At 39.5% G+C, this 72089-nt stretch overlaps 1 protein-coding gene across 2 annotated transcripts; it reads right to left on the bottom strand.

Annotated features, from left to right (window-relative positions):
* Nucleotides 1-54816: 54816 nt before the first annotated feature.
* On the bottom strand, nt 54817-67590 carry YIPF5 (Yip1 domain family member 5). Of its 2 annotated transcripts, none has more exons than XM_045827824.1 (6): nt 67467-67590; nt 66811-66930; nt 60192-60364; nt 59011-59156; nt 57094-57275; nt 54817-55779 (listed from the first exon to the last, which is right to left on the bottom strand). In XM_045827824.1, the coding sequence occupies exons 2-6, from the start codon at nt 66918-66920 to the stop codon at nt 55617-55619; spliced, it is 774 nt and encodes a 257-aa protein (XP_045683780.1). In that variant the 5' UTR covers nt 66921-66930; nt 67467-67590; the 3' UTR covers nt 54817-55616. The 2 variants fall into 2 exon arrangements, with proteins under 2 accessions (XP_045683780.1, XP_045683791.1); XM_045827835.1 differs by lacking the exon at nt 67467-67590 and adding an exon at nt 63890-63958.
* Nucleotides 67591-72089: the final 4499 nt, after the last annotated feature.

Raw genomic sequence — 72089 nt, 5'->3', positions numbered from 1 at the left:
TCTACCTCTCAGGCTCCCTCCTCCCTTCTTCCCTCCCTCTTCCTCCTCTTCCTTTCTCTCAGGGAAAAGAGGGAGAGAAAATTCCTTACCTGCTGCTCCTTCTCTAGCCATGACTTTCCTGTTCCTGGAGCTTCATTGTTTCCAGGGTACCACACATTTGCTCTTTAAAAATTTTCTCAACCTCCTAGCACAGAGGGAAACGAAATACTGAAAGTCATCCTTACAGCCTATGCACATGAAAGGCAGAAGGCTTCCTCTGTGGGAAACCTGTCGAGTATATTCCTTCCCTTGCTTTACTCTAGTTGTAGCAATTCTGGATGCTGTGTGTGTGTGTGTGTGTGTTTGGAAGCTCCATTGAACCAGACCATCTATAATTTACAACAGAGTCCCTCTCGAGTTGCTGTGCTTGCATATCAGGTAGGACAGAAAAATTATTTTGGCAGATTCTATGTCCCCTGGAGAATACCAGCCAGGAGGAGAAACGAACCCACTCCCAGTGGACCCAGCTTAGATAAAGAAGGAAACATGGGACAAAAGCCTTCTCAATGCCACTCAATCTTGGTCACGCTCTGGTCCTGGCTTATACTTACACTTGACGGTTGTTGATTTAACTTACATTCTTCCTTTTCAAACATGCATAAAGTAGGGTCGGCAAGCAATGTGAGTTTTTTCCCCTCTCCCCTCTAAAATTTCCTGTTTGTGGGCGCTCCACAGATGTTTTCTGTTTGTAGCAGCAATGCACCAATAAGTTACTTCTGACTAAAAAAGCAAACAGCTTGCCTAATGGCAATGCAGCTCTGATGGAAACTCCCCAGCTAGTCAAGGAGGGAATGTGGTTATTGTAAACATTTATTCATCACGCAGTAGGCCTCTTTAATCCCCTACCCTGCCTAACCCCCATGCTGGCCTCTGACCAACCTGTCAGGACTTCAAAAGGAACATTGGGGGTGTGGGGCGGGGAAGCATGGGGCTTTGAAGGGTACAGCCCCTTCCCTTGGCTGGAGGGGCCCTCTTCCACTGTGGTATTGAGAAGCTTGGGTTCATGACTATGGGGTTTGGAGTGAGCTCCTGAACTCAAAACTGGCCTGAAGTTCTCTCAGGAGTGAGCAGAGAGGGGGCACATCTCCATGAGGCAGGTGGCTTGAGCATACTGTTGCCAGATTTTGCAAAGAAAGATACAGAACACCCAGTTAAATTTGCATTTCAAATTATCTCTTTACGATATCCCGGGCAACATTTGAGACATACCTATGCAAAAAAGTTATTGTTTATCAGAAATTCAAGTTTAACTAGGTGTCTGTATTTCATCTGACCCCTTCTCCTGGACATCTTTTTTTCTTTGACAAGTTATGGGCCTCTTCTGGCTTATTCTTTCCAGTGATCATTGTTTCTCCCTGCAGCCTGACCTGGTGGGATTCACTTTTGGAAACTCTGAACATGAAATATTCCTTCCCTCACTCCTTTCTCCTTAGGGTATACAGGTGCACAGACCCAGTGAAATCTTTCCTTTCGCTTTCTGACAGTGAGTCTTCAGCATGGAGCCAGATTCTCCCAGTGGACAAGTTGCTCTACAGAATGGAGAGGCAATTCTGAGGTTGTGTTAACTCCTTCGTCTCCAGGATTCCAGTTAGAAGGAGACGGCCTCAGGGCAGCACTGCTCTAAGCAGCAGACATTTTTGTCCCAGTAGCTCATCTCGGCAGCAATGTGTGTATGTACGTGGATAGACTCTCAGCTAATCACTGATCAGCTGTAGGTGGCTGCTTTGCTTTATGTACAAATCAGATTACCACCAAGGGCCACCCTCACCTTTGGGTTTGCCTTATTGCCAAATACAATACCAGTGTGCCTGCTGCCAGTCTGGCAAGTCAGCCTTGGAATGGGACAGAAAACACCCTGTTCTCCAGTTTCAGACCTCTCATTGCAGGGTGGTTTTAAGTTGTGGTGCACAGAACCCGAGGTGGAGGCTGAGCAGCCTGGATCCTGGGTCCCTTCAGCTCCATGCCAAACAGAGTGGCTCTGTTCTTAACTGTCTCATACTGAGGGTTTTACCTGAGACTGTGCTTGAAGGAAAGGTTCTGCAGCTAAAAGCAAGTTTGGAAATGGCTGATCTAGGGTGGACTCTAACGTCCCCAGCAGTACCTCTGCTTGACCAGTGCACTTCATCAGTGCTTTTCAAACCCCTCCGCGAGGCACTCCAGGCCTTCCAAGCACTGGCACCATGCCCCTTGGTTCCCATTACCAACCTCCAGGTGTCTCTGTTCCATTTCTAACAGATCGTTTGTCCTGTAACAGTCCACACTCCTTTACTCCTCTACTTCTCTATTTTTAAAAACTCTTCTCATTTTCCCCAGCCTCACTCAAATCGGTCTTCCCTGGAGAAGTCCCCAGCTCTCAGCTCCAGCTCCCAGAGTTGAGAATAAGCTCTCCTTCTTCTATACTTGCAGCAAGCTTTGTCTGCATCTGTGCTATGAACATACTCTCCATTCATTATTTGTTGACGCAACGTGCACACTCGATTAAGCTCTTGGAGAGGAGGAAACTGGTGTCTGTGTCCCTCACAGAAGCCAGTGCAGGATCTCATGCACCACGCTGATGGATGTTCTCCCTTCTCCTGGCCTGGGCTGCGCCTTTCCCTCATCTCTCCTCGCCAAATCCCCCTCCCCTCTTCAGGACCTGGATCAATTGCTTCCTCCAGGATCCCTCCCCCACCTCACTCTCTCTGTCCTCACCAAACACATTGTAAGTGCTTTTATTAGAATATCACACCCCATTTATAATCATTTGTTTAGATGTATGTCTTCTTCCTACAAAATGAGATCCTTGGGGTCAGAAACTACTGTGTTCATCTTTGTAAAAAGTCAAATGTCTCATGTTGAATTTGTATTCATTTTTATTGATTAAATAAATTAATGAATGAACAACTGAAAGAAAGACCAAATGAACAAAGTTCAACCCACCATTGTTTCTTGTACATTAATGGCTATATTTATACTAGATTAAGAACTTGGACTATGGAGTCTGATCGAGTTTGAGTCCCAGCTTCTCCACTTACTAGATGTGTAGCTTTGGGTGAATTAACCATTTTGTGGCTTACTTTTTTCTCTGTAAAAGGAGGATAATTATTCCATTTTCCTCGTAGGATGCTTATGAGATCAAGTTAGAAAATCAAGGTAAAGTACTTACATCTAGTAAGTACAAAATAAATGTTAACTATGATTCTGATTCTATAGTTAATCTAATTAAAACCAAGAAGACTGCTCTCCACCACGTCATGTTGCCACGATAGTGCTCGTACCCTGGTGAGAGTAGCAACAATGCAAAGAAGAGAGGCAAATGCCAGGTTTGTACTAGGCCATGCTCCAAAGTCATTGTCTGGTTTTTAACTGTGTTGATGAAGTCTGGTTACACTGGTGAATTTGAAATCATGATGACCACAGAGCTGGGAAAATTGTAATCCTCACAGGCAGGTTGAAGAAGTGTGGAGTAATCAGCCCCAGACTTGATGTGCAGCTCAAAGATCCAGAAAAATGGCAGAAGATCCTGTTTCCAGCCTGTCATTTGGTTCATTGCTCTGACAACCTCAGCGGGCACCACAGACCATGAAGGAAGAAAAAAAAAGGCATAGGAGGGAAAATCCTAAGATTCTTTTCTTTTTCTAGGGATGTAATACATGTGTGCAAATAAAGTGCCCCAAAGGCGAGAGAGAGAGAGAGAGTGCTACTGTGCCTTCCAAAAACACCCATAGTCAGTACAATAGCTGTAGCAAATCCATTTCCAGCATTTCTACAATATATACAATTAGCATTGCAGAGCTTATTATTAAATGTGTTCAGTTATGGATCCAGTTCCATTCAGGAACAAAAATCAATGTTCTTAAACAAAGGTTATACTAAATCACGAGCAAATTGCCCTAAATCATGAGGAAATTGAAAATACATATGTCATCTGACCCCATCAAATCCCCCTGTCTCAGTGGACATGTAGGTCTGTAGGTGGCACTGCTCCAGGTCCGAGGAGCCCCTGCCTTATAGGGGAGACTTCATGTCTATTCAGAGGGGCTCTTAGACACAGCGCCTCACATGAATGAGTCACACAGAGGCTGGGTCATAAAGGCTCTGACTGTCTTGGTAACCAAACACGGAATCAGTGACTGCGGGGCTGTTGGACTCAGGATTCATCCTTCCCCACTGCAGTGCCATTTTATCTTTTCACAGCAGTCCCTGCCTGGCTGCCGAAGTGCCTCAGCTCTACCGATTCTTTTAAGTACCCCGAGCTTCAGTGGCTTTTGGATCCTTCAGGCACAAAGCTCTGTTCCTTAATAGCTTGGTTCCTGGCCAGCGCCTGTCTCTACAAGGCATGAAAATGAGCCTGTGGAGGGAAATATATCAGCCTTGGCTGCCAACTGTTTCCACTCCAAGGCACATGCATGGGCTTGTGAGTACATGGTTTGGGCTGGGGGGTAAGAGAGGCAGAGGAAGACAGGAGAAGCCACAAACTACCTGGGAAGTCCTCACAATCCCCAAATACGTACAGATTCCACAAGAATGTGGCCAACACCTGCCCACAAAGCAGCCGCCGCAGTACCTGTGCTCCGATACAGCAGGGCCCTGTCAGAAGATCTCCTTCCAGGCTCCGGCATGGAGGCTGGTGGAGATCTGGAGCTCAGGGTGCACTCTTACCTGGGCAGGGAATGCATGGACTTTAAATTTTGTATGTGCTTCATTAAGGAAAAATATTTGGCACACGTTAAAAAAAAAGAATAGGGATGCTCCTATCCTTTACAGTCATTGGTTCTTCTACCTCAAGACCCACATGGAGGAAGGGAGTTTGGGGAAGGAGAAAGCACGTGATTTGTTTTACTTTCGTATTTCACTGCCACGTGACATAGCACTAGGGTAAGAGCCCTAGGCAGGCAATCAGACCCTCAGGTTCGGATTCAGCCTCAACGGCTACCTTGCTGTATCCTTAGAACTCACTTTAGGACTCCTATCTGTCATATGAAGTGAAGGTCTTCTAACAAACTCCTAGGAGAATCTTAAAAATGTAGATTCTTGGGATCAGGTGCCTAGACCTTCAGGTTTAACAAGCCTCCTGGGTGCCTGGAATGTAGTGATGCTCAGACCACTCTCTGATCTCCTATGACCTCCAAGATGCTTCTGATTCTAAAGGTCCATGTCTCAGTGATTCCAGACATCAGCAGAGTAATGTAATGTGGGTTCCAGGTTTGACACCAGGACATCACTGTTCATATACCCTAGTAGGTTATCTCCCTTGGGGATTATTTGTGTTTTAAAGCCATTCCCCTTCAAACCCTTTTCTTCCAGGTAAGTGGGCTTATAGTTGCTAATGAAAGGTAGGCAGTGACGGTGATGGGCAGAAAGGGATTGAGATATGCATGTTTCATAACATAAAAATAATCACTTTCCAAGTCAGTCAAGTGTAAAACTGAGGTACAAGTGACACCCGAGGGAGACCTGGGCTTGGGTTGATCCAGATTAAAAGATACGTGCAGAAATATGTGTAGACCTACTTCTTCTAAGATCTGAATAAGGGTACTTCCAAAAACTCAACATGCAGATCAATAAAATAGGTGGAAGGAAGTCCAGATGACCTGTGGGCTGGTCACCCATTCTTTGAGTCATCATTATGAAAGAGAAGGAAAGACAGGCTCCCACACTCGACACCGAATGTGCACTGCATCACAACCGGCTGCATGAGGAAGACGGGGACTTCGTCAGTCTTTTTCGTCTCACATTCTCAAGGCCTCGCACACTGCTGGGCACATGATAGATGCTCATTAAAATCTTATGGAATGAAAGAGCGATATTATTCTTTAAATTACTGCCTCTAAAATATATAATAAAAATAAAGTGTAAATGTATGGTTTTAATTGTCTTAGGTAGCAATTTAATTGTAGCTTGTCCTTTAATTGCCAATGTAATATACTCCCAGTCTCTGCAAGGCCCGAAGGTAAATTTGTTCATTAGTTTCTAGATTCAACAAATTGCAAACAGCTAGCAAGGGGGCTGAAGAGATGAAACAGACAATGCACTCAGGGCTGACAATCTGCTGTGTAATTAATTACGACCAGTGTAAGACCTGAGAATGTAAGAAAGCTTTTGATAAAAGTAACATTTTGTTTTACTGCAAAATGTGTAACAGAACCTCTCAGACTTGACCAGCATTCCCTCCAAAGCAAGAAAAAGCAAAATTTCTTCCAAGTACTTATATCCAACAGAGACACCTTGGATATGAAAACTCAGCCAGAAGCTACATGCTGGAAAATAATTCAGCTCCCTTTCCTATCTCCACGTCTTTGGCCCTCCCCCATCACACAATACCAAAACCTCTCAGGGCCCACTCTCCTTCAGGTCAAGCATATTTCTAATTACCGTTTATCAGAGTTAGCGGCAGCAAATTCCATCTCAAAGCGTTGGAGAAATAAACAAACTTTCCAGATGAGTACACACTGATAAACATTAATGATATTTCTTAAGAGAAGTGTTCAAAATCCTGCTTGGGGGCTGCTGGCCAGATTTATAACTAGTCCTGCTTTACCTGTCCCTTCCTCATTGTATGTCTTCAGCAGTCCTGCAAGGAGGCAGGACTTCCTGTGCACTGGTATTTCAATGCTGGCTGGCCCCCAAAACTCCCGCCTTCAGAAAACATGAGGACCAACTGGGACTCTGACAAGAATGTCAGGAAAGTGGGAGTCTAACTTGGTATTACCTGTTTGGAAATAGCAATGAGTGGACTGTGTCACTTCACTGAGTGTCCTAAACAAATGCTTTTGACTTTGCCTACCACTCATTAGTATCTATGCCCCCTTTTCCCTCCCTTTTTGGCATTAAAGAAGTTGAAATGCATAGTGAGAGTTGTGTTTTCTAAGCTAATTCTAAGGCCACCAGGCAAAGCTCCAGATGTCATTTCCTTCATAATAAATATGTATGCATTTTTCTGTTGTTTAATGAAATGTCTAAGAAATAAAATAAAATAAAATAAAATAAAGTTATTTAGAGAAATTTAGGAGTCTAAATCTGTAGAAACTCCAGTTTCTCTAACGCTATCACAATATCAAAGGTTTGGGCTAGTAGTTCTGAACAGAGGTAGTACAGCCCTTTAGAGGGTGGTCTGGAAATCTGTGGGGTTGTTTTGGTTACACAATGATTGGGGGACATGGCTCACATTTGGGGTGCCTGCAGTGCTAGACATCCTGCCAATTTTGACAATTCAGCATAAAGAAAAATTATCCCAAGACTTGCATAATTTCCCAACTCCCCAAAGGACAATTCTGTAGCTGAGAAACGTGTTTATAACTATGTTAACATAGAATATTGCTTTCACATAAATGCAAAGATTTTTGCAGAGTTTTGTTATAAAGCCATTTTCTAGCAATTGAGGGGAGTTTTTTGTTTTTTTTTAACTTTCTCCACAACATTACCAAGAGCTGTTCACCATTTCAGAAAAAGCACAGCCTTCATTCAGCAGCTGCTCATGGTATATTTGAGTCACTAATACAACTTCCCTGCCATATTCACGGTGACTTGGTGTAAAGGAATGAGCATCCAACTACTTTTTGTCTTTAAGTGAAGATAGGCCTGAGGGTTTTACCTGTTAAAGTGCATAGTATTTCCTAATAAATTACATTTATATCTTCTTTATGTTGTAGTTAAGACATTTTAATTTTTTTGCTGTTGTTAATATTAAGTACATAAGTAAGTTATACCAAATGTGAATTTCCTTTCAGGATAGAAAAGGGACAAAACTACAAAGTACTTATTACAATGACAGGTAGTTATATAGAATATGATATTCTTAGTCCTTCTTAAAAATCTGCCAAAAGTATGGGGGTAGGTGGGCTGGGATGGGAGTAAAAGACAGAAAACTATACTTGAACAACAATTAAAAAAGAAAAATCTGCCAAAAGTGAAATATAACACAGATGTGTTATACTCAGGGGTTTACTCAGAAGCAAACCCCTGAGTAACCTCTGGCCGGCTCAAACAGTAGAATGTGGTCAGCAAGCAGAGCCCCCACTGGCCCCTCTCCCAGATGATTTCCTCCCTCTACCTGAAGGTAACCACTGTCTTGACTTCCACGAAACTCTCATTACAATTTACCACTGAAGCATACCTTCCTAAACACCAGTCTCATTTGTCTACTTCTCTCTTTTTTTAATTGCATATAAGTAAATGATAGAGGTTTATGGTGTCTGGTTTCTTTTGCTGGATATTGTGTTAATGAGATTGATTTGCAGTTGTTAGGTCTAGCTAGTAGCTATCATCTCTCTTTACTGTCACATAATATTCTACTGTATGGATATACCACAGTTTACTTTTCTGTTCTATGGTCAGTGTCATGGGGCTGCTTGCTGGTTTTGATGATTACAAACAATGCTATGAACATCCCTGTCCATGCCTCCTGGTACCCATTTCTGAGAAGTATATTTAGGACTGCCACACAGCAATAAAATACAGGCTGTCTAGTTAAATCTGAATTTCAGTTAAATAACATTTTTTTAACAATAAGGAGGTCTCAGCTATTGTATGGAGCATACTTACACTAAAGATTTATTTGCCCTTTATTTGAAATCCAAATTTAACTGGCACTCTGTATTTTTATTAGCTAAATCTGGCAACCCTAACTATAAACCTACAGTTAAATGAGTAAAAATGGCCACTTCCTAGGACATGTGAATCTTCGGCTTCATTAACTAATGCTAAACTGTTTTACTTAGAGGTTGAATTAAATTACACCTTCTCCATCAGTTTATGAGTATTTAGTTGTAAATTACATGCTCACATATGTGCGGGTCTTTTGGCGGGGGAGGGGTTCTGTTCTATTCTATTGAACTCTTCTATTGTGGTACCAATACCACATTGTATATAATAATTATGTAATGGTAATAAACCTTGATTTCTGGTAGAGCAAGTTCTCTCACCTATCTTCTTCTTTAAAAGTATCTTAGCTATTCTTGGTCCCTTGAATTTCTACAAATTTCAAAATCAGCTTGTCAAGTTTTCACAAAAACCTGCTGGCATTTTGATTTGTTGTTATACTAAATTAGTAGAACAACTTGGGGAATATTTTCATCTTTTATAATATTTAGTCATATAATTCATGAATATTGTATAGTGTACTCTGGTCTTCTTTTTAAAAGCATTTTATTCATTGACACACACACATACACACACATATACATACATATATATCATAGTTATTTTAAAGTTCTAGTTTTATCATTTCAACATAATGTCTATTTCTGGGTCTGATTCTACTGTCTTTTTTCCATTTTGACAATGGATTGCATTTGATTGCTCCAATACATGCCTCAAGTTTTTATGTTAAAAGATAGTAGAAACCCAAGTAAATATTAATTCCTAGCCAGGCTATGTCACTTCTGAGAAGCTGCCGGTAACAGGGATCGAGGTATCCAACCCGTACTTAAACTGGGTCTAGCTTTGCTGCACTTTAATAGATTTAGCTCACCATGGATTCAAATGTTCTAAGAGAGAGATTAGGACTTTCCATCCCATAAAGACTAGGATCTGGCCCACAGCAGATGCCAAGGTTCTTTATGCTTTACAGCTCAGACACCATGTTTCTGAACCGTGGGAGACCTTACTTTGCTTTACAGACTGCTTGCCAGTTTGGGAGGTCACTGGGGAGTTCCCTTTACTCTTAAGTCACAACTTCAGCTTTCTGCACAGCTCAAAATCTCTCCCACTGCATCTGTTCTGCTCCTGGTTTTGGAGAATAGCTGTGATGATCTCAGTGAAGCTCAATGCACCTCAACAGGATTTTTGTTAGCATTCTATCCCACCCCCAGACTTTAGAATACACCTTTAGTGCACTTGCTGATAAGCATTTTTAAAACTTTTATCTTTGATTATTTTTTCCTGCTGTAGAGAAATACAATTAATTATACATATTGAGCTTATATCCAGTAATATTGCTAAAGTTAATTTTTAATTCTAATAGTTTTATTTTAAATAGATTCTTCTGAGAATCATACTCAAGGAAGCTCTCATGGGCCTCAACAGTCAAACCTCAGCATGTCCTGGTGGTTAAGAGTGGGATTTCTTGAGCCAGATTCCTGGGTTTAAATTCAAGTTCTGCCTCTTTCTAGCTGTATGACATTGGGCAATTTTTTTTTCCTCCACTATTTTTTGTCCCCATTTTCTTACCTATACAGTAAGGATAATACCAGCACCTATCTTATAGGTTTGTTGTATGGATTAAAAGAGTTAACATAGGCACAGTACTTACCACTGTGCCTGGCACAGAGTCAGGGCTCTACAGGTATCAGCTCCCTCTGCCTTGGTCCCTTCCCAGCATCCCCCCAGGGGTCTCCCCACATCGCTCCCTGTGCTCCAGCCTTAGCAAAAGTTCACCCCACTGCCCAGAACATACTTCTACCTTTCTTTACCTAACTAACTTCTTCCTTAACTTTCAAGTCATAGTGCTGCCTTGGAAAATGGAACCCTCACTACCATCACCACCCCAGCACCCCAGCAAATGATACAGTCCTCCTGTTACCAGCGAAGAGCAAGCAACAGAAAATACCGCCCTCAGTTACACACACACAAAATGCAGAATTCTTTCTTCATAATATTTAAAGGACCATTTCAATGTGCTCCAACATTTGTACCGAATTAAGCTATTAGATTCTATTAGACTGTACGTTTGGTTAATTCTAAATACTGTAAGAGAAGGATATTTTTCCATATAAAAGGGATTTTAAATTCTTTTATAAAAATTGTATGTGCTGTCATAAAATGCAGCTGGACTTTGTTTGCATAATATTGGGTTTCTCAAAATTTAGTGCAATAATTAGATACTGCTGGCGTGATGAGAGTTTGGAGCTGTGCCGGGCATGTTTTGCTGTGCTGTTGCCATCGCAAACTCTACCCTCTCTTTTGGAAGCTCCCCATATTTTCCTTTGGTGCCAGTATAAAAAAACCTATGGAAAAAATACAGTCATCACCCAGACTCAGAGGAAAGAGATCTGCATTGACATCTGTTGGAACAGCCCAGATAGTCATCTGTTTGGGAGCCTGAGAAGATGTTTTGCTTGGAGGAAGTGGCTGGTTGATGCCTTCCTCTTCTCCTTAGGTCTTGGGATGTCAGGCTGCAATGCCCTGAGACCCATTTTCTCTCCCTTGTCATCACTAGTTTATTTAGGGATGCTGAGAAAATTCCTCAGTTTTCTAAACTGTAAATTGGTATCTTTCAGAGATGATCTTATAGATGAGAGGTCAGCAATATCTGCCATTTTCCTTAACTCAAAAGGGCTAGATAGTACATATTTTTGGCTTTACCAGCCAAACGGGCTCCATTGCAATTACTCAACTTTGCTGTTTTAATGTGAAAGCCACCATAGCAATTCATCAATGAATGCGCATGGCTATGTTCCTATAAAACTTGGCTTAATATGACTGAATATTGGTTATTGGTATTCCCTTTCCCCAATGAAGCAGCATGTAGAAAGATCAAAATGATTTACTCAAAATTCCATATGTGCAAAGGGACTGAGTATGTGCCACGTCACACCTTTTTTATAAATTTCATCCTGAGACCAACCTCGCCCCCTTACCCTGCCCCCAAAAAACCAGGTAGAAGGCTGGATTTTGTCTGTGGCTGTAGTTTCTGAGCCCTGCTATAGATGGCCATCTAATAAATAGGACTACCACTTATTCATTCGTTTGATCATTTAGGGAATAATTACAGAAGGCTACTATATGTATCAGGTACCATTCAAGGCACTGGAGACTAAGAAGCAAATCAGACAAGTAAAGACTCTGATCTCTGAAACTTACTTTGTTAATGAAAGACAAACAATAAATAAGTCAACAAATAACTTTGGATAATCATAGGTGCTTTGAATATATTAAAGCTGAATTGCAATGGGAAATATCTTGGGCCTAAAGGAAAGTGTGCGTAGTATTTGAGATATGAGTCCAAGAGGGTGACTTAGCACAGAGGCTGTGTGTCTTATATAACATTATTACTAACCCTCATTACAACCCCACAAGTCATATTATTATACCTTTCTTATAGAAGAGGAAAAAGATCTCAGAGGCTCAGAGAAGAAAAATAACTTGCCTATAATTCATAGCTGCTAAAAGCAGAGCTGGGATTCAAATCCTCGTCCACTTGTCTCCAAGGGCCAAAGACTTACAGTTTCTCCCAGGAATTACCATCTTTAGAGTCCCAGGTATTGCTTCTCAGCCTTTTGGCTAAGATCAGGTGTGAAGAGTCCCATGTAATGCTCCTTCTAGCATTACTAGAAACTGAGAGAAACCTTCATTCACTCAACCTTTCATTCAAGCATCATTAATTCCTCTTAAAAAAACATTTACTGAGCACCTACTGTATACCAGGAACAATTAAAGATATAATGCTGAACCACACAAATAAGATCTGTGACCAGAAAAATGCTGGTCAGTGTTGACAACTGGCTCCGTGGAGGTGGAGGGACCCCTGATTTGTACCATTTGCCAATTTCTGAAATGTAAATTCTTCTCCCATGGCTGATTTCAAACTGCCAACCTGTTGTGAAATGGCTTGCAAAATTTCCAAAAATCTGACGATTGGTTTTTGTAACCAGCTGTGAGTCTGCTCTGCATACTACTGTGTTGCAGGCCCTCAGTGGGGACAGACACAAGTAAACAGGACATTTTAATACAGGGCAAGAAGTACTGTTACAGGGAGTGGAACCAGGATGCTTTTGCTGCTAGAGTAATGCAAAGAATGGGCCCTTACCCCAGACATGAAAATAGAAAGAGAAAAAAGCAACTGCTGTGATATACTTGACATTAAAGATGTAAATATTTGGAAACAACATTTATATTGTTTTTTTTCTCTTTTTTAACATATGTATTTTGATAGATAGAAATCTTTCCTTTTTGTATAAATATATGGCATTCTGTTGACACTCCAAATGTCCTTGGACCAAACAATCCAGACTGTTGTAACTCTCAGCTTTACTTGGTTGAAGGAGTCCTGCTTTAACTAAAGGTTCAGAGTTCTAGTCTCATTCTTGCTGCTGCTCCTGTGACCACAGGTAACTGACCTGGTTCTCTGTGCAACCGCTCCAGTTATGAATTGAATTCAGATGAAGCTCTTCTCTATCTCCTGTGGTGAGGGCTCTCAGACAATAGGCACATTCTGTTGGGCATATTGCAGGCTACTCCCATTTTTCAGGCCTCACAACCATTTACAGAATGCCCAGTTTAGAACTGAGAAGGTAGCTGAGCCCAAATAAGTCTAAAATGCTTATAAAATCCACAGTACTTTAAATCCAGGACAGAACAGAAACACCAATGCCATGAGCAGGGCCTTTTGAAAATGTCATCGGCTCTGAAATGGCCAGCAAACTAAGACAAATTCTGGCACTCACAGGACTTGAACACTTTTCCAGTCACATCTGCAGGCATCTGTTTAACTCTAACCCCCACCCTCTTTGTAAATGAGACAGCGACTGGGACCTGTTCACACATTAGCTAGAAATATTATTTGGGAAACAGCTGTTGCAAGAACATCGATGACCAACATGCGTGTGGTCGTCCACACACCCACGAGTTGTAATTGCCTTTCTGGTGTTGCCGTCAGCCAGGATCCTCATGAACATATTGAAGGGTGCATCTCTGGATACCCTGGTTCTGACGGCTGAGGCATGCGTCTGCAGCTGACCCCCGAGGCTCTCTTTCCACAACCCCCCAACTCCGTTTGCCCCGCTCTCAAGGGAACTGTGTGGGCAGGCAGCTCAGGTCTGCTCCTGCACAAAGCACAGAGATTTCAAATGCTGCCTCACTTTGTTTTTAAGCAAGGCTTACATCCCAGGGACTGGAGATGTGATTAATAAAAGTACTACAGCTGCAACCTAGAAATCTGTTTTCATGGTTGTTCCAAACATATGCACAGGGTTCATTTGGAATTCGTTCCTCTGACTTTAGTTCAAAAGCAGCACCTAGTGGGCTTCAGAACATATGGACGGTAAACCCTGATGAAGGCCTTTTCTGTATCTACAAAGCACAAATCAGACAGACCTCGAGACTCAGATTTTCCACTCAGACTGTCTTCTTGATGTGGTTAACCATCAAATGGCCAAACACATCCCTCACGGTGTTCTTTGTAGACCAAGCCTCACTCTACACCAAAAAGCTATCCAATATTTGGGTCTATGTGACACATTGTAATTTTCCATCAGTAACTGCACATTCAATTAGATTGACTGACAAGCAATAGAGGTCAAAAATGTTGTCAGAGAGACCACAGGGGATGCTGGGGACTGTGGCAAAGTGGGAAGCTGAGGCCTGGTGAACAGGCAGCTTCTACTCTGTTCTACCAGCTGGTTGTGAGGTAGCAACATAAGCCCAGCACTAAGTTTTCAGAGGACACTTGCAATCTTGATTTTGATGTAAATTCTCTCCATTTTAATGGTTAACAATTAATTTAATTTTTATTTAAACCCATGGACCAAACACACCTATGGGTTTAAATCCAGAATACAGACCACAATTCCATAACCTCAGGGATTGATGAAACTACTTCCTATAACAACCTGTAATTTTAGAGATTTTGCAACACCTGAAAAATATTCTCAAACTTAATCTCTCACCACTGCCACACACCCCTCTTTTTAAATATATTACTTAATCAATATATGCATTAAAGTGCATATATCATAAGTGCAAAATCCATAGGTTCACAAACCGATCATTTATGTGTAACTAGCATTTAATTCCAGAAATAGAACATTATTTGCATTCCAGAAGCCCCTTCCGGTCCCTACTTGCCCCCACAAGATTAATCACCATTGTGTACACTTTTCTGTTACCTCGTTTTCTAAATAAAGTCAAATGAATACTGCCTGTACATGAATCGGTTACAATAATGCGAACTGTGTGTTGCTAAAAGGCAAGATATATATATATAAAACTGCTGTGCTGGGAACCTTGGTCTGATATTTCAGACAATTTATCAGGAGACTTTAACGTAACGGCCTTGGCCAAGTTTTCCATTCACTTTGTCCATACAAACAAAGCCAAGGGAAAGGCTTTGAATTCATAGCCTTTATGTTACCTAATCCAGGTCATTTGAGCCAAATGCTTCCCTAACACATGTGTGGATAAAATCCAAGTCCATGTGCAGTTTCTTAGTCTCTCTGAATTGAAAACCAAGATGCTATCACATTTTTTTCATGAAATTAACTATGTGTGTAAAATACAGGACTTTGCTTCGATGCATGTATTTATCTTACCAAGTTTATGACAGACCATCAACAAGCCCGCTGTGCTCTGGCTTCTCAATATGTTTCTCTTTTATCCTTCAGCAGTCATCCTACAGTGCAATTTTTTTTGGTTCTCACATCCTTTGTTTTGAAAGCAACCTGAATCTGGCATCAATTTTTCTTTAGTGAGAAATAAGTAATTTGTGAAGTATGTTATGGCACATTTGGCACAGGATGCTAAAACAAAAAGACAGGGTTTGTGGCGGGGGGAGTGTCAAAACACATGCCAGCCATTGGCAAAAGCAGTCCTGGTGAACTTACCATCGTTTGTGATCCCTTCCTCACAGACTCAGCTGCTACCCATCTGCTTTGGTTTCGCTACAATCCCCAGTGGCTCCTCTTCCACACTAGGCTGCAGGGCAGAGAAATAATCACATTACCCTCCTGCCACACAGCCCCACTGCTATCCGAATGGATCTCTGCATTGACTATTTCAGAAGAGGTCCTTTAAAATCCCACTTCACCTGGCTGGTGTAGCTCAGTGGATTGAGCACAGGCTGTGAACCAAAGCATCACAGGTTCGATTCCCAGTCAGGGCACATGCCTGGGTTGCAGGCCACGGCCCCCAGCAACCACACATTGATGTTTCTCTCTCTCTCTCTTTCTCCCTCTTCCCTCTCTAAATATAAATAAATAAAATCATAAGTAGCTTGATAATATAAAGAAAGATTTAAAAAATCCCACTTCATTAATAATCTTAGAAACAGAATTCAAGCAACATTGAGACACATTTTCACTTATCAAACGTAAAGTTTCTTACAGTAATTTTCATTGCTTTATTAATAAGGCCCATGCTTGGGGAGAGGGAGTAAATGGAAATTCTTATACAATGCTGGGGGCAGCAGGAACTGATACAAGTATTCTGGAAGAGAACGCAGAATACCACGTCTGGAGGCAGGATATTGAGCTCCAGGTCTTTTGCACCTGACATGACAAAAGGGGCTTTGCAATGGAATTAAGGCTGCTAATCAATCAACCTGACAAGAGGGAAATCATCCTGTATTAGCAGGTAGGGCCAGCGTAATTAATTACGTGAGCCCTTAAGATCGGAAGAAGAGGAGGCACTGAGGTGCGGCAGTGGCATCAGGCAGCAGCGTGAGGTCTTGACGCCACAGCAGGTTCCTGGATAGAAACGGTTCCATGCAAGTTCTGGAAAGTGGACTCAAGGGACTAAGGGGGGCCATAGCTGACAGCCATTGAAGGAGACAGGAACTGGTCCTACAGCTCCTGTTTCCTTGGTGCCTGCTGTGGGTTTCCAACCCTTCAAGGTGAATTAGTTTCTCCTTGTTGAGAAACTAATTCTCAACAACACAGGGGAGCCTGGACACAGAGTTTCCCCTCAGTCTGCAGGCGGGAGCCCGCCCTGCCAACACCCGAGTCTGGCCTTCTGAGACTCAAAGCAGAGAAACCAGTTAAGCCCACTGGATTTTTTCTTTTCTTTTTTCTGTTTCTACAGAACTGTGAAATACTGAGTGTTGTTTAAATTCACTAATTTGCCTTAATATGCTATGGCAGTTTATTAATGTTCTCCAGAGAAACAGAACCAATAATCTACAGATATAGATACAGGGTCTGGCACAAATAACACCCCCTTTTTATTGCAAAATCAAAAGCATGTCATTCTGTAACGTAACAATATCACACTTGAGCACACCATATGATATTTTATATGAAATGTTCAAATTAAACTATAAATAATTACACTCATATTATTACCCTACCAACCACACCCAGGCAGGTGTTATTTGTGTGGTGCCCTGTATATTTAAGGGGACATTACAGGAGTCGGTTCACGGGGCTATGGAGGCTGAGGAGTGGCACCACGGGCGGCGTGCAAGCTGGAGTCCCGGGAAAGCGCTGGTATAATTCTAGCCAAGTCGGACCCCTGAGGGACCTCTGGGGTAAATTCCCGGGCGGGATTAAGGCCCGAGAGTCCAGGGCAGGAGAAGACGGTCGTCCCAGCTCAAGCAGAGAGAAGTTGAAGTTCAAGTGACATAGGACATAGGACATAGGAATGTCAAGTGACATTTTCCCTTTATGCAGCAAAGCCTGAGCTCCCCCGCTCCTCAGACACATGGAATTTCCAGCTACGTCAAAGCAGATACGAGGAGCTGGGGCACGAGGTCACCATACACCCCACCTGCAACATGGCGACGCGCACCAGGAGGGAACCCAACACCTGGCGCTTCTCCTAGAGGAGTGAAGGGTTGGAAACCTACAGCAGGCACTCTAACTTTTAAGGCCTGGTACCTGACAGACGAGCCTCCAGACTGTCCAGCTGCAAAAACCCACTATCTCGTCCAGGAGACACAGGCAGCCATGATGAGCAGAGGCTCGGCTCTTAAAGGGGCCGCAAGCTAGGGTGCATCTGCGCTAGGGTGCACCTACACCAGAGTTCAGAGCAGAGGTAAAGAGTGAAAAGAGCCAGGACTGTATGTGAATGGTACTCATTTGCTCACCTTAAAGTGTTTTTGATATATACAGGGTCTGGTTGAAGTAACACCTGCAGGAGTGTGGTTGGAAGAGTAATAATATGGGTGTAATGATTTATAGTTTTAATTTGAGCATTTCACCTAAAATGTCATATGGTGTGCTTGAGTATGATATTGTTATGTTACAGAATTACGTGGTTATGATTTTGTAATAAAAAAAGGGCATTACGTGTGCCGGACCCTGTATATAAAACACTAGGCTTTTTTTCTTCTTTTTTGTGTGTGTTTTCTCCTGCAGGCACCATCTGCACAATAGTCTTTTGTCTCCTCCCAGGTGGCAGGTGGTGCCGTCTTCATGTTCTAGCCAGCAGGCACTGTCTTTTCTTTTTTGCTCCCCCTCCCTTTTCCTTTTTCCTCTCTCTAGATGCTTTTCCCTTTATGCAGCAAATCCTCAATAATGCCGTCTGGTTCAATGCTACTTCATTATTACACTGATGAGATGTGTAGAAACCTAACGCTTGTTTCTATCAAGTAGCCTATGGTAAAAGTGGTGCTGTTATATATCATTTCACTCCAAGTTGCAGATCCAATTGACAGCATTAAGTGAGGACTTACTGGATGTGTGGATGTATTGAAGTATATGTAACGCCATGTTGACAGGATGTTCTATCTGGGTTCTGGCTGGGACCCCAAAGCCAAGAATAAAACCCCAGTGTTAGGTGCTCCACATCCAAAGGCCAGGTGTTCCACAGGACTGGCACAGGAGATCACCAAAAAACACCCTATTCCCCCTCCAGGGTATAAAGCAATCAGTGAACTTGAAACAGTCCAGGGACCATGGTGCTCTGGGCTGCTTCTCTTGACCACTTGTGGAAGGAGAGAGAGGTGCTTTGTCTTATAATAAGTGAAAGAGTGGGGCTTCAAAGGGACCAAAGAAACATTTTGCCACCTTTGCTTGAGTTTGAAGGACACATGGGTTGGGGTGTGATATGTTTGGTAACTTATTTATTCATTCATTTAACCAATATTTACTGAGCCAACTAACACATACTATGCATTGTGCTGAGTGCAGAATTTTAGGCCTCTCCCTTTTCTTTTTAACCTTAAAATAACCTATTGTATTAAAATAACAGAACTAAAATGCAAGTCGAGTGGACATTTATTGTTTGCTTTCTCCCAAATCCATTTCTGCTTATTCTGATGAAAGCCACTGATTTGAATCTGAGAATTTCCCCTGTCCCCCCACAGATGCTTCACTCCTCCTTCCACTCAAGTGTGGAATAAATGGCCTTAGCCCATCAGTGCCTCTTATTCCCACAATCACAGTTATTGATTCAGGAATGAGCATATGAACCCAACAGACAAATGAGATGCAATGAAATTTGGGCTGTGAATCCTTTGGTAGAGACAGGTTCTCATTTTTACCAGATGTGAGCTTGAGAATAAGCAGGAGCTGGAGCAGTTGCAGCCATTTTGCTGCTATGAGAAACCTGGGAATTTAGTATAATGGAGAAAGCCTGGAGACATTGCTCATGTTCAAGATGAAGCCATAATTGAAGCTAGGCTAACCCTTGCATTACTTGTATCTACGAACTAATAATTGTCCTTTTTCTTAAATCACTTAGAGTTGTGGGGCATCACCTGCAACAATAACAAAAAGTCCTCATATTGACAAGATGATGTATTATTTCCTGTTTTCTACTCTAAAATATTGAAAGCTTGAATTTAAGTTCTAAAAACAGAATTTGAAACTCAAAGAGGAAAGATAATATGATAATCTAGTAAATTAAAAACTATACATATATTTGCTTTCAAATATGATAAAAATGAGTTTGTATCTTCAAATATGCCAAAACTAGAATTTAAATCAAAACACCCTTAGGACAGGGAAAGTGTCATAAACCAATTAAGAATGATGACAATGCTTTTCATTCTCTTCTAAGTTCTTCTGGGTAACCTTCTTGTTACATTCCAATTACGAAGCCAATCTGAAAATAGGGTCTGGAGAGAAAACGCTTGAAGGATAAGGGAAGAGAAAAAAGTCAGCAATCATTCTAACGCCAAAACATCTGTCACATGCCTCTGATCCCATAAAGGATCTTTGACTTTTGCTACCAATTTCCTTTTTTGAATTCTCTTCAGAGTCTATGCCTTCAGTAACACATTAGAATACATCTCGTCATATACTTAACATCTGGAATGAGGAAAGATTTCCCAAAGCACTCTTGGCTGCCTTATGCCCCCCTGGAGGAAATTCCCTGAGAGTTAGGATGACAGCGTGTTAAATAGCAGTCACTCATCTGTGAGATGGTTCAGCATCTTACCACATCTGAAAATAAAAGAACAAGGGCCCCCGATTTTTGCAGGCTAAGCTTGGGGTTACATTACTTGATGCCAAAACATCCACATTAAGATAAAAAATATTCAGTCAGCCATCCAAATATTCTCAAGGATCCAGATGTTTGACATCTTGTAAGCACAGCCTGCAATGGCACTAATTGAATAATATAAACATTCCCATCCCCCTTGGTCATTAAGCATTTATTATCATCTACTTATGTGCCAACCACATAGGATGGATTGATTCATACCATTGGTTCTGTCCCTCATGGAGTTCACTATTTAAGGGCATACAAATTATACAGCAAACTATAAGAAAATGTGATGAATGATGTATTCAATTAGGAAAATTTCATTGCAAGAAACTATTGAGTGCAACTAAAAGCAGGACTTCTACTAGCTAATTCTGTGCTTTTGTGAAAATTGGAAAAAGATGCCTCATTCTCTAGGCAAACACAATTCACATCCGAACACATAGCATAGTGAGCAGAGAGTAGTAGCAGGGCACCCTTTCCCCTCAAACAATCCCAAAGAAACAAATGCTAAAGACCACATGTTACATTATCTGATTTATGTATCTGATTTATGTGAAATGCTCCGAATAGGCAAATTCACAGATGTCAAAAGAAAATTAGTAGCTGCCAGGGGCTGGGTCGGGAGTAGGAAGTCAGGAAAGAGGAACAACCACTATTGGATATGGGGGTTCATTTTGGGGTGGTTGGACTATGGCGATGGTTGCACACTCTGTAAATATGCTAGAAACCACTGTACTGAACACTGTAAATAAGTATATTGTATAGTATATGAACTAAATTTCAACACATTTTTTTAAAAGATGAGCTATGTGTGCCTGTGTGTGACTCGTCATACCACCTAGGGATGGTCATGTTAAATGTCATTCAGACTTCACTAGACATGGAAACAAAACATGCATTTTAATGTCAGTATATACTCTATCATATATATGCAATATATTGGGTTGGTCAAAAAGTCCATTTAGTTTTTTCTGTAAAATAAAAGATACAGTTTTCATTTTCACCACTAACTATTGATTTGGATATTTGGAGTATGTTGGCTATCTCCTGCTGTTGGCTTCTACTGGGTAGAGGCCAGGGGCACTGCTAAACATCTTCCAATGCATAAGACAGCCCCACAACAAAGAATTATTTGGCCAAAATATCAGTAGTACCAAGCATCTTCCACTTGTGCAACTGCACAAACCACTTTCAACATGTTCGATCAGCCCCAGCATCTTCCCCATATACTGCATAAATCTTTGTGTGTGATTCAGTTGTGTTTTTACCTTCTTGAAATATTAAAGCATAACACACGGAAAATGTTGCCTATCTTCTTCCATCTTCAATATTAAAATGGCTACACAAAAACTCACCAATTTTGATATTTTTTTAAAATACACACTGATATGACAGCTGTCACAATAGAATCTAACAAAATTGTTTCAAATGAAGTTAAAGACAATTAAGTGCCACTAGAGCCATCATACACAAAAGAACTAAATGAACTTTTGGCCAGCCCAATATTTGATCTAACTATTCTTCCCTTAAAGGGGAGAACTTTTCTAAGTGTGTTCACTCTGTTTCTGTTTAATTTTGTATTTATGAGTTAGGATAAAAGTTTGACTCATGCCTAAGACTTTATAAAACTCATTATATAAAATAAAAGAAAAACACAAGCATAATCTACTTATTTTTAAAACTACTGCTGTCATAACAATTTTATGTTGCCTTGTAAGTGGGATTCTTTTTGCCTTCATGCTATATTTAGAGCATTAGTTACCATAACGACAAGATGTAATTCATCATATAGAAATCCAACCCAAGGGGCATTCTGCATCAGGAATCTTTACATTATGTTACAATTATGAAAGGCTGTCCCATAGATCATTGGGTCCAGTGTTCTCTGTCTAGGACAGATTGCCATGAAACTTCCAAATAGACAGGCTATAAGCTTATTTTAGCAAAATAAAATAAAAAACAAGGCTTGAGGGCCCCCAATCCAGTTATTTCATTTCAAAATTTAGTTCAGAATTTTGCAGCCAAGGAGGAAATGGCCTACCTTGCAGGCATTCTCTGTGCCACACAATCATAAATAACTGTCTCATTGATTTTTTCTTAGTGTATCAATGGCCCTTCTTAACCCAGCTTCTGGCTGGGCCTGATTCCTCAATCCAAAAACATATGAGCAATGTGTGTCTTCAGTCACAGAAAGGAGAATCTCTTCTACGACATTGCTTCCCTCTTTATAATTCATACCAGTGACATTTAGCTTGTTGGTTCAGCCATCACTTTGAGACTCTTATGAAACCCAGACCCTATTTCCAGAAAAATGTACATGATACATGAAATTTAATTCAAATATCAGGGTTGTCCTCTGAAGCCCATTCGAATTCCTCTGAAGTTAAGATTCCTAGATTACAGACTAATATATATTTTTCCTTTCCATTTCTTTTATTCATTCATCCAGATAAACACATAGCTTATGATGTGCCGAAAACCCTCCTGACTCCTTTGTAGCCATGAGACTGCTGCACCCAGGAGACTCCATGGGGTCCTCAGTCTCCGAAAGGGCGAGTGTCTGCTCTCTGTGCTCCAGCGGGAGAGATTCTTCTTGTTCTGCTGAAAGCTGAGTTCCCTTGTTTGAAGCAGTTCCATAACACTGTGTTCTTCTAGCCTATGAAGGTCTATGAGAGCCTTTTCCCCAGTAACACAGAGTTTTGGAGAAAACACAAGATTTCAGGTTTGAATTCAGCAGCTATATAGACCTGGGCAAGTCACTTCATCTTTCTAACTCTTCGTTTTCCCCTCTGGGAGGTAGAGCTAATAATGACTGCCTCACATTACCTTTCTGGGAGTGTGAGTAAAAAGAAAAAGAACAGAAAGGGTGGGGGAGGGAAGGAGAGAGAGAGAGAGAGGAAAAAGAAAGGAAGTAAGGAAGAAAAAAGAAAAAGGAAGGGAAGAAGGAAGGGAGAAATAAATGGAAGCAACAGCAAAACAAGTGATCATTAGTATTATTTTGTTGTTTTTAATGCTAGTGCTGAAAATTAGACACATAGCCACTTTTGGCTTTACAGGGTGACAGAGAGGTGCAAGAGACCCCTGCTAGTGAGTTCCAGTGTTCTCTATTTTACATTCAAGTAGTAGTTGTTGGAACAGAACAAGGAGCACATTCCAGAACAGTGAAACCTCTCATGAGGTGATTGTCTGCCTCTTCCTTGCAGCGATAATGCACTAAATCAGAGCGAATTATGTGCACCCCCGGATACTCACTCCAGAGACACACAGATCCTTCTAGACATTTTTTAAGATGAAAGAAGATTTTAATTGTTTTTCTTGGGAGTTTCTTGAAGAAAAAACCTTTACCCAATGGCATTAGAATTCTTTTGGTGCCAAGTAACAGAAACCAACTCTACTTGCCTATACTCCCAGGTGATGAATTTATATTCAAGATATAGCCTTGAAGATACAGCCTTATATTCAAGACACATTCAGACTTGGGTTGTGTGGATCCCTGGAGCTGGCCTGCATTGCCTGGCGGTAGGAAAGACTGAAGCTGCCAGTCAGAACCCTCAGAGCTCCCCCGCTGCTTCTCTGTGTGATGTGCTCACAGGGCTCCTGACTCTTTCTCATCAGATCAGCTTCCTCTGAGCCTCTGTCCAGTGGCAGACAGAACGTGGCTGCATCCAACTCCCAACTTGGTGTGTCTGCGCTCAGCACCCCAGATGGACCTAATCTGGCTCTGGCCCAATTCCACATCCCCAGAGAAGGGGGTCTGATTAGCCTGAGTTGTATCATGGTCCTGTAGGGATTGGAGAGGACCCCCAAAACCCCTGAACATCCTCTTTCCAACCCATATTCTAAAGCACTTGAGAAAGGAATGCGGAGAAGGAGAAGTAACCTATCAACTTTATCACTGGTGAAGGTGGCTAAAATGTATGGAGTGGGCTTCCAAATGGGGCAGGTGCCTTTATCCAAGTGACAAGGAGGAAGAAAAAAGAAATGTTCCCAATGGGCAGAAAGCACCCAGAAGCAGCATGAGGGAGTGACTGAGCAAGCAAGTGAGGATTGGGGCTTCCTCCTAAACTCATTCTAGTGACTGGCTCCTCCCCCCAGGAGTGAAGGAGGCTGAAAATGTAACAGAGGCAGAGCTCCTACAACCTGGATGAAAGTGTCAGGCCTGGGTCAGAAGTGTTGCCCCCTTCTACAGTGTCATTGAATTAACCGTGTCTTTGTTCAAGGGCTGGAGTCACAGGGAGAGGCATGGCTCTCGGGAGCCCCTTTAGACCGGGGACCAATGACAGGAATGATTGTGAACAGAGTGTGTACTTCAAAAGACATATGAGAGGGGAATTATCTTCTAGAGGGTGGGCCCCTTGTAGCACAGGCTTCCCTGCTAGTGGTTGTATCAGTGTACCAGGTGGCACTGTTGTGAGAGGCTGTATTTAGCTCAGTGAATTTTCTTTGAAAACTCAGTGTATTTGCCCATTTCATGATGGTGATTTATGAGCGCACCTGGCCACACCACATTGAGTATTCAGCAGTTTTTGACCAAAATCAGCATGACCCCGTGCCCCACCCTTTCTATTTTACCCAATCTTGCCCCGATCGACATTTTTTGTTTTGCAGGATGAAAATCCTCAAAGGGAAAAGTTTGGCTGATGTGGAAGAGATGAAACGAAAAATGTCAGAAGCACTAAAAGGCATCAAAATTGATGAGTTCAAAAACCGTTTTGAGCAATAGAAAAAAAATGTCTTGATAGGTGTTGTTGCATCATATGGAGAGTACTTTGAAGGTGATTGAAGTTTAAACATGTAAGAATAAATACACAAATTTTTATAAATAAATTCCAGGGATTTGGGGGTGGGGCTCATCCTTTGTGTACTATACCTGAAACTGATATGTGTCAACTACAATTGAAAAATGAATTTAAAAAAATATCTACCATAGCCATTCTTTCTTTGAAGTAAATGGAGAACAAATCCCTCAAGGGCTATGACTGAGCCTTTGGCTCACCGCAGTGAGAAAGGCAAGGCAGGAGGGAAGCTGAGACCTAAATAATAAAGCCATTCTCTCCTGGAGGAAGATGAAGCTGTAAACCACAAGGGCTGGGTAATATCAACAGCCATGCTTCTGCTATGTGGAAAAGCCTGCTGCTCTCAGAAAAGCAGGCACTACTCCTCTAAGAATGCGGGATGGGGACTCTTCTAGCTCTTCTCAGTGCGGCAGGATGGGTTTGCTGCGCCCTTCAAACACCCTGGGCTTTCCATTCTCCAACCCTGTGGGGAGGAGCTTCTTGCTTTGTTTTGCGTTAGCTTAACGTGCATTAGAAAAGACCTATGAGATCATGACTTCCCTCTGTGGTCCTGACCAGCACACAGGTCTACGTCTTCCTGTCCTTGCAGGTGTTGCAGGACATCAGGATCTCCTAGCAAAGTCCCAACAATCAGTACACTCACAGGAAAGCGTACAGTGATGGGAGAAACAGGACCATCTCCATGTATACAAATCATACATTCTGAGGGCAGAACATAATGTAGTTTTGTGTAGCGAGTGGCAGCCATGATTCATATGTCTAAACAGGAACTACGTGAAGGTGAGCTTACCACCCTGTAGCCATCTTTTTCCCAGTTGAAAGGCAATATTAAAATAATTCTTCACTCAACATTCTTCTTCTTAACATACATATCCTTCCAATTTGCTTCTTCAAGGAATATGGTAGATTCATGAAGAAATGCAGTGGGTTTATTGTCAACTTTGGCTCTCATTCATTAAGAGGAAACTAGGAATGCTGTCTTCCTGTGACTAGATAGAGTCTCTCATTTTTTTCCGTATATCCTTTTACTGAGTGACAGCCACATGACGAGCTTTGACATGCTTCCTGTTAGGGATTTATCATCGATATAGCTTTGGATTAGAACAACTCAGGGCACTTGGATGACCTTGCCAAGCCACTGCAAAACCTGAACAGTAGCGGCATCTGTGTCTCAGTTGGGACTGAAATCATATACACTCAAATGCCTTCTGTCCAGTTCCCATGTCGGTTCTCTCTTTAAATCTTTCGCTGCCTATTGGGCTTTTCCACACAGCAGAAGCATGACTGTTGATGCTACCCAACCTTTATAGTTTACAGCTTCATCCACCTCCAGGAGAAAATGACTTTATTATCTAGGACTCAAATCCAAAATTCCTAGAGAAATATTTTGATTGGTTAACTTGAGTCACATGTCTCTGCTGAACCAATCAGCTGTGATAGGTGGAATAACTTGAACAATTTGTAGGGTGTGGTGTGAAAAGGATGGGCAGACAAAGCAATGGGTTTAGCTAATGTATACACATACCCCCTGTTCCCACATGTTTTTGCTGTGCTCCCTGTCACCTCTACCCTCCATACACTAGAGGTAAAACATTGACAAAGTGAAATAAGAAAAGTCAGGCCCTGAATGTCTGCTATGATGTACATCAAAGGCCTCTGCGTGAAGCATCCCACTTCTAAGCTGCTTTCCTTTATGTGATCGAAACTATTAGATGATATTAGATTCACAACATCTGGAGAGCTCCAGCTGGTTCTTTCTTCTCTTCTCCCTTCTCTAAGTCTCTGGAGGAAAGAGATGCAAGGAAATGAGGAAAAGTTAATTCTCTGCTGGAATCATGGCCAGGGAAGAGCTATATTTTATTTTTATGTTTTAACCATTTTAGAGTGTATAATGTATTGGTTTTTAGTACACTTGCAGTGCTGTGCAACCATCACCACCACCTGATTCAGAACACTTTTCTCACCCCGAAGAGAAACCCCATGCCCACGAAGCACCACTCTCCGTTTCCCCACCTCCACAAAACAAACCGCCGGTTTGTTCCCTGTCTCTGTGAATTCACCTGCTCGGGACTATTCCTGTAGTCAAAATCATATATTATGTGGCCCTCTGTGTCTGGCTTTTTTTTACTTAGCATAATGTTTTCAAGGTTCACCCACATTGTTCCATATAGTTTTGTATTTTTAGTCGGATTAAAAGAGCCAAACCTTTCGATGTAAATAAAAAGTAACAGCATTGATTTTCATGTGATCTTTGATAAAGAATTTTCTTATTTCTTTGACAGCACTTGTTCCTATCCAAGAACAATATTAAGTATCTTTTTAATAAAATGCAGAGCAATGCTAATCTTAAGCAAATGACAAATATATTTTCCACCATAGGGTGGTAAGGATTGGAGAGATAAGTAGCTAAAATAGGCAATGGAGAAAGAAAGATAATTATTATTGAAATTCAAGTTAACCATCCTTATTGCAGCTGAAGGTAAGACTAGTTGTCATTTGAGCTTCCTGGGAGACAATGTGAAAAGGGAGTCAGTGGATGCACAGCTCTGCCATCTGATGAACTCAAGATTCTGGGCTTTAACTCAAATGAAAGTGCAACATATGGATGCCCCTGCAAGGAGTGTGGAATCATTGCACGGGAAATATCCTCAAAAGTCACCAAAAACCATGTTCTTTCCTCAGCTGCCACAGGTATAATTGGCCTTGACCCATCTATCTTTTCCAAAGCCTACATAAGCTTTTCCACAGGTTGAGGGATTTTTATGATTTCTTGCTTTGACAGGGTACTGTCTCAACCCCAAATCATATCCCACACCTTCTTGGGTCGATCACTCTCCCTGTCTAGAGCTCACTGAACTTGTAATAAGCAAGTATGTTTCATTCAGTTGCATTGTGTGTGTTTACAATGTGAATGGGACTGTGGTATGACCAGGGAAGCTGAGAAGGTGATACTGAGATTAGTAAAGACATAGTTCCTGCCCATCAAGTGATACTCAGTGAGATACAGGAACATCTAAACAAACTACAGCAGTGCATTATAGTACAGGGTCACATATGCAGGGATAGGAGTTATGAACAGATGTCAGTCTAGCGGCACTGTGGATTAGTGTCGTCCTTTCATACTCTGATGAGTCAGAGAGAAAAGGGAAAAGCCAAAGGCACACCACCTAGTTTACTTAAGACCACCTTTTTCTTTCTTCCCCTGGCCTACAGCTGAATGGGTTCTTCCTTTCTCTCCAGTCACTGGCTTTATAGCCCAGCTTTTGTGGAAATAGTCCCATGTGCATCCTTCTGTTTAGTGTAGACAGCCCTTTATATTAGTTACTAAGGTGCTCGCCTTTCCTTTAATATTCCTGTTGCAACTCTGCCGTCACCCCCACCTCGTTTGCAGGATACTCAAAATAGAGCCTGACCTGTTTTAGACCCTCAAATCATTGTTCGTTAAATGAATATATTAGCACATAATGAAGAGGTTTAAAAGATAGTCAAAATCAACGATTTCTGGAGTGTGAAATCCTTGGATTCTATACCTGTTTCTACAGCTTGTTAGCTGTGTGAGCCTGGGTAAGTTGTTTATCTTTTCTGAGCTTCAAGATCCTCATCTGTAAAATCAGGGTAAAAATCTACTTAGCACATAAGACTATGCTAGCATTCATTAAAGTTATGCATGTCAATTGCCTGGTTTATAATAAATACTTAGTATTGGCTGCAACCACAAATATTATTGGACATATTGTTGAAATTCCTTGGGCTCTGTATTTACTCTATTGGGCTATTAGAGCCACCTCAGTGGTAAGATTCCTCAAATTTGAGTTTAACTATTTGGTCACTATAGAATTTAGTGTTTTCTCCTTAATTAAATTTCTGTTGATATATTTCTGGAATAATAGAATTTTAGCATGTTCTCTCTAGTTATGCAAATAAACAAATGAAATTTATACTTATTCACTGATCATGTATTGAGCATCTACTACGTGGTAGGTACTATTTAGTTAGTGCAGGTACAACAGCGAACAATACAGACAAGAATTCCTGCCCTCTTGGACCTTATATCTCAATACTTACAATAGCTAACAAATATAAAGGACTTATTCTGTGCCAGGAATTTCCCAAAGCACTTAACAAATATTGCCCTATTTAATTACTTAAACTGTCCTGCAAGGGAGATAGTATTATTGTCCCTGTTTTTACTAGTAAGGAAACTGAAGGAATTCCCCAAGGAGACTGGGCACTGTGCCTGTAGCCTGGCTGCGATGCAGTGCACAGAACTGAACCCAGGCAGCTGGGTTCCAGAGCCATGCTTTTATGCTGTTATTCTGTATGCTTTCAAGTACTGAGATTTGCTGAAAAGACAAATGAGGGGGGAAATGGGACCGATTGTTGCTTGACTCATGTTGACCATCATCAATTTGATACCAAAGGGTAAACTAGGATAGAAAATTGAAAAAAAAATTTAAACCCTTAAAGTCAATACAGCTGGAATGTACTTGGATTAAAAAAAAGTCAAAAGCCATAAACATTAAGGTTCTTTGTTCAATGCCTCTGAAAAACAGTTAAAATAAAGTTCCAGTAATGTTATTTTTTAAATATATTCTATTGATTATGCTATTACAGTTGTTCCCTTTATTCCCCTCTGCCCTGCACACCCTCTCCCACCCACATTCCCCACCTTTACTTCATGTCCATGGGTCATACATGTAAGTTCTTTGGCTTCTACATTTCCCATACTGTTTTTACCCTCCCCTGTCTATTTTCTACCTACCATCTATGCTACTTATTCTCTGTACCTTTCCCCCCTCTCCTCCTCCCACTCCCCTGTTGCTAACCCTCCATGTGATCTTCATTTCTGTGGTTCCATTCCTATTCTAGTTGTTTGCTTAGTTTGTTTTTGTTTTAGGTATGCTTGTTAATACTGAGTTTGCTGTCATTTTACTGTTCGTATTTTTTATCTTCTTTTTCTTAGATAAGTTCCTTTAACATTTCATATAATAAGGGCTTGGTGATGATGAACTTGAACTTGACCTTATCTGAGAAGCACTTTATCTGTCCTTCCATTCTAAATGAAAGCTTTGCTGGATAGAGCAATCTTGGATGTAGGTCCTTGCCTTTCATGACTTGGAATACTTCTTTCCAGCCCCTTCTTGCCTGTAAGGTCTCTTTTGAGAAATCAGCTGACAGTCTGATGGGAACTCCTTTGTAGGTAACTGTCTCCTTTTCTCTTGCTGCTTCTAGGATTCTCTCCTTCATTTTAATCTTGGGTAATGTAATTATGATGTGCCTTGGTGTGTTCCTCCTTGGGTCCAACTTCTTTGGGACTCTCTGAGCTTCCTGGACTTCCTGGAAGTCTATTTCCTTTGCCAGATTGGGGAAGTTCTCCTTCATTATTTGGTCAAATAAGTTTTCAATTTGTTGCTTTTCCTCTTCTCCTTTTGGTATCCCTACAATTCAGATGTTGGAACATTTGAAGATGTCCTGGAGGTTCCTAAGCCTTTCCTCATTTTTTTGAATTCTTGTTTCTTCATTCTTTTCAGGTTGAATGTTTCTTTCTTCCTTCTGGTCCACTCCATTGATTTGAGTCTCAGTTTCCTTCCCATCACTGTTGGTTCCCTGCCCACTTTCCTTTATTTCACTTAGCATTGCCTTTATTTTTTTATCTAATTTGCCACCAAATTCAACCAATTCTGAGTATCCTGATTACCAGTGTTTTGAACTGTGCATCTGATAGGGTTGGCTATCTCTTTGTCACTTAGTTGTACTTTTCTGGAGCATTAATCTGTTCTTTCTTTTGGACCTCGCTTTTTTTTTTTCTTATCTCGGTGTGCCTGCTACGTATAAGGGGCAGAGCCTTAGGTGTTCACAAGGGTGCAGCAGCCCACATCACTGGGTTGTGAGGCTGTATGTGGAGTTGGGGTCCAAGAGGGAACAATAGCACTTGCTCCACTCTCTGCCAGTTTTCAGTCACTTCCCCTGCTACCCACAAGCAAACTGGGCCCTTCTGGTGCTGATTCCCGGGTGGGTGGGTTTGTGTACGTTCTAGGACCCTGTGGGTCACTCCAACGAACTCTCCTGTGAGCCTGGGAGTTTCTCCCGCAGCTGCCTCAACCCCCACAGGTGTTTTCAATCAGTGGTTTGAGGCTTTATTTCCCAGTGCTGGGGCCCTGAGTTGCAAGGTCTCTCTTGCTTCCTAGCTGTTCCTCTCCATTTATTTCCACGTGAATGTGAGACTGCCTGCTCTACCAGCCACCACCTTGCCGGCCACCTGCTGCCTTGTGCACCCCACTCCACAATCCGCCACCTTGCTGGGTCTGCCATCCAATGCCCTGCCATGAGTCCTCTCCACCTGGCTGCCCATCTTTGCCCCTCCTACCAGTCTGGATGGATGTGTCTTCTTTAACTCCTCAGTTTTCAGACTTCCATACAGTTTGATTTTTTGTCAGTTCTGGTTGTTTTTTGTTTTTAAATTGTTGTCCTTGTGGTCATGTGAGGAGGCACAGTATGTCTACCTATGCCTCCATCTTGGCCAGAAAGTTCCAGTTATGTTATTTTTTGAAAGGGTAGAAAACCTCTCCAGAAAGCACTAAGTACTGCATGAGTAGGAGGGGTGGGGGGGCCATTAAGGGAGCTGCCCCAGACATCAGTTTGCCTCTCAGAAAAGGTCTTCAACACACAATTGTCATTTCAAGACTTATCTGTGCTGGGTTTACGTCATCTGTCTTGTTTTTGTTATTTTAATTTAATTTTTTATATTTATTGAACTTACTGAACAATGGTCAGTAAAATTTATATAAGTTTCAAGTGTACAATTCTGTAATACATCATCTGTGTACTGTATTGCATGTTCACCACCCCAAGTCATATCTCCTTCTGTCACCATTTATCCCCCCAACCCTCTTCTACCTGTCCCACCCCTTCCCCCATTAATCACCATACTGCTCTCTCTGTCTGAGGTTTTTGTTTGTTTGTTTGTTTTTTGGTTGGTTTGTTTTTGCTTAATACCTTTGCCTCTTTTACCCAACCCTGCAACCCTCCTACCCTCTGACAGCTGTCCGTCTGTTCTCCATCTACAGGTCTGTTTCTGTTTTGTTTGTTAGTTTATTTTGTTCGTTAGATTCCACATATGAGTGAAATCATATGCTACTTTTCCTTCTCTGACTGGCTTATTTCACTGAGCATAATATTCTCTAGGTCTACCCATGCTGTTGCAAAGGGTAAGATTTTCTTCTTTTTTATGGCCAAGTAGTATTCCTTTGTGTAAATGTCCCATGGTTTTTTTATCCACTCACCTACTGGTGAGCACCTGGGCTGCTTCTGAATTCTGGCTGTTGTAAATAATGGGGCATTTGCTTCCTAACACTGAACATAGTGCTCAGCATAAGGAAGGCATTCAATGTGTACCAGAAATGAGTTATTATTACAGGCTTCAAAAGAAATAAGAAGAATGTTTCTTTTTGTTGGCCCCTTAAAACTGGCTGCCTGTTCAATGCACAGGGAACGAAGGAGCTTGTAGCCATTCTGTTTTACTCAAGAACCCAGTGACTATTAAATATTTCTCAGTTAGTCAACTGTGGGAAAAACGAGAAGTGAATATGTTAAAGAAAGAACAGTATGTGTCCTGGCTCTAGAATATACAAACTTCTATTCATTGGGACAGGTAACCTGGTTTGAACTTGTAACTTTTAATTGGGACAAAACTCTGGGGTGGAAAAAAATCCCTCCCATGTGCAAATGATTCCATCTGTGATCCAGTTCAACATTCATTAGTTCAGTAGAACCTTGCCAAACTGCCACATTATCTCTTCTTTTTGATAATTAACATTTGATCCGGCAACTGAGAAATGGGGAAACAAACATAGACTGTGGGCTCATTTCAATAAAGTGAGTATTAAATAAAACACAAACCTGTGAGTTCAATAAGGTTCTGAAGAACTTGCTACAGATTTCTGTTCCCTTCAGTGTGATGAATCACTAGACTGTGAACTCTCCATCAGGACAGAAAAGAACAGTGTACTGGCAGCATGAAGACACCTGGGTTCTAACTCTAATTTTGCTCTTGTGCTAGACCTTGGGCAAGGCGTCATATCTGCTCAGATTTTAGTTCCTCCTCTAAAAATTAGGGGTTTGGATTAGGCTGCCATAGGTCTTTATTCTAGGTCTAATAAACTACTTTTAATTCATTCATCCATTTGATCAATATTTATTATTTACTGTGTGCTAGGCACTGTTTTGGATCTTTGTAGGTAATAATTAGCAAGGTAGATAAAGATTTGGTTCTATCAGAACTTTAAGTCTTGTGAAGGAAGTAAGCATTCAACAAATAATCCTGCATATTTTAAATAAGTATTTAAGTGTGGTTACATTAAGTGTGATGAAGGAGGGCAGGGTAGCATGAGCATACATGACTAGAAAGCCTTAGAACTCTCCCAGGGGTCAGGGAAGCTTCCCTGAGGATGTGACATTTGATAGCTGGTGTCTGAAGGATGAGTGGGAGTGGCCCAGGGGAAGAACAGAGGAAAGACCTGTCCAGGCAGAGGAAAGAAGCCAGGCGCTTGAGGAACTGTAAATAACTAGCCAGGGGCTCGACAGTCACGTGACTGAGGCTGGCGAGGCCGGACGTGGCCCGTCACGCAGACCATTGCAGGCCCTGGGAAGGTTAGCCTTCTTCAGTAAGAAAGGGGAGACATCCATGAGAATGATATGGAGGTAAAAGATCCACAGTAACTCTGATTAAGGCAACTTCCTACTCTGTCCTTACGCCCAAACTGTGATAGGCCCTAATGGACGAGGTCTTAACTTACATCCCTCTGGATTAATTATTACAAAAGCAATATTGCCATCCAAATCTTCTCTAGACTTCCTGACTAATTCTACACGGGCTCATGGACCTCTCACAGTTGCAAAAACTTTTTTTTTTGCACATTATTGCAGTATATCAGCAAAGAGCATGCTGCCAGAACCTTTTGCAAACCCCCACTAATGGGGTTACCACCCAAATGCTCTCAGGAAATATCACCTTTTGTAAGAACAGCTGTAGACAAAGCTTTGAAAGAAGTCAGCATCTAGCCTGCTATTTGAACTCCATAAAACTCACTTTCCCCACTTCTTTTCTTTGTAAAGGATCTAATAGCTTCTATTTAGAAGTTGAGGTGAATTTAAGTCATGTACTTCCTCTTTCAGGGGCCCTGAAACTCTAGATTTAACTTCTATTGTATACTGAAAGGCTTTGTACTCTAAGACTGTCAGAAGCCAATCAGAAGGTGAGAAAGAAATTGTGGATGGTGGTGGAAGGTTGGGCCGAGAACCTCCTCAAAAGTGTGTCTGTGCATACTTCTGCCATCTGTCACACTGGCCATGACAGATATAGGAGACACCTGGAAATTGACCACAGCAATAATTCCCTAACAAATATTCTGGTTTCTTTATTTTACCCTAAACAAAAATATGATGTATCTCTCTGTATTAAAAAAATGCAACCCTTTCACAGTACACTGTATAATGAATACTATGTACTGTCTGTGTGCTTAATGTCTAACCATAAACAAGCCCACCCAATTTTGGGGGCCTGAACTTTTTTCTGGGACTGGTTTGGGGTTCACAATCAATATATTAATGTGTCATTATTTGTTACTCACTGTTACTTTAATTATCTGATTGGTAGCCAGCCAAACAGCTCACACAGAAGGCAGTGGGAGAAAATAGGTAATATAAGTTCTGGGCCCTGTATTTCATAGAAGAGCCATGGAGTCAAAGAACTGAGTTACTCACTGAGAATTGAGGAAAAAAACCAGTGTATCTGATGAGCTCATTTACCACGGAGGTCAGCCAGTTAGCAGTTAGTCAGGAAGTTCTGCTGAACATTGTGGTAGGAGAAGCTGCATGTTCAGATAATGCAAATCCTGCTGTCTGGGGCCATGCTGTAGTCGTCTCCAAGAGGTATCAGTGCAAGGAAAAATGGTATCGTATAGTGTTGAAGAACATAGATTTGGGGTTCCAGCTTGACTACTTCATTGCTGCATGGCCCCGGATAGTTACTTACCTGTCTAAGCTTGAATTTCCTTAACTTGAAAATAGGGATAAAAACACCTAGGACTGTGGTGAGCAGTGTCAGGACTTGTGTGAAGTGAATGAGGTCCTCACCTTGGGCAAAGTGGAAGGGGACGCCGCAAAACTCACAATAGAGATGAGTAATATTTTAATGTGATATTCTCTTTCAAAAAATCAAATTGAGTGCCAAAAATGTGCAATGAACAAAATAACAAGCCTTCTTTTCCCTTTGTGACTGAATACTCTGAACTTTTTATCTTTGAGGTTTTAGCAAAAGGTTATAGAGTCACATGCTCAGCCTTTTCTCTATGCCACTGTTTTGGCAGCCGTTTCAGACTTTTAATGTCTTTTGCCATTTAGAGAATCTTAAGAATGTTCAAAACCATCCAGCCTTGATACTGACGTACAATCTACTTACTGCATTTTGTTTGTTCCACTTCTCCCACTAGAATTCAATCCCTGTGAAGGCCTGGATTTTCTTAAAAGGTTTTAAGTTGAAATAATTTTGGATTCACAGAAAAGTCACAAGGCTTGATTGAGATTTCCCCAGTTTTCCATTCATGTCCTTTTTCTGTTCCAGGACCCACTTTGTCTTTAGTCATCTTGACTTTTAATCTCCCCAAATTCGTGACAGTTTCTCTATCTCTTCTTCATTTTCATGACCTCCATGTGTTTGAAAGCTACTGGTCAGATACTTTGATGTCCCTCAATTTGGGTTTTTCTGATGTTTTCTCAGGATTAGATTGAAATTATAAATTTTGGGGAAGATTTCTAGAGGGTAGGAAAGCACTTTTTAAATTTTATTTTGATCACTGCTATTTCCTCATTATCTGGAAGAGTGCCTGGCATACAATGACAATAATTTGTCAATTATTTGAGACTGAATTTGTATGCATCTACCTGATGATGTGGCCAAATGATGTGTAAATACATGCATACATATTTATAGCCATACAAGGTTTTTCTGAAGAATATACTTGTAAAATGTTGATGGCTTCTAAAGAAAATTAACAGCCCTGAGAAATCCACTTATCTCCCAATGTAAAGTGGGGAATCCTGTTTTAAATGATCTCCAGGTTATTGACTGCAAAAAAAAAGAACCCACAAAAAGAAACCCAACCAACCCAACAAGCAAACCAAAAATAAAAAAAGGAGCCCCAAAATGTCAGGAAGCCAGCTTTCACTGTAAATGAACAACATTGGAAAAATGCTCACCAGTTTTTCTCCCAAATCAAATACTCTTATTCTTAACCAAGAATTTGTAGAAAGCAAGCAGTTAGGTCCTATTGATTCCCTGAATCACTAGCATCCAGCATCTTACTTGCCCCCAGTGGTTCTCTGGAAACACCAGCTGGAGCCTGGTCTACACCATTAAACACACCACACAAGGAGAGGCAGCCTGGCCCTCGGGCAGCCACTCCCGCAAGTGATGTGGAAATGATTCCAAGGACTAATTTTGACTCAGACAAGAATGCATTGCAGTTCTAGCTCTGGTTGGGCAAATTTCTTGAGCTCTTTGAGTTCTATTTTCTTCAAGTATAAACCCGGAAAAGGCCTTTTAACCTTTGTTGTCCATGATTAAACAAAGCACCTATTTTAAAAGGGGCCTCACAGGAAAGAAGGTGAAAAGAGATAGTAAGCAGTGACTTGATCTTGGGTGATTTGCATAAGTGTATCAGACTGTCAGAGTCCCCACATCTACCTTGGCTGTGTCTACTAAAATATTCTACTCTCTGTTCAAATGGCTTTTCGCATACCACACGACCTGGACGTAACCTCTTCATCGAAGCTCAGAAGTGTATACTCCCTATGTTAACCTAACACATTCTTTCAATAGTAGTGATATTACAGGCATATTGTCTTATCTGAAATGATAAATTCACAGCTTCTAGCAATGTGCTCAATACACGTTTCATTTGTTTAGCTATGTATTAGGGTTATTTCAGTCAGTCCTATGTAGATTGTAAGCTAGTTGAGAGCAATAACCCATTTTTGTCTTTGCATCTGAATTAGGTGTTTATCAAGAGTTGAATCATATCCCCTCTAAATTCACAGGTTGATGTCCTAACCCCCTAATACCCGGTACTTCAGAATGTGACTATATTTGGAGATAGAGTCTTTAAGGTGGAAACTGTGAGGTCACGAGGATGGGCCCTGATCCAGTGTGACTGGTATTCTTACACAAGGAAGAAAACTGGACACACGTGCAGAGGAAAGGCCCTGTGAAGATCTGGGGAAAGAAGCTCTCTGCATGCTAAGGAGAGTGGCCTCAGAAGAAACCAATCCTCAGGCTTCTAGCCTCCAGGCTGTGAGAAAATAAACAAATACAATGAATTTCTGTTGTTCAGGCCACAGTCTGTGGTGCTTTGTTTACAGCAGCCTTAGTAAACTAATACAGTGTTTCGTATTCATTCTGAAATAGCTACATAAATCTGTCTTAAGCAGGACATCCCTGCCCCTGGGTTAGAGATCGCCCCTGTTTATTGCAACAACAGCTGGTAGTACTCTCTATTATATCACTCACCTATCACACTGCACTGGGATTATTGCTTTATTATTTATTATAACATACCTATTATTTATTACATCTGCTTTACAGACAGAAAACCTGATTCAGGCTAAGTGGACATCCACTGACACTTCAGGAGGAGGTGGAGTGTTAGGGATGTTTTGATTTGAGGATTCAGATGACATCCCCAGGGTCCAGTCTCTTTCTGTCTCTTGACTTTGCTTTTTCAGACATTCACTTCACTCTGAGCCTTCAGGTGATGGCAAGAAGGCTGCCAACAGGTTCAGGCTTACATACTCTCAGGTTTGACACCAGCATGATAGAAGAAAATACTATGTCAGTAGTCCCAGCAAAAATTCCTTAGGTTATATCTCATGGAACCAATCCACACATGTATCCCTGAACCAGTAAGTGTAAGCAGGGATGTAAAACTCAGGCCAGGGTAGGGACACATGCCCCAGCAGGAGGGCAGACACCTGGTACCCATGGACTGGGGGAGGGAGGGAACATGCTCCCCAGGAAAAACTGAGATCCAGGAGAAGAGAGGATGGGTGTGAGGTGAGCGACTTGTTTGTTGCTCCTCCATGACTGCTCTGCCCTCAAGGACTAGGTACCCCAGTCTCTCTCCGTCTTCTGGGCCCGGCATGGTTTCCTGATTATGAGGCAGCAGCAAGTTGAATGAATGAATGCAATACACGTGCAGCTATCAATAAAGCATGAGGAGATTTCTATCCCTGCTGGAACCAGGACAGAGGCCCTCTTGTCCGTCTCCACAGTTAGAAAGCAGCCTGCAGTCCGAGCCTGAGCCTGAGCCTGGCCTGGGGGAGGAAATGGCCCTCTTCTCTTCCCCAGCAGGAAACACAGAGCAGCCTCAGCGAGACTGTGTGTGTGGACTGTGTGCTCACGTTCTATCTGGACATGACAAAGGGGCTGAAAATTAAAATGGGAACAAATGGGGAAGGAGTGAGGACAGGAATCCTACCTCCAATGTTTCTGTTCTTCACTTCCGCCAGCAAGTGGGACTTGCATCAGATAGCTTACAGAACCACCTAGTGGTCAAAGAGCACCCAGGCTAGCAGTGCAGACTCCAACCAACTGTGTGCCACAAACCTAATTGTCACCCCCCTGGGTGTGGGGAATGGTCTACCCTGGTCACTCAAGGGTCTCGGTGCCTTCTCTGGCTTCTTCCTTTGCTCTTTTGGGAATGCCACTGAAGGCAGAAATGTGGGTTAAAATGAGTCAGCAATATTGTTGTGAGGGATGCTGAAAAGGGAGTGCTATGGAAATGAAAGGATACTGAAAATTTTAGTGAAAATGTCGGTATAACATGTTTCCCTTCATGTCTGGTAATCTGTAGGGATATGGGACTTTCAACTTCTACTTTATATATTTTTGTACTATTCAAATTGATTTATAATATGTACACACTGCTCCTGTGAATAAAAAGTAGACATATTTTAAACCTAAAGAAATGGAAGCTTTTTCAGCAGGGAGGTTTTTCCTGCTGTCCTGAGCCCAGGCTATGCTCAGTCTGCACTAACCTATTTGCAGAAGTCCCATACATACTGTTCAGATGTGCACCTGGCATTTCGGGCGCAGGCAGTGCTTTGGCACAGTGCTTTGGTGCTACCTTGTTCAACTGGGAAGTTCATCCAAGGACCTCATTAACCTGGACACTCCAGTCTTCCCCAGAGAGTCCTGTTTCTGGCAGTGTAAGACTCAAAGCCCCTGACCTTCACCCCCAGGGGCGTTGGTCCACTGCATTGTTTGGAGGCAATAAGGCTGGAAGATGATGGTGTGATGGTATTTCATTTTGTTGGTGGACACACACAGCCAAGATGTAAAATGCAACTGAGTGACCTATGATGCCCCACCTGATGAGTCCTCAAGGTTCTAGAACATCATGCGTATAACAGAGCTATGATAGATGCACGATATTTAGGAAAATAGTAAAAAAGTCATCTTTGGGAAAGTTAATTTGTGGCCCAATGGAAAGGCAGAGACATGGGCTTCCAAGACACCAGTTAGGAGAGCATTGTAATAATTCAGGGGAAAATTTTTTGCCAACATCAAAATTTCAGTGTGTCTATTACAGTACCTGACAAGGTATTAATGACTAATGAGCATTGGTGGTATAAATGTTCATTTAAACTTGGCTGTTTAGTTACAGGATTGTAGAGGAAGGGAGCACAGGAGAGACCCAGAAGGATACAGAAGACACATCTCGTACATAGATGTAAGAAGATGGGCAGAGAAAGAATCAAGTGATGAGTCCAGTCTTGATCATTAGAGGAACGGCCGTGAGAGAGAGATGGAGATGGAGACGGAGCTGGGGATGGGGATGGGGATGGGGATGGAGAGGGAGACAGAGGCAGAGGTGGGACAGGCACAGAGAGGGAGAGGGAGGTGGGAATGGGAATAGGGAGGGAGAGAGGTGGGGAGAGAGACTGGTTGAGAGAGAGAGAAAATTGTGGATTGAGGAGACAGCCCATCAGAGCAAAGGAGAGAGAGAAGCTAAGTTCCACTCACTGTGCATATGCTGAGTTTGAATCAACTGTGAAACACCTTACAGAGATGTCCAGCAGGCTACTGATGACAGGGATTTGAGACGGGTGAGAGGTTAGAGTGGGACATAGATTTATTTGGAGGCAAGAGCTGAATCTGTAAGAGCCAATGAACCGTCTTAGAGGGCAGGACACAAACATGGAAAACCGAGTGCTCAGGTTCGAGTTCTGAGAAGTGTTCACTGTTTCAAAAAGTGTTGGGCACAGTGGAAAAACTTGCAGGTGCTAAGCTTCTCCAATTGCCAGCTGAAACCTTGTTTTCTAAAGGCCAGTGAAATTACTTGACACTTTAAATGTGGACTATAGAGTTGTTCGAAGTCAGATACGAGGTGGAAAATCCTTCTGAGACACTCAGAGGAATGAAATATTCCCATCTCTCAATTGTGGTGTTTTAAAATTCTCAAAAGCAACAAAAGTCTAGGTACTTCAATGAAAAAAGTTTTCAGGGGAGGTTCGCTCTCATTTTAGCCTGTGTGCATGTACTTCTCCCTTCTATTTTTCCCCTTGGTTTCCACTCTGTAAAGAGGTTGTTTTAACCTGTGCAACAAATTCTCACAAAGCAACCTCACCACTGAGGGGACATAAAAAGGGAAGCACAGCGCATTTGTAATGGCTTTGCTGGGAGTCAGTGAGAGGAGACACCAAAGGATGCTGTCCAGGTCAGTGCGACCGCTGGGCACTGGGAGCGGTTAATTGGCAAACTATGAAGGACCATAACGGGAGAACCAGAGTGGCTCAGGCCACCTTCTGAGGATGAAAGGACTATCCTTTGGGCAGTAAACCATTTGTTACTTCTTTGCTTCCCAGCAGCCCTTTTCTTGTCCATTTGCAGAAATGGTACCTTTCTAGATGGAATCAGACATCTAGAAACCAGAGACAGAATGGGGGAGCAGCTCAGCACAACTGTTGCCTTAGGTGATTTCCAAATAGGTTGGTGGAGGACATGTTGGAATAAGCATATATGACTTTTACTGATGGCCCAGGAGACAGTTTCTCTCTCAAGGACAGTGTGTGTGTGTGCACGCACATGTGTGCACATGTGTTAGCAGCATCAATTTGGATAGGTGAATGGAAACATATGGTTATTCCATGGTGCTCCAAGTGTGATAGAAACAATGCTTTTTTTTTTTACTAAGCAGATATCGCATGGAAGCAGGACCCAGGTGTTTCCTTTCTGAAGGAAAGGCCCAACGACACTAACATCTACTGTCAACAATGAAAACACGTTGGCAGAAAAGCCCAGGGATCCTCAAACCAAATTCTGTAAGGCTTATAACACTGTAAATTCAGCCCATTAAACTCCTAAAAAGGAGAGAAATTAAAAAGCAATCATTTTAATTATCATGTTTGCGTCAAGGTTAGCCAACTCTTACAATAATATAACTTGGCTTGTTCTACTGTAATTATCCAGTAAGTGTACAAAGAAAAACAAATTAGAACTATTTATAGCTCTGAAGCTAAGTGGAAATGAGATATTTCCCAAGTACTATTACAATAAATACAGGCTAGTTGACACTCCTTAAAATTATGCTTTAGGACTTTTAACTATTTACATTATTCTTCAACTAACCTCCATGAATTAACCTTCATGAAACAAAGAAAATTCCAATAGTGAATCTCATCAAACTTATTTTGAGATGTGCATATCAAGTCAGGTAACCAGGTACTTGTTTTATTTGAGCCAAATTGGATGAATCTCATTAAGAAAATGTTAACTAATACGCAAAGGATAAGTGCATTTTCTAAAAAAAAAGTATTTGCAATGAAATGTGAACATTATGTGACTTTATGAGTCAGTCGCAGAATGAAAGCCATGGTCAAGATTCACATTCAACTGGTGTAGATGCCCCCAGGTCCAGCTAATAATGAATTATATGTAAACAGAAGGAAATATACACCTGGCATACAAGAGGAAAAATCTGTATTAGTGATAACTGTGTTTTTTTTAAAACAAGTAAATCTTTTGCTCAGCAAAAACAAAATTGTATGCAACACCATTAGTCCCAATACATGCACAATACATGCAAATTAGGTCCTAAGTAATTACATTCACAACAGCATGAAAAAGTGTGTCCAAGTCCTCTAATGAGGGCTCTGCACCACTGCTACTGAGACTCTCACTGCCCACAACAATGCATAGCACCTACTCGCATTGCCTGCTTTCCATTTACAAGGCTCCTTGCTAAGCCCTTAGCATTTCCTTGCTCATTTATTCCCATACCCAGATGCTGTCATCATCCCTGTTCTGCAGATGTGAAAACTGAGGCTGAGCAAGGACATTGCCACAAGATTCCACTGGGGAAGCTGGCTGTCGAGCTCTAGTTGGTCAGATGACAAAGCCTGGACTCTTAACCACTATGTTCTGTCCTGACAAGTAGGCATTTCAAGTATGGAGGGGTTGAGCAGGACTTGGGAACACAGCTGAACTAGCCTGCCCTTTGCATTCGAGGGAACCAGGCCGGATCTCTGCTTCAGCAGGTGTAGCTTGGACTCTGGTTTTGCCCCAGCCACAGCTTAACGCAACTGGCTTGTGAGCGCAGAGCCCGGTGTGCTGTCTAGAAAACAGTGCCCTGCGTGCGTGGAGCCCTTTGGACTTTGTAAGTCATTTTATGTAAACGGTCTGTTTTGATCCTTGAGTTTAGTGGCGAGGGCAGAGAAACCATTTTTATCATCGTTTTACAAGGAATTTAAAACTTAACTTGATTCAAAGCCATATGACGGGTTCGGGGCAGAGCCAGAGGTGGAATCTGGTTTTGCCCTTCTGCTTAGCACCTTCCACTTCAGCTTGGCCCTTCCGCGTGAGGAAACGTATACGTGATACATGCATAGCTGCACATGCAATGTAAGCGCAGTGTCCGGAGGAATTCTGCAGGAGCCGCTGGGCCACACGATTAACACCTGGTGGGGACTGAGCTTCATGTTCTCGCGTAAGCTAGTATTTAGAACTACAGGTAGACATCTCTGGTTTGTTTCAGAACTGAACAAAAATTCGCCAATCCAAAGCTCAAAGAGATAACTCAGCTTCTGATTTATTGCCTGTAAAAAGCCCTTTGGGAGCCCTAGCCTGGTGGCTCAGTTGGCTGGATCATCATTCTGTACATCAAAAAAGGTTTCGGATTTGATTCCCAGTCAAGGCACCTACCTAGGTCGAGGGTTCAATCCCTGGTCAGGGTGCGTATAGGAGGCAACTGATCAACATTTGTCTCTGACATTGATATTTCTCTCTCTCTCTCTCTCTCTCTCTCTCTAAGCAATGAACAAAAAACAAACACATCCTTGACTGAGGATTAAAAAACTGTAACATTAACAGCCCTTTGGCAGAAGAGGCAAAATTTAATTCAGTTACCATTTCAATGCTGTGTGTATGATTTATTTTTCCTAGTTTGCCCTTAGAACAGAAAATGAATTATAAGGCAGCATAGGTTCTTTTCAAGTATTACCACATTTTCAAGTTTGCAGAACTTCTCTCTAGGTCAAATCATGGCTATACTCATCATTGGCCGTGTAACAACTGGGCAAGTACTTTGAGTCTTTAAAATAATCTACACAGGGATAATAATAACACCTGCCTCACTGGACTGTTGTAATCTTTAAATGACATATGCATGTGACACCTCTGACAGTGTCTGACATGTGGCATGTGACAAGTACAGTGTAGTTGATTTCACTCTGCAAAAGTATTTTTACATGTGTACTTGTAGCCACATACACAAGTAGTGATTGTGGTTTTGTCAAATTGTTTTATCTTAAAGTTGAAGTTGATCAGATTTACTGCCTAATCAAATGAATCATTTAACTGAGAATTAATATCATTAATTAGTTTGCATCTTTGTTAATGAAGGAGGTAAGGTGCCAGAGCTATGATGGCACCATCCCCCCAGGGGTGAGTTTCTTGGGCCTTCTCTTCACTCTCCAAGTTCACCTGGAGTGTTAGAACTCCAGGAGCTGGGGATCCTGAGCTCCTTGAAGGCACAGGCAGGCGTTTTCACCTGGATCCTCTCCCAGAAGCTACCGCACAGTAGCCACTCAGTGAACACGTGCTGAACACTGATTTGATGTCAGAAAACTAAAAACCACTCCTCGACTCAAAAAATTCATATGGCTTTCAGGTTCCCACTCTATTTGGTCCGTAAGAGCACCCTTATTGCTCTGGGATCTAAGTCTACCTTTGGGCACATGCTGCTTCACTCTATTCTGAGCAGCTCTTATAACACACAACAAAAGGGAGGGATAGAAAAACCGAGAAAAATAGGGAAAGAATTAAGGAGAGAGCAAATAGGTGAGAAAAATGAATTAATGCATTTTATTTTTTACCTTTCACCACATATCCTTCAGTATTATGTCTTTTTAATGTACTCCTTTATAACTTTTACAATTTAAAGATATATAAATCTTTGTGTATTCAAGTGTTTCAATTAAAGTGGTCACATTACTTGGGACCTGATTTGCTCATTGCAGCTGTCACTTGCGATTTGGAGGTCTCTGGGAGTCTCGAAGTAACAGAGCAGAAGGGACAGACACAGCTTTGAAATTAGACAGACATGCCCTCCCACAATCTGCATGAGCTTGTCACCCGCTCCCTTCAAGCTTCCATTTCTTCAGCTTTAAGGTCAATTATTAATTCCCTTTTCAAAATTGTATCGAGGTCAAGAGTACAAGCTCTGGCATTAGGCTCTGATGATGGCTACAACATTTGCTAGAAGGGTAACACTATGTGAACTTCATTTTCCTTATAAACAAAATGTAGGAATTAACAATACCTACCTCATCAGGTTTTTAGGAGGAATAAATTAAGTTAGATAATCAGGAAAAATTCCATTCTTTGTGTTAGTAGACCTGCATTTTCAAAAAGTGTACATGATTATTCTTGTATTTTTAAGTTTGTTGATAAAATATTTGTCAGTTTGTTTTCCCTCTTGATATTTCTCTAGCTATATTATACTATATACTATAGTATATACTATAATATATTATATATATTAATTATATTATGTATTTTGTACATAATATCCTTGATTTTCCCTCTTGACCTGCAAAGCCTAACATTTTATTATCTGACCCTTCACAGAAAAAGTGTACTAACCTCTTGTTAAGAAGATAGGAATTCAAGCCCTGGCTGGCGTAGCTCAGTGGATTGAGCGCGGGCTGGGAATCAAAGTGTCCCAGGTTCAATTCCCAGCCAGGGCACATTTCTGGGTTGCAGGCCATAACCCCCAGCAACCGCACATTGATGTTTCTCTCCCTCTCTCTCTATCTCCCTCCCTTCCCTCCCTAAAAATAAATAAATAAAAAAAATCTTAAAAAAAAAAAGAAGATAGGAATTCATACTATCCCAAGGTACTGCTTCCTCTAACACATATAATATATTCTCTACTAATGAAGCCAACTCCATGTAAGTGAGAACTGAGAGAATGAGGCTAGAGGAGGGAGGAAAAGGTAGATACATTTTAAAGATTCTTCTTTCTTAAAAAGAAAAAGTGAGGGTTTTTTCCATTCCATTGTTCTTAGGTCTAACCCAGAAAAATGCCTTATGGTTAGCTCAACAGTACCTTACCTGGACAGCTTAAACAAAAGGTGATGCAAGTGGTGATGCATAGAGGAAAGAATATACTTCATACACCAGGCAGATAGCAAATATTTAAATGTGAAAAGCAAAACTTTAAAATCCTTAGAGGAAAATACGGAGGCTGCTTTTATGAGTTTGGGATAAGAGACACAAACCACAAAGGAAAAAATGTAGCACTTCATCCCTGTGCAGGTCCCTGGGAAAACCCATGCATGCAAGTGCACAAGAAGACAGGCACAAGGCTGTTAATAGATCATTGTTGGTAAAAGCAAGCAACTGAAGGCAAAATTAATGTCCATCAGCAGGAAAGCCGATCAACACATTCCACCATGTTCATGTAATGCTACATACTAGTAAACAGATCTTCATGAAGTATTCACACAGCGGAATCCCACAAACTTATGAGTGAAAAGAGCAGGTTTCAGAAGAATAATCACTTACATGAAAATCAAAAACATGTTAAATAATACTATATTGTTTAAGGCTAGACACACACATGGTGAAAATATAAAAAATGGTAACAATGATAAGCTTAAAATTCAGAATAATAGTAACATCTGGTGAGAAGATGGGCTGTGATTAGGATATACACAGGGTATTTCAACTATACTCAAATGTCTTTTCAATTTGACTAAGAGGCAGGGTGCATGGGTATCTATTATAATTTCAAAAATGTCACTGCACATATTACATATTATAAAGATCAAATTAAAGAACACAAAAATCTACCTTTCCTTCACAGGCACTGCCTTCTGAAAGCCACGCTTGTTTCTCCTGCACTCCCCATGTTGCTGAGATGGACATAATTGCTTTCCTTAAGAGTAGCACAGCTTTCATTTTGTCCAAGGCATTTCAGTTATTGAACTGAGGAAATGACTACTAGACTTTTTGTGAAAGGACATGTTATACTCAGGAGGCCAGTGCTTATGTAGAGGGAAGTCCTCGGTACCTTAGAGTGAGTTAGGCTATTTTTATATCATTGAGGGGGGCACGGATGGACCAGAAAGAAGGAATTACTCTCATGGTAAAGTAACAACTCTGGCCTATGGTGATGTGCCAGCTTAATAACATTTTTCAATGCAATTAGACTAAAAGGACAAAGTATTTAAAAGCCAAACTGAGGAGTTACTGGGGCACAATTAGATTTTCTTTCTAAGGTATAGTCAAAACCTCTTCAAATCAATTCAAGAGGTCTTCAAAGAAACATCAAGTCATTAATTTGTTTGCTTAATAAAATATTTGTTCCAGATGAGAAATGCACGTGTGTTTATGCACCTTTTTAATAAAGAAGATATTCTATTCTATATATACCTTCATATAGCCTGATAACATTAGAATATAGATAGGGAACACTTCACCTTGTCAATATATTCTTTTTAAAATATGATTGAGATTTTATTATTTTATATATAAATTTATAACATTATATAGGATGGGAACAAAAGAAGGTTTACAGTGAGAGTACATGAACCAGTTTATTCTTGTATTATTATTTATTAATTATTGTACTATTTCTCATATGAACAACTCTAAACATATTTTCCCCTGCCCTTTATATAACATATATAGTGTCCATATTTTATTTATTTTTAACAATTTTATTTATTTACTTTTGGAGAGAGGGGAAGGGAGGGAGAAAGAGGAGAGAAACATCAGTGTGTGGTTGTCTCTTGCACGCCCCCTGACCTGGTCCACAACCCAGGCATGTGCCCTGGCCAGGAATCAGACTGGTGACCCTTCAGTTTGCAGGCCCACGCTCAGTCCACTGAGCCACCCCCGCCAGGGCTCCATGTTATATTTAAAAGTTACATATATACGTCAGAATTGAAATGATTTAGAGAAGCTAATACAACTTCATTTTAAAGAAAGGAAACTAAAAAATGACTTAAAGTCTCATTTAAGTATTAGTGGGGCTAGTGTTAAGATATGTATCTTTCGCTCTCAGGTCTCAGCTCAAAAGTAGGCAATAAGCATTATTAGCCACAGAAAAAGAAGTAAATGTGAGGTCAGTTATGTACATGTCGTCAGATGCATGAATCATGCATGCCCCTATCTGGGCTGTACAATTAAAGCAAGATGTGAAGAATTTGAAAGGGATTAAGAGAAGAGTCCAAGGGCGATCAGAAAAAGAAACTAAGTTGTGAGGAAAAAAATTAAAGCATTAAAGCACGAAACACTCTACTTCTAAGGAGGATGCCAAAAGCAGGACTTTGTTCACAGTAGGCACTTAATGGCTTTAAACTGCGTTCAGTGGGACAGAAGCCATACTCCAGGCATTAGCGACATTGTTCCTCTTTAACATGCTGATAAACTGCCTACTTTTTATAGCTCTTTAACTGTTTGAACTCATAGGCTCTGCTCTGAATCACGGTATTATCATTGCCAGTGGGGAAGAATGTATTTTTGGAGCAGCACCAGGAGCAGGAGCACACTCAGCCTAGGGGGCAGCTGAAGCGAAGCCCATGCACAGTAGAGAGTGGACGCTCTTCCAGAGCTTGGCCAGGGACCACAGGTTCCCAGCTCTCGTCTTAGGGGCTGTGACCTGATCCCATCTCTAATAAAGAGAGAACAAGAAGACCCAAGCTCTAATTGCAGCATGAGCAATTTAAATTAGTGGTTAAGAAAAATTCCCCAACCTTAGGGCTCCAAGTGGGTTTCTGAGAGGTTTTGCAAACATGTTAATATCAGCAAGAATTGCCTCATGATATGTGGATATTTTAAAACTGCTGTAGAATCGAGTTTCTTTATAACATTGATTTAAAGCCGTTAACATACATTTTGCTTGATTTTTGCTTTACTTTTAGTACTTACTGCTTTTAAAACTATGTAGATAGCCTTTATTTTGATACACTAAAATTTCTGTATCAGTGTTTATATAACACAGTATCAGTACTAAAAGACATTCCCTTGCACGTCTTAGCACAACCCCTCTAGCCTTCCCTCTGCTGACCCTCTTAAGGCCCCGGATTCCTCTTGATTGCCTTCAATTCAGTCTTGACTTTCATCCTCCTAACTCAGCTCCCATTCTGCCTCTAGCTGGGTCCTAGTCCCATGGTTTCTTCATAAATGATTCTCTCTTATTTTTGTGATATGAATAAAACGAGAAAATCAGCGTGACTCATGTCAAATATTAAAGTCGATCTTGGGTTCAAAGCAGATGATCAAAGCCAGCCATGTTTAAACACCATCCACCTCACTGCAGATGTAGGTTAATCTCTTATGAAACTACAGAGATGACTGAATCTTTTTATAGAAAAAGCCAAAACCATGTTATTCCACCAGGAAGACTGATCTAGACCAGAGTCAGAATCCAAAGTGGTCAAAGAGATGGTAAAATCTGAGCCTGTGCTTTAAGCATGGCCTTGTGACAGACATTGGCATCTGATGAAGCTTATTTGATTCAATATGCCTGCTCACGTAGTAATTAAAATGTACCACATGTAAGCAGTAAGAAACAGCAGTTTTTTAAAAAGGCATTAAAAAAAGCAAGCCTACTTACAGGCCATAGAACTTTATAGACAGGATGCCAAAACAAATGCCCTCAAAACAAACTACCCAATCCCAACAACAACAACAACAGCAACAAAACAGAAAAAAAAAAGCAGAAGGAAAGCATTTTAAATCATTTTATTAAAAAATTCAACTCTTAAAGCTCAATACAAATTTATACAACAAAACTTATTTCTACAGATGTCTGAATTAGAGATGTTGATTTCAGTCTTCTTTTTAACTGCTACTGTGGTGGAATTTAACTCTTGAGAATTTAAATAGGAACAAAGTGGGTGACATCTGAACAGAGCCACTGTCAGGTATCACACATTTGATCTTGTCTCCAGTAACAAGCATGGATACAACTGAAGCACACGGATAACATGCAATGGAGTAAATGGCCACACAGTCCCACTCAAGGAGAAATTAAAAATGGGCCCGTGTCAGAAGTTTTTTAAAATCTATGCAAAAAGAGTGACCTAAAAATGACACCATTCAATGATTGTTGTAAATGCACACACACACACAAAAGAAAGGCATGAAGTGAGCCCTTGGAATGAAGTGAGCCCTTCTAAAGTACAAATAATCTGAGGTGTGGGCGTGACATAATCCGCTTGGTGACGCTCGGTTCCACTGCTAGAGTAAACAGGCTGCTGTCACCCAGGACCAAAGAGCAGTGCCTCACGCAAACACGGGTACGACATACTTGCTGTTTCCACAAATCACACTAAACAGAACTATTAGGGAGTAAGTTTATTGAAATTTTCAGAATTAAATTCTGAGTTTAAATGATCAGCCTGAGCACTATTAAAAGCAAACGTGACCCTCATAATGAAAGATACCAGGAACAATGCAGCACTATCTATAATTTTTTAAAAAAGGTACAAAGATCCTACTTGTCCAATGATAGGGAACTGCTGGAATAAACTAGACTCTGCTCATAGAATATCCAACTTTAAAAAGGATGAAGTAAATTTCAGTGCTCAACATATGCAATGTTGAACCCATGATAGATTGTTAGGTTAAAAAAAAAAAAGATGACTTTCAGAACATTGTGCTAAGTGAAAGAAGCCAGAAACAAAGGCCACCTTTTATGCTTGTTCATAGTTGCCCAGAATAAGTAAATCCAGAGACAGAAAATAATTAGTAGTTGCTACAGTATATGGGAAGTAGGGGATTGAGGTATAGAGATTTTTGCAAGGGTGATGGAAATATTCTGAAATTAGATGGCGATTGTATAAATCATGAATACACAAACCACTGTACACTTTAAAACTGTTAAAATGGTGAATTTTGTGTTATCTGATTTTTAATAAAATTTGTTTTCAGAGATGCATGGGTGTGTGTATTCACTGTGCATGCAAGCCACTGAGGGAAAGGGGGAGGGGAGCGGGTGCTGTGTGTGTGGTCTGATAAAATGCACAGCAATCCATCTAAAGGCAGTTATGTAGGGCATGAAGCCAGGTGCTGGGGATCCTTCACTTTCTTGGTATTGCAGTTTTTTTCTCTGGGTGAAAGTACTGTACTGTTTTTTCCTCTATTAAAATCTTTCAAACTCTAAAAAATACAGATACTCTAGCAATTTGCTCTATCTCCCATTCTACCCCCCATGCTTTAAAAATAATAATTGACATACAATTTACGTATCATAAAACCTACCCAATTACAGTGTACTTCAATGATTTTGGTGATGAACCATCGCCACTCAGAGTTCCCTCCTGCTCATGTGTAGTCACTTCCACCTTCAAGCAACTACAAATTTGCTGTCTGTAGATTTGTCTTTTCTGGTAATTCATATAAATGGAATCATGTGATCTTTCATACCTGGCTTATTTTACTTTGCATGTTTTTAGGGTCATCATGTTGAGAAAATAATCCATTCCTTCTATTACCATATAGAGGTGTTACTTTTTATCATAATGTTGTGAAATCAGCCCTGGCTGGTGTAGCTCAGTGGATGGAGCGACAGCTTACAAACCAAAGGGTTGCAGGTTCGATTCCCAGTCAGGGCACATGCCTAGGTTGCAGGGCTAGGCTCCCAGTAGGGGGCACACAAGAGGTAACCACACATTGATGTTTCTCTCCCTCTTTCTCCCTTCCCCTCTCTGAAAATAAATAAATAAAATCTTTAAAAAGATAATGGTGTGAAATCAGAAAAAGGAATACATTTCCATTCTGAAAATTAAAACATAGAAAATAATAGGGCTTTTAGGACCACTGACTGACTACAGGGAAGACTCTACCAATTCTAGAATATTATCAAGGATCACAAAACTGAAAACTGTAAGGAAATGCGTCACTAAGTTTTACAAAAGACATTCATTTAAACTATATTTTCCTGGGAAAAAAATGAAATAACCCTATTGTTTTCTCTACTTTTAGGAGAATCAGTTAAGCCAAATAGGTATAAATTTAGAAGCATATATTAAATGTTTCCATTGAGTACTTCATTTGTTTCCTCATTTAAAAAATTCTTTTTGTGCAGCAAGTGTTGAAAAGCTATTTAAAATATCTTAATGAATAGTTAATCACCTTGCCAGCTATCAGCAGGTTTAGTGGTAGTTTCAGAAATAAACCAAATTTTTATATGCAAGGTAAGCCTAATTAGTTAAGCTCACAAAAAATGTAATATCCGATTTTTAGAACCTAATGTGCCCAAGAAGTATTCATGCTTTTAAATTAGAAGAACAGCTCTGTATTTAATTAGTCCTCATTTGAGTATGTCATCATTTTAATTCATTTGCACAAACACAGGACATTGTGCTCCACCAGCAGATAATGTTCCTCATTAACTACAGTAGGAACTTTGTGAACAAGGGTAGAAGAAATACTCTCATCTGTGATGCAAAAAGCAGAACTGTACAGTACCAGGCTTATTCTTCAGGCTTTATGGTTACCGTTCTGAGACACACATTCATGAATAATATAAAAAACTTTTGACTAAGTACTCTGCCAATCCCTACAAATCAATAATTTAATATTTAATGTTTCATTTTACCTATTGACGTTATAAAATGGACATTTAATTATTAATGAACAAAGTAACTTACTGAAATTCAAGTAGTAGTAATGTACCAAAATTCAAACTTCACTAATTCGGGTGGTAGCAGCAGTAGAGGTGATTAAAAATCAATGTCTTTGCTGGTAGTGTAAAGTGGTGACAGCCTAGATTATGTGGTGTGGTGAGGGTGGGTTTTATTTAGGGTGTTTGAAGGTAAACGCTATGTGCTTAACAAGCTAATGGCAGATCCCTTATCTGTTCATTTAAACACATGCACCAAATTTTCCTGAGGGGATTTCCAATAAACCTTAATATCTTGTTGTCCTTCTTCCCCCAAGTCCTAAATAAATCCTAAAAAGAAAAACAGAAAACAACCTCATTAAATACAACTTCTTTGAAAAGGTACTTATGTTTTTACCTGATTCTAAATGTTTCATTCAAGTTCATGTTGAAACAAGTGTATCATTAGATACCCCCCCCCAAAAAAAGCTTGTGGAATAATTTAAGCTTTCATTTCCAAGTAAAAAATTGAGATCACTTGGAATTTGACGTGAAATGACAAAATGAATCAGTGATACTTTGTGAAGATATATTTAACTGGGGGCATTATTTGCATAGGAAGCTTGTTCTAGCTAGAGTTTAAAAGGCCCTGTGCTTTTCTTTGCTAAGTATTCTTCAAGCTTGATTTGAAACATGCAAGTTTTTTTGGAAAACTTTCGGCATTACCTTATGAAAAGCTAAACACTTTTTCATAAATATATGTTTTTCTCTCACATGGAAGTTAAGCAAATTGTTTAAATCATTACATTAGATTTGCTCTATTTGAGAACAGGCAGATTCTATAAATGTGGCCATGATTTCCCAGAATTCTCCATTACTGGGTCAGAGTATCTGACTGGATGACCCTAATTTCTACAGTTCTTTTGCTTTGCCCAAAGTTATAACTTCTTCCATTTATATGGAAAAAAGTATATAATTTCAGAAAGGACAGGGTCCTTTTTTTTTGTAGGTAATGAGTACTAAAAACGTAATTGAATAATTTTAACTTTAGAAACACATCTGCTTATTTAGCTTTGGAGTATATTTGAGTATAGCAATGACTACTAAGGTTAAAAATACCTACTTGCAAAATGTCAAATACAGAGTATCAAAAATCTATCAAAAATTATGTCATAAAGATACATCTTAATGTAATCAAAGAGAATTATTACATTTTTAAAAGTAAACTTGACAACACAGTTTAATGTAAAATTAAAAATGTCAAATTCTTTTTGATTAGATGGCCAGTATCAGGAAAGTTAACACTTTAGGATTTAGAGAATTTTGCGTATCTGTTTAACTATACCTGGAGAAAGAATGCCTATTTCTACAAGCCTAGCTATACAGCTCTTGAAAACACCCCTTCTGACACTACATTTAGACCACAGGGAAAATGAACTACATGCCCTGGCATAAATGCATGCATGCAACAAGTAATGAACAGTTTTCACTTACTCTGTGACAACCGCTGGGTGGGCTTTTAGCTATGCTGAAAGTGTCTCTGGTATTTAAAGACACATATATGTTTTTGGTATAAAATGCGCCCTAAAAGTAAGCTAGATGCTCTTATCTGTTATTAACTGGAGAAACAAAAAACTATTCCAATGCTAGAGAAAAAAGTTTCTGAGACATATTGTATCAGTTTTTAAAGTATTCATAAATATGGCTACATACACTGTATTTTTTATTTAAAAATTTTTATAAGGGAAATTTTGGTTATACATGACACTTATGTAACCAAGCAAACTCTAAACTCTTATATCAAAAGCAATACTACTTTATAGATGTTTTGAAAGAATAACGAGTTAAATATAAAATAGTTTTGCGTCTCATCATTTTGGAGTTAAATAAAAGACAACCAAACCCCAAAATCTCAACTACCTTAATTTCAATAAAAATTATGTTGTTGAGGGTAGGAGAGGCAAAAAAAAAAAAGATAAATTTGGGGAATCTTGGCTGAAAATTCACGGTCTTGTATCTAACTAACAGTGGGAGAATTTAATCTCCAAAGCATCATCTACCCTTAGATAGTATTAACAGAAGGTAGTCATTATATTTATACAATTAACTAAAAAAGGAAAAAAGATACTACCCAAGAATTACAATAAAAATATTATTATAAAACAATTTTATATGTTTGAAAACCCAGCTAGAAGCTAATTGTTAGTGAGTGTATTCCTCCAGATTAAGTTTAATGAAGAAAAACATATTTATATAACTCCAGAAATTAGAAATAATGATCTTCTTTTAAGAAATGTTTTATTGTCTTAACCTCCCTTTATGAATAAAAACCAGCTCTAAAAAAGAACCATGACTATGTAAGCTTGGCATTTCTTTTTATCTAGTCTGAAAATCTCTTTAAAAAAGGCAGTATTTTCTTTCCTATCTGGCACCTTTCTCAAAACTATAACTGAATTTTGTCAGAGGCAGTTTCTTCAGAAAAAGCCAATGATCAATATATAATACATAGTATTTTCTTAAGAGATTATCTGACAATAGAACATGACATTATTAACCAAATGAATTTTAATACAAAGAAATAATGCTCTAAGTAAACAGCTTTTTGTGAAATCTTTTTTTCCTGATTATATACTAGATGACTTACATCCTTAAAGCTGAGAATAAACTGGGAATACATATCAGACCCTATTTAAAGAAAATGGGGCACCAAGAATAGTGGCTTAGCAAAAGTAAACTCGACAACACAGTTAAAACTGGAAAAATTTTAATAAGCATCAAATGCACTTTACATTGATAACTACAATACTGAAACTGACATTTTAATCTTTTTTTCAAAAAAGGTTAGTGATTTTCTTTTTCCTGGGAAACAATGGAGATCCAACTATGAGCATTAATATGACACATCTAGGACACTATGGTTTCATTAGTGCTAATATCTAAACAGGTGTTCACATTTCATGTCTACGATAAAGCAGACCGTGAACTTCTGTATCATTGAATTTTAGCAAAACTTCTATGAGATAATTTAAAGGAATGTCAAATTTTTGAAGTGCAAACTCATAAACTACACTGGGGTCACTTTTTGCTTGATGTGCATCTGACTTGAGAATACAGGCAATTTTTCTTTCCTAATTCCTTGAAAAAATATTTCTGCAATAAGTCTTGTATCTTCTTTACTATGGATTGTTTTTAAGAAAGATTATCAACTCTGTGGTTAATTCCCCACAGTTGATAAAAATCTATCAAAAACATTATAATATAATTTAAGGAGTAAAGTTGTTTTTCAAAGGCTATAGGAAAGAAATAGCGCTTCTTATTTGTACAAGCACAAACACTTAAAGTTAATCATACTGCAGGTAAATCCAACACAGTATTCAAAAGTTCTATAAAAATGAACAAAGACACGTGTTTACTTCCATTGCTCCAATAGTCAAACGTCGGATCTGCATGAGAGGTGCACGGTAGCAGTTTGCTGGTCCGGTTTAAGAGTTTGAAGTCCTTTTGGTGTGTTTGGCCCAATGATGTCCACATCCCAGATAAATCCAGTTCAAAAAACAGAAATTAGGGCAAAGACCCCGTATAACAAAGCACAAGGATATGCTACTAGAAGTTGTTGTCCTTCCATAGCTAATGCAGAAATAAAAATCTTGGAAGCAGAAAAACTACACCATCCAATAATTCCAGCAGTGAGAATAATTCCTACCATTCCTCTGTAATGGACAAGGAAAAACAAGGAGAGGGTGAAAAAAGACAATAGATAAAATTAGTTACGTAAGAATATACAATAAGCAATTCTTTAAAAAAACATTTTAAATCCACATGTACACATTTGTAGAAAAAAAAAGAAAAAAAAAATCAAGATATCTTCCCCCAAATGTTCAAATGTATTTCACAGTGAATTCAATAATGCTGAATTAACCTTGGGACAAAGAGCTCAATTATGAATACATTTTGTTCCTTTCAACACAGGGTTTCTTAACCTTGGCATTACCGACATGGGGCTGGATGTGCTTTTGTTGTACGGCTATTCTGTGCATTGTAACAATGTTCAGAAGCAAACATAGCCTCTAGCCATAAGATACCAGGAGCACCCTGCACCCCCCCACAGTTGTGACAACCAGAAAGTCTCCAGGTATTGTCACATGCCCCCCGGAAGCAAAATTGCCTCAGGCTGGAAAACATTATTTTAGTAGAAAATATCATCTGTATAATTCAAATATAAACATATCAATCTCAACAAATGAGAATAGTGAATCAGTTTCTATACTGAAAAACTGAAGCATCTATATCCAAAGCAGGAACAATGCAAAGCTATCACCTTGCCACATTTCTGGTATCAGACAGTTGCTATATACTCTGTTCTTAAAGCTTTGTTTTAACTACGCGTAACAAAGCTCAGTCACTGGTTGTGTCCACCACTAGCCACAAGGAGGAGCCTGACCTGTGGAGAGCATCTGCGCACTGGCCATCAGGAGGGCATTTTACACTGTACTTTCTAACCGTACCTAAATTATCTAAAAATTACACATATTTAAAACTGCTTACAAGTACACCTGAGAATATGACAGGCTAGTAATAGCCTTGTGCCAAAAAATGTTTCATTTTCAGTTAAAAAGCTGCCAAATAGAGTTTATATTTATTGCTCATTCACTTAGCACACACTCAACATCTTTACGAAATCAGAGTCTGAAAAATACCAAAGAGAAAGTAAATATAATTTTTTTAACAACTTAATCTTTTCTACACTAAAACTGCATTAACAATCAACACTTATTTAATTTACAGATACCAGTGAGTACAAAACAGTGAAGTTCTGTATCACAGGTAAAAGCAGAGGTGGTGCAATAGATTTAAAAACTTATTCTCAGTTGCACTGTTCCTCAGTGAAAAGTATGTCCCATTCCTCAGTTGCAGGGGCACTATCTCACGTTTGCTGCATCAGTCATCATCTCAAACTCATGGGGAGGTAAACCCTATCACAAAAAAGTGGTCAATCAACACCCAAAACAAAGACCAGCACTTACTGCAAAGAAAATATCACTGCAAAGCTGGAAAGCAGGATCATGGGAAGAAGGCAATATCCAAGGACACTTGCCACACAACCAAATGAAACGCCTGTCATACTCATTAAGTTTAGTAAACAAAACATTCCTAGGCATCCAATTGCACTGATCCCATATACATAGCCAAACTGGATTTTGCCAGCCTATGGATAAAGAAAACATTACAGATTAAAGGACAAAAAACATGTTATTTTTGGCCTTATTTCACCTAAAATGGTATATACAGAAGACATTTAATTTATGAGTATCAAAATCTACACAGGTATCTATTCTTTATGCACAGGAGTAAAACAATGACAAGACTGGCTTTTATATTTTTCTTAAGAATCTTTAAGTATCCACCTCCCAATACACAGGTATTTGGTTTTTCATTTCCTAGTTAGTATTTAGGCTTGGTGTGGAATTCAACAAATAGATACAAAATTATGGTACAATCACCTAAAGCAGTAGATTTCTAAAAAGACATCTGGCTAATTTTAAGCAAATAAACTACAGAAACAAGATGGAATGTCATTCAGAATGTTTGGACAATAGCTAATATCACTCAAAAGCACCTAATTCCACCAAAACTTCTCCAAAGCAATTTATTTTCATTGGCAGATGTAGCCATATCTTTTTAATAGTAGAAATAACTTCATCACTCATTTTTTATGTATGTTAGAGGAGCTAGGAGATGAAAGCCAGGACAATCATGAAGCCAGAGTTCTGCAAGAAGGCAAGGAGAAAAGAAAAATTGAGTAACGACTAGGCAAGAGGAATGTAATGGAAAATACAGTTTGTTTCTTTATTTTTTCCAAATTGTTAGTGGATTTATAAAGTCATTTGACCAAAACCAATCAAACAGAGAAACAAAAACTTAGCACAGTAAACATTAGGTAAATTGGAGTTACAGTACCATTACTCAAGCTATGTGGACAAACACTGTCTCATTGTATTCAGGTCACATTATAATGAAATCAGTTTTCAGAAGTCTTCATAAAGTTCCTAGATTTTTGACATAGAAAATTCAATTGCAAGAATGCCTCTACAAATTATGTTAAATGGAAAAATCTTTGGGATTTTTATTAGACTAAATATTTATTTGTGGATAATTGATTGAGTACATAGAAGTTCCAAAGGGCTCAGCTGAGTTCATTGAATTCACTCATATACTAATAGTAAACTTTCATACTTGCACAGTGTTTTAAAATTTTTGAAGTCTTCTCATATAACCTCACTTGCTTAGTCTCCAAAACAGTAGTGTTAGGTGGAAAGCACACCATTATCTATTAGAGCTTAAGGACAAAGTAGGGGTTCTGAGTTTATGCCCAGCTTTTGACTAAAAACCACATCTAGTCACTGAATCACTTATCAGAGACATTAGATAAAATAAATACTAACAATTGTCTTTACAACTTTTCATTTTCAAGATGTTTTAACACTGTTAGGGAAGGGGAGGTAGGAACTAAAACCCCTTGTTCTTTAATGTTTCCATTCATTAAAAATAAAAAATAATATATAGAAAAATAACCCCCAGCACCAGAAGAAAATACTATCCAAGGTCTAGAGATTAAAAAAACAATAAAAGAGCAACAGGTTAAAAAATGTTATCAATCACTGAAAATTAAGAAGGGATTCTGATGAAGGAACAGAGCCACATATTATTTATTTATTATTTGTTTTTCCCTAATAATTGGACCACTTATTAGAACAAGAAATGACTTCTCAGTATATTTATTATTAATGGAGATGTGATGAATAGGTATAATTTCAAGCAACTGAACACTGTTCAAAACATATCAAAGACTTAATGTATAAGCAGTCTCAAAAACGGCTCTTGGTGGAACATTAAAAGAATGGTCTTTAACCTGACACTGAGAGCTGAAACTAAAATCTTACCAGTAACAATGTGGCTCCGAAGGCAAGGCAAAAAACCATGGGTCCTGCCAGATCAGTCTCATTCATGATGCTGCCATCTGCTACTTTTAGTGGATGTAACACTGTTAGTGTTTTTTGCCAAATGTGGTCAAAATTGATACCTAATTCTAAAAGAAAAGAAAATAAGGAAATCAATTAGCGTTTGTCATATACCCTTAGTTTACCGGAATCTCTGTTAGAACAGCAGACAAAATGAAGCACCAAGAGGGTCTAGCAATACCAGATATAATTATCTGGATGCGTTTTCAATATGAGTCTTCACTGATTGCTTATTTCACAAGTATCCAATTTCAGGTTTTGTGCTGGAAAAGGGGGTAAATATGATGAAAAAAACACTCTCAGCTATGAATGCATAGCAAAGAATATATGGTTAGGGTTAATAGACAGGTGTCTTTTATTTGCAACTTCAGGAATACCTGAAGGCCCCATAAAATTGTATACAAAATTATGTCTGCATGTGTATGTATGCATTTTTCTGACGAGTGTCTTCACAGCTTTCATCATCCTTTCAAAGGGTATTAAATCCTCCTGCTCCAAAGAAAATGTCCAGAACTACTGCTTTATGGGTTTTGAAATACAATTTGAAGACCACCACATTTTTCAGTGATGTTCCTAGTTCTGCCAGCTTATTTCTATGCGGAATAATCAGTATCATGCTATTTCCTTTCATTTTTTCCACAGACAACATTTAATCAATATAAAGTAAAAGTCAATGCTAATCTATTGACATACTTTATCATCACCTTGTAAAATCTATTAAAACTCTGGTCCCTTCTGACTCAATGAGGTTTCATATATAATCTGTTTAAAATGCATCACTTAGTAGAAATCTTTTTCTAAAACATTATTCTTTTAAAGGAAAGGACAACTTCTCTAAACTACGATTTATTTTCACTAACCAGCTGGATACTATAGAACAGGTGTCCCCAACATCTACGCCACGGACCAGCACTGGTCCGGGCCTGTTAGGAACTGGGTCCCGCAGCAGAGGTGAACTTGAATGTAATGCACTTGAATTATCCTGAAACCACCCCCCAACCCTGGTCCATGGAAAAACTGTCTTCCAAGAAACCAGTCACTGGTGCCCAAAAGGTTGGGGATGGCTGCTATAGAGTACTATCAAGTGTTGCAACCAATCTGACCTTCTAATAAAGGTGGCTCATCCTCAAAGCTGTTTCCATAGAATGGCTGCGGTGCGGCTGGAGCATACGTCTGAGTTGGCTGGAAAATCTGCCCAGTGTACGGCTGTTGTGGCTGCATCATGTCTGGAGGGACAAACCGGCCTTGCTGCGAGTAGTCATAGCCAGCATACTGTCTGTAGGTCAAAGTAAGATACATTTCTCAAAATTATGTCACTCCCAACAGCTAATATCCCTGACAGCTTGAGAATCTTAGTCATTCAATTCCTAGGATATCCGCCTTGCTAGTTTGTATAAATAAAGCTTGAAATGATTACTAAAATCAAGTTGATTATTGACAATAAGCTGACTGTGTTTTATAGAGAAGCATCCTGATGATACCAACACTCACTTATGCAGCATTTGTGCATTTTAAAAACTATTTTTTAAACATTAGAAGGTCAACAAATTAAAACTTAAAAATCTTGTCATTTATTATAAAGATGGCTGTGAAATAAAACTTCTAAGACTGAATGAAAACTTATGATGACAGACTTTGTACTACATGTTAAGTAATTTTCCTTTGTAATTTGGAACTCTGTTATATGAAAAATCATTCGTCTTTACTCTTTTTTAAAAAATACAAATTTGATTACAGTGAAGTAGAGTCAGATGGTTGCTTTCATGTCTTTTTTCCCCATTTTTTTAGATCAGTTTTAGTTTTAGAGAATAACTGAAGAGGTGCCACATAGGGTTCCCATATTCCCCACATCCAGTTTATCTTACTATTAACATCTTACCTGAATACATAATACAGGGTCTGGTGCAAATAACACCCTTTTTTTCATTACAAATTCTTTTATTACAAAATCATAAGTGTGTACCTCTGTAACATAACAATATCACACTCAAGCACATCATATGACATTTTAGGTGAAATGTTCAAATTAAAACATTTACACCTAATATATTTACACCTAATAAATTATTACACCCATAATATTACCCTACCAGTCACACTCAAGCAGGCCTTACTTCTGCTAACCCTGTATTTTAAATTTTTTCACCACTTATCCCCCTATGCCCTCTTCCACCTCCACCCACTTGCCTCCCCTCCTGCAATCACCACATTGTTGTCTGTTATTTTTTGCAAGTTGGTAAATCTTTTTAAGAACAACCATCAATTTTAAAACATAGTGAAAAAAACCAAGCTGTTTCCTTGTGAAAGTTTTCTGCATGCATAACAAAACATTATTAGTATATTTGCATTTGAATTGTGCTTTTAATTTTTCATAGTACTTAAATATCTATTGTTCTGTTATGTGCTATAGAGCAAATCCTGCATTTTAGAGGGAGAGACCTTACTGTGGCCATTTTAGTGATGAAAACAATATGGAAAAGAAGGATGTTGAAGCAGTATCTTTAAGCAACTGTTTTACAATGATCTGGAAAACAATGACTTACCTATCAATGGGACTAATCAAATTACACAGTAAGAAATACAGAAGTAAAATTATTATTTAAAAATTTAGACATTTTAAAAGTGAGAGCTGAGAAGCCTTAGAAATGCTTTAGTCTAATTACCTTTAAATTTTTTATAGTTCCCTTTTGATAATGTAAAAGCTAATGAACTCCATTAATATTATTTGAGATTTAAAATTAAATCTATTTTTTAAATTAATTGAGCATCTTGATTAAAAGTGAATCAAAGCAGTAAGAAATTTTCAACTACACATAGCACTTTGGAAATTCCAGTGGGATTCTCAAGACTCACCACACTAATCCAATCCATGATGGAAAAAAAGATATTTATTTTTATGGTTTTATAAAAATACAGACTTCACTGCAGCATTATTTTAACAGTAAAAGATAAAACAAAACAATTAAATAGCTATCAGTAAATATGTTGTGATTTGGGCAGAGATTACTAAGCACTTGAAAAGAAATGATGCAGGTATACATGTACTGATAGGAAAAAATAATCAAGAAGTATTCATTAGGAAGGAAAAAGCAATGTTCAGGATAGTATATACCATACGCATTCACTGTGACTGTACTTTTTAGAATATAGCTACATCCATATATATGTGTATATGTGTTTTTTATATACATAGATAATTACATAGGTAAAGGGACCTGGAAACATGGAAATAGAAGCCTTAAATGCACTGCTGTAAGTGTTTAATGTGAATTATCTCATATTATGCTCAGTACAACTCTAGGAAGTTTTTTCATTCTCTTTATTAAAAAGATGTGGAAACTGGTATTTGGATTAAAATAATTTGCTCATTTGGTACCAGGATTCAAAACCAAACTTTCAGACTCTAATTCTCCACAATTGTGATAAAAATCCCTCCCAAATCCCACCTTAAAGAGGCAGCTGTAATAATTTACCTGTATGTGTATTTCCCCAGTCATCTTGGTATACAAGTATGTTGATTTCTATTTAATTACACACATATACACACACTCCACAGGGACAGCTGGTTGAACTAAGACAAGAATTCACATTTTCTGATTTAGTACAATATGTTATTGTGTTTATCTTTGTTAGGATGTATCATAAATCCACATCTTACTTTATGAAATAGCCAGAAAAGCTCCTTATGAAGGTTTCTACAATCTGTAAAAGATTGTATTTTATTCACTCTCTCACATGCAAAATAGGGAAATATGAATATATATGCAATCGAAAAACCAAAAAGAATGGTACAGACTAGTGGTTTTCAAACTCTTTGATGTTAAAACCCCCTTTATACCCTTAAAATTTATTACTGAGGGCCCCAAATATTTTTATGTGGGGTTATATCTATTGATATTTATTACATGAGAAATTAAAACTGATGATTAATGTATTTATAATTCATTTAAAGTAATAATAAATCTATTACATGTCAGCATAAACATTTCATATGAAAAAATTATTTAAAATAATTACTGAGTAAAGTGCCACTGTATTTTATTTTTGACAATCTCCTTATGTCTGGTTTAATAGAAGACAGCTAAAAATTCCTCTATCTGCTTTCTGCATTCAATCTGTTGTGATATATTTTTTTTAGTTGAAGTATCTTAAGAAAATGTAGTGTTGTAGACTTGTAGTTGGAAAAGAGAATTTTAAGAACCCTTTGATACTATTAAGAATATTCCTTCTGATACAGCAAAACCCAAAACAAAGTGGTAGATTTTAAAATTTAAGTTGTAATGTGGAAATGAAAACAATACTAATGAATTTTTTATACTGTTGCATTAAAATACTACATCAGTCTGTCCTGCACTTTGAAAGGATTCTTTCTGTGTTCATATCTGATTTTGAAACATCATGCATGGGTCATTTTGAAAATATCAGTATGAGTTATGGAGATGTTCCAAATACTGACATTTAATATAAAATATACAGGGTGGGGCGAAAGTAGGTTTACAGTTGTTTGTTTGGAAAATAATACAATAATTAATAAATAAAAATAACCTGAATAAACTCTACTGTTTTGCATGCATACAACTGTAAACCTGTTTTTGCCCCACCCTGTATATAATATAAATATAAAAACCACATTTATAATGTCACCACTGCTCTCATAAGAAAAATGGTTAATTACTGGGAAGGTGACAAGTTCATGGTGATGAATACAAGTTTTCCAAAACCTTCATTTTTGCCACAAAATGCCAATTTCATCATTGGCCATATATACTGTCAATTGTTTTCCTTGAAGTAACAGGCTTACCTCATTCAGTTTTGAGAAAATATCTGTCAAATGCACAAGTCTGAGTAACCATAATTTGTGGGTCAGTTCCTGCCAATAAAAATGGTTTCCATGAAAAAGCGGCTGATTTAGCTTGAGACTCAAACTGCATAGGGGCTTTTCGTAGATATAATCACTGTACTTCAGGATGAAGTACAAGTGCTTTATGACTGGTTCCCATTTTATCACACAGAATATTTTAAAGATATGTGTACTGAAGGGTCAGGATATAACACTGGAATTCTTACTGCTTCATAAAGGGCATCCTTAGATAAAACTGACTCCCATACCCCCTACAAGTGTGTGGCAATACAGAATACAATGATTACTAGAACACTGAATTAAGTCATTAAGTCATTGACTTAATTCATATTTGGGTTAAACACACCGTAAAAGGTATACAGTATCTTAATATTATTATAAAAATAGTTTTGACCTTAAAGATTCTCTGAAAGGTCTCGAGAACCCAGCTGAATCTGCAGTCCATACTTCAGAACACTGACATAAATCCATAAATTTTATGTATGGAAGGAATCCTGTAAACAGTGACAGCTTCAAAGATGCACCATCATTCCTCTTCAAGATTCAAGGTAAGAATGACAATACTACAGAATTTTATTATTTTCCTTTTCTGGCAGGACCTGATCAGACAATTTCCCGACTCACCTGTTCTAGCTTTAATCTAAAACACAGTATGGTACACATGATCTTTTTAGACTAAATCAACACTTTCGTAGCAGGAAAAGTAACTTTTACTCAGATAGTAAACCTGCTTTCGCACTCATAATCAACAGCAATCCCTGTTAACATATTGAGTTGGCTACTTGAATTCTTAAAAATCCATAGTCTGTCAACAGAGGTAGTATCAGTTAAGTCAAAGATGAAAAAAAATACTACCTTTCAATACCTACAAAAATAAGTATGGTATTATTACATGTCTTACAGGCATATCTAGAATACTATGTGGGTCCTGTCCAAATACGATAATCATAAAACTCAACAGATAAAGATCAAACAGGCTTTATTACTTTTATTTTTGTTGTTTTATATGAATATATGAATGATAGTTATAAAGTATCCATAGAGAAAACTATGCAAAATGTTAAAGCTGACTTCATAGGGAAAACGTAAAACTACGGACTAATAATAATAAGTCACATCAAACTTCAAGACAATCCAAGTCATATGCTATTCAAACTTACACTTTCATCAGAAGATAAATGTTATCACCTGATCTTTGTTACCAAGTTAGCAAAACAAACAAAACAGTAGTTAGCAACATCTAAACAGCTGCTTGGAGAACTGGAATGGGGTGGTAAGTTACACCTTTAAGTGATGAAAACATGAACAGGATATGAAAGAAAGGCAGAGACAGATAAACCTAGGAAGCTGCAAACTAAATGGAACAATTTTGCTAAGTCCAAATATCAATACATATAATTTGGTTAAAACAGACTTGCATACAGGGCAGGTGTTCCCAAGGCCAGTGGCTGTGGTCTGGCTAATCTTATACTCACTTGCCCCTTCATACACAGAACAAGCACGAAAATATGTATTTAGGTAAATAAATGAATAAAAACTTCTCAACATGATTTTTCCAATTTTGCCCAATTGACTGAACAAAAGAGATAAATCCTCAATGACATATAATTGAGAATTTAATAGAAAAAAAGTGATTCATTGACTGTTTTATAAGCTAGCTCACTCCCATTATGAGTTCACTGTGTTCAGTTTTTGCGTGGGAAGGGGTAAGCCTTAAAATACATCAACATTAAGATTCAAGAGATCTATAGGTTGTAAGATGTATAACCTATACAAGACATACTATGGGGATGCATTTCATTTTTTGCTTGTTTTTTATATTCTTGGGCACTTTTATAGAGATGTATTAACTCAAACACATTCCAATACTCCATGTTTCTCTCAGCCTGACTGGCTGCACGGTCTCCCCCTGCCCTCACCCTGGGACAGTGTTCATGAGCTTTCTAACTGAGAGCCGACAGATGAACATCAGAGGACACTTGAACTGCCTAATGTCATACGCATGTGTATGTGGGTATGTGAGTGGTGCATGCACATATTTTTCAGAAACAGACCCATAGTTTTCATCAGATTCTTAGAAGAGTCCTGGACCACCTAAAATAGGTTAAGCAACTCTGGTATAGGAAAGTCATTCACTGGTTGGGAGCCTAATAAGATTATCTTTAAGGCCCTAAAAAAAGAGATATGATATCCTAAATGAGACTGGTAGAAAACCTTCAGTTAGTGTACTTTTGCCACAAATAACAGAGATTATTTAAAAAGTGATTTTTAAAAAATAGTTCAGGGCTGGAAGGCTTTGAGTCCCCTGCTTCAATCTGCAGCTGGCAACTTGTGTGTACTGACAAGCTTTTGGTGTAAGTAATAATAAAAATGGCTATCAATTGCTATATGAAAATCACCTCATGAAGCATCTGATGATTCATAATAGGATGTTCACACTGTTAAACAGTGCCACCAGCACTTTCAATTAATGCTGATAAAGTCTGAAAGTTGGACTATTTAAACTACTAAAAAAGCCATCAAAAGATTTTAATTGCCTATCTTCTAGGTACCTGAACACTTATCCACATCTCAAATGATGTAGAAACACTGTACCTAAAAAAAGTCCTTCAACAATGTCCTTTTCCACCTGCACTACACAAGAAGATTTTGCAGCAGATACCAAACTCTAAATAGCGCGACTCCTTCAAACCCAGCCCAGCAGTACAGTTCTCTGCTGAGGAAGAAAGGCTACGAAAAAAATCCCATTTCTGATCAGCAGGGACACGTCCACACATTCAATTTTAGGCAGAACCAAGAATTCTGGGCACACACTTTCACCACAATCTTGAGCAAAAAAACTGCCAAAGCTGAAAAGTTACTTGCTATAGGGTCCTCCACTTCCTCCATAATCATAGGACTGCTGTGCTTGGTCATCAATGCTGTAACTCGTCTGGTAGAAATCCGTGTTTAAGTTATCAAAGCCTGACATTGCAAATGACCTGCAAAGAACAGAAATGGAAAAGGCTGTTAAGCTCAAGATCCTACTGAAGTAGTTCCTGATACTTTGCTTAAGGAAACAGCCCCAGAAAGCAGCAAATACAATACTACTTATGAAATTTTGGGAAACAGCATGTGAGGGTGGATCTCGGGGGGCGAGATATCAGGGTGTTACAGAAATGTTTAGTATTAACACAAGGCCTGGGAAGGCACCCCCACTTAAGGAATTGATACGCCTGGGTTAAGGGCGGGGTCGTGGGAGGAGTGGCTCCACTGGGTCTAAAATAACAACGATTTCATCTCAGGGCTAGGATTTACAACTGACAACGCACCTGCCCCCTTGCAAAATAAGGCCAAGAAAGTGAGGACTCCTGGAAGGCCGCGCCTTTGGTGCAGAGGCCGCGCGTCACAGCAAGGGCCTGAAGAGGAGTGAGGGTCTGAGGACAGGACCCGGAGCGGCGCCGACAGGCGGCCACAAGCCGCGCTGCCCGGGGGTACACAGAAGGAGAGCAATGTGCCACGGGCCTGGGACACTCACCCAACGGAGAGGCGACGGCACCACCTGCCCCAGCGCCAGATAATCCCGAGAACTCAGTTTAAGACCCAGAGCAGGCACCGTTGCTACGTGTCACAGGCCAAAGAACTGCTTCCGGGTGACGCCCCATTTGCGCAGGCGTGCTGGCCGATTTTGCCGTCCTCAGTTGGACGCCGACGGGGCGTGAAATCTGAAACAGCGCCTGTGCACTATTGACCAATGGGAGAAGGAGAAATACTTCTGGCCACCTGGTTAGTGGTGGAGCCAGGAAGGCGCAGGGGCAGAAACTGTTACTATTTGGGAGGAGGGAGAATTCCTCTGTATTTGGGTTTGATAAAGCTGTTTAACCCTTTAAACGGAGCGAATAGACACTCGGTCTCTCTGGACTTACCGTACTGTGATTCAGGCACTGTGCTAATGAGTTTATTATTTATCCTTGCACACTAATGAGATGCTTACTCTATTATTTTCCTTTTATAGGTTAGGCTGTTAAACGTTCCTTAAATAATATCGAATGCAGCATTAGGGGACAACTCGGCTAGCTGCTGGGGATACCGGGGCTACTAGTGAGTACAAGCTAGGCGGCACTGCTCCCAGGGAATTGGTGAGGAAGGGCGTAATCAAACACAAATAAATACATGTGAAATTATTCCTAATAGTCTCACGTGCTTCACAATTCTCTGAAAAGCTGTTAATAGTCGTCCTGGAATATGAATCTGAAAAACCACTATGAAAAGGTGATGATGAAAAGTGACTAGGGGTTAATAAGGGAAAAGGGGAAAAAGGGAAAAGGGAAGGAAAACGGAGGTGAAGAGAAGAGAATGAATATTTCAGCCAGAGACAACAGTCTGTGCAAAGCCTGCGATTAGGGAAAACATGGCAAACCAGAATTTCTCAACCTCTGCATTGTTAACACTTTGGTCCCAATGATTCCTTGTTGCACAGGGCTGCCTTGTGCACTGTGGGATGTTGAGCAGCATCCCTGACCTGTACCCACTAGATGCCAATAGCATTACCCCAGCCCCCACTTTGCTCACTTTGTCACAACCGAAAATGTCTCCAACCATTATAATAGGGGACTTAAAAAGAGTTGGGAAATTTTAGTTTAAGTAATAGCTAATAAGCTTAGTAATCAATGCATGTAAAAGCTTTTGATCCAGGAACTGAAGGTATGACCCACCCTGACTCTGGGAGACCATAAGCAGTTCCACCTTTATTCCTTAGGAGGACTGCAAGCAATTGAAGATGATATCTGAGCCATTGTGCTCCATGGTGAGATGACCACTGCCCAGGACACAGCTAAAGACCACCACATCCAGAACAAGAATGCTGAAGTTGTTTTTTAAAATCTAATTAACTTTTCCCTGAATTTCAAAACCCCTCACCACGCCTTGTTTATTCCCTGCTATAAAAACCTTGGCCTGGAAAGAAAAGACAAGATGGTCTGTTAGAGTATGAACCCACCATCATCTCAGATCTCTGGCCATCTGAATAAAGTGCCCACGAAGATTCAATCCCTCTATCTGCTTATTGGGTTTGGTAGTGACAGGCAGTCAGAACTCCGGTGTCTTTTCCGATTTCAATTGCAAAATGTCCCTTGGGCAACAGTCTGGAAATCACTGGTCTAAATGAAGCCAGGGGGATTGAGGCAGCAAGTGAAGGAAGCCACACAGGAGCTGAGACTGGAGGTACAGGCAAAGGCTAGAATATGGTGTCTTGTTAGATTCTGCTGTTGATTCTAAAAGAAGAGGCAAACCACTGAAGGCTATGGACTGAGTGGCACAACTAGACTGTTTTGCTCTGGCTGCTATATTAAACACTTTCTGAAAAAGTGGAGGAATCTCACTATCGTAACTCCAAATGCCATGGTATTAACCAATGAGCAGAACCGTCTTCAGGATTTAAAGTACTAAATTTATATTGAGAGCCATTGCATCGTCTGCTGGGACCAAATCCTGACAAAAGAAGCCACACCACTGCTCTGGGACCAATTTCCAAAGGAATAATAAAATTTTATTGGTTAAAATGAAGCAGAAGTAAAAACAAAAACCACATCCCCTCCAAACAAAATAGCAACAGCAAAAGGACATAAAACAACAAAGACTGTACTCTAGAGATGAACAGGCAGCTACCCTTTGAGGCTTTCTATTTCATCAGGGAACCTCAACCAACTATTTACCACCTTTTACAAATTGTTTTAGAATCTATTGATGTAGGTGCCATTTGCACAACTTGAGGTAGACTGGCTGTATACCCTGATTTGTTGGAGATAGCCCCATTGTCCCATTTTATGCATGATTTTTCAGCATAATTATTAATATTGTCTTCTTTTCACTCTCAAAAATATCCCTGTTTGATTGATAAATTATATGATTGTATTCTCTAGTCCACAGTACCTAGGAAGCTGAGTTTCTAGTTATCAACAATATGCAATAATCTATCGCTTTATCTACTTATGATTGTGATCTTATTGTTGGGAAAAATTCTAGTCTTGTTGTTTCTTTGAATGTTTCCTTTTATTTCCTATCCAAAGGGAGATTACTCATAAATTTGAACAAATTACAAGAATATGACTATTAAAGTGAAATAAGTCAGACAGAGATAGACAGATGCCATATAATTTCACTTATATGCAGAATCCAAAGAACAAAATAAATGAATAAACAAAACAGGAACAGACTCATAGATATAGAGAACAGACTGATGGTTGCCAGAGGGGAAGGGGGTTGGGCAGTTGAGAGAAAAAGGTAAAGGGATTAAGAAGTACAAATTGGTAGTTACAGAATAGTCATGCGCGTGTAAGGTACACCACAGGGAATATAGTCAATAATATTATAATAATGTATGGTGCCAGGTGGATACTTGAAATAGGGAAATTACTTTGTAAATTATATGGTTGTCTAACCACTATGCTTTACACCTGAAAATAATATAATACTCATTGTCAACTGCAATTGAAAAATAACACTTTTTAAAGAGTATGGGCATCAATAATTACCAGCTTAGGAATGAATTCTTATATATAGATGTTAATACTATTCAAATTCTGCTTCTGTCTGTGAAAGCAATTACCGTATTTACTGGATTTTGTTTTCCTCTCCAGCTCTGACCCAATTGAGAAGCCAAGTAAGAAAACTGAGTTACATGATTAAATCTTCCATATTGTTTGACTCTGAAACATAAGCCAAAGTATCCTGCAGAAACCCTTTGGGGATTTTGAGACCACCAGTCAATTTTACAGTTAGTAAGGTAGGCCTTTCTTTCTTCCTTTCTTTCTTTCTTTCTCTGTCTGTCTATCTATCTATCTATCTATCTATCTATCTATCTATCTATCTATCTATCTATCTGGCATTGCACCTCCTCACCCCAGGGCAGGTTCCAGTAACTTACAGTGAAGGAAACTGGAGTCTTTGGTAAATGTGCTGTCCTCAGAGTCATTGATTTGGCTTCATTAGTAGTAGAAAACCTCAACCAGGTCAAGAGATGATGGGTCATAAAGTGGGCTTCTAACAGCCGTCCAGCTCTTCCTTGGAAGAACTGGAAACCTAGTATGTCAATTACCAAACTTTTAACAAAAAAAAAGAAAGTAATATTTTTAATTGGTTTGGCAATCATGCTAGTATGCATATTAACTCTTTTACATACTTCAAAAACAAAACACAAAAATGCTCTTTTTTAAAGGATGACAGTGAAATTGTACTCAGATATCTTAGTGTTGCCTTCTTTTCCCTCTGTTTTATAGTATGTCATGAAGAATTGTGCCAGAAAATGATGGTTTGAAAAAGAGTTGTTCTCCCCTACATTCACAAGCACCAAATAAGGTAGGGATTTGGCAGCTGTGAGGGTACCATGACAAATTCCACAACGAAACCTGGTAATTATGGTAAAAACCATTGCAGGTGTCCAAGAGGTGTTTTGACTACCCCTGGATTATTAATTATGTAACTCCATGTCCCAAATAAGACATCCGTTTCCCTCAAGTTATCCTTTACTCTCTAAAGAAAAGTTTCCTCATCAAATTCTGCTTCTGTTGTTTCAGTTATTTTATTTTGAACAATAAATTACTGCTTTGGGAAGACAAATTTGCCTGTAGCAAAATTGGATGCTTTTGGACAGAACTGGTTTTTAAGACTAAATAAATAAATAAATAAAATAACCCCAATTTAATAATTATTCTTGAGATTTTGACTTCAATCTTACAAGTTCCTCATGCTCTTGCAAAAAAACTTTTTTTTGATAATTTTAAAGCAATACTGTTTTACAGATCACCAATATCCTCCTAAATAACAAAGACATTTCTAATACTAGGTGAATGGCTACTGTGGTTTGGAATAAGAATTTCAATAACAGTACTGGAAGTTTTATATCTCAAATAATTTAGAAGGGTAGAAAATGTAAAAAACAGCATCAGAGGACTGGGCGCTAGTGATGGCAGAGCCCCTTGTGCTAAAGATGCAAGCGATGCATTTGAAATACTTAACAACTAACACCTATGTATACTTACTTTGTGCCAGACACTGCTCTAAGCACTTTGTACCTTTTAACTCAATTACTTTTCTTAACAACCCAGTAAGGTAAGTACTATATATTTGACACATAATGAAACTGAGAACAGAGTGGTTAAAC

Source organism: Phyllostomus hastatus, unplaced genomic scaffold (assembly GCF_019186645.2).
Source record: "Phyllostomus hastatus isolate PE091 unplaced genomic scaffold, TTU_PhHast_1.1 phas_contig_150, whole genome shotgun sequence".
Classification (NCBI taxonomy): domain Eukaryota; kingdom Metazoa; phylum Chordata; class Mammalia; order Chiroptera; family Phyllostomidae; genus Phyllostomus; species Phyllostomus hastatus.
This window is presented reverse-complemented; position numbering and strand designations above follow the sequence as displayed.

What these genes read in the sequence shown, in the direction of transcription:
- YIPF5 (XM_045827824.1), bottom strand. Translation starts at nt 66,920, where the DNA reads ATGTCAGGCTTTGATAACTTAAACACGGATTTCTACCAGACGAGTTAC. An exon ending in AGTGGAGGACCCTATAGCAA is followed by an intron (nt 60,365 to 66,810) that starts GTAACTTTTCAG and finishes TTTGACCTACAG; the next exon opens with ACAGTATGCTGGCTATGACT. An exon ending in GCAGTGATATTTTCTTTGCA is followed by an intron (nt 55,780 to 57,093) that starts GTAAGTGCTGGT and finishes TGTCCATTACAG; the next exon opens with AGGAATGGTAGGAATTATTC.